The 51,489-nt window shown below is 54.0% G+C and overlaps 2 protein-coding genes and 1 long non-coding RNA gene across 9 annotated transcripts; 1 reads left to right on the top strand and 2 right to left on the bottom strand.

Annotated features, from left to right (window-relative positions):
* Positions 1-12,076: 12,076 nt before the first annotated feature.
* Positions 12,077-19,259, bottom strand: LOC133045174 (uncharacterized). Of its 3 annotated transcripts, XR_009690136.1 has the most exons (4): positions 18,849-18,911; positions 18,466-18,706; positions 15,649-15,860; positions 12,077-15,470 (listed from the first exon to the last, which is right to left on the bottom strand). It is a non-coding gene; the product is annotated as an uncharacterized LOC133045174 (long non-coding RNA). The 3 variants fall into 3 exon arrangements; XR_009690135.1 differs by lacking the exons at positions 18,466-18,706; positions 18,849-18,911 and adding an exon at positions 19,121-19,259 and having other exon boundaries at positions 12,078-15,470; XR_009690137.1 differs by lacking the exon at positions 18,466-18,706 and having other exon boundaries at positions 12,078-15,470; positions 18,849-18,975.
* ZNF335 (zinc finger protein 335) lies at positions 19,144-38,385 on the top strand. 5 transcript variants are annotated; one of them, XM_061127390.1, is made up of 28 exons: positions 19,144-19,282; positions 19,955-20,205; positions 21,504-21,744; positions 22,684-22,761; positions 23,011-23,316; positions 23,414-23,539; positions 24,387-24,533; positions 26,282-26,534; positions 26,615-26,792; positions 27,704-27,816; positions 28,591-28,610; positions 28,739-28,875; positions 28,961-29,037; positions 29,125-29,285; positions 29,925-30,157; positions 31,052-31,145; positions 31,272-31,366; positions 34,114-34,373; positions 35,183-35,294; positions 35,434-35,808; positions 36,479-36,621; positions 36,713-36,867; positions 36,998-37,101; positions 37,196-37,273; positions 37,480-37,563; positions 37,653-37,718; positions 37,800-37,881; positions 37,963-38,385. In XM_061127390.1, exons 2-28 carry the CDS (start codon positions 20,005-20,007, stop codon positions 38,088-38,090), a joined length of 4,047 nt encoding a protein of 1,348 aa, XP_060983373.1. In that variant the 5' UTR covers positions 19,144-19,282; positions 19,955-20,004; the 3' UTR covers positions 38,091-38,385. The 5 variants fall into 5 exon arrangements, with proteins under 5 accessions (XP_060983373.1, XP_060983374.1, XP_060983371.1 ...); XM_061127391.1 differs by having other exon boundaries at positions 23,411-23,539; positions 28,591-28,609; positions 28,759-28,875; XM_061127388.1 differs by having other exon boundaries at positions 23,411-23,539.
* Positions 38,386-39,074: 689 nt separating this feature from the next.
* On the bottom strand, positions 39,075-50,188 carry PCIF1 (phosphorylated CTD interacting factor 1). The gene is made up of 17 exons (XM_061127393.1): positions 50,052-50,188; positions 48,147-48,324; positions 46,649-46,791; positions 46,434-46,558; positions 45,172-45,309; positions 44,930-45,060; positions 44,655-44,809; positions 43,822-43,969; positions 43,644-43,727; positions 43,289-43,388; positions 42,071-42,233; positions 41,073-41,245; positions 40,876-40,962; positions 40,613-40,797; positions 39,940-40,033; positions 39,665-39,840; positions 39,075-39,582 (listed from the first exon to the last, which is right to left on the bottom strand). The coding sequence occupies exons 3-17, from the start codon at positions 46,770-46,772 to the stop codon at positions 39,357-39,359; spliced, it is 2,109 nt and encodes a 702-aa protein (XP_060983376.1). The 5' UTR covers positions 46,773-46,791; positions 48,147-48,324; positions 50,052-50,188; the 3' UTR covers positions 39,075-39,356.
* Between the last annotated feature and the right edge of the window lie 1,301 nt (positions 50,189-51,489).

Raw genomic sequence — 51,489 nt, 5'->3', positions numbered from 1 at the left:
CCCGGGCGCAGGGGTGCGGGAAGATGGCCCCGGCTCGGCGCGGATGCAGCGGGAAGGCCGGCAGAGGGCAAGTGTTGGAAGCCTCCTGATGTCTGAAACCACAGCCTAGCCCCCAAGGAGAGGCGATGCGGGATTTCTCCAGCGGGAAAAGACAGGGAGCCCAGAAGACAGGGCGAGAGAGCTCCGCTTTTCAGCGGATTGATGAGACTCCTTCCTGGCCTCAGAAGGGGCCTGGCTTGGAGACCACCACTAAGGCCCTTCCAGCTAAAACCACACGCTCCATGAAAAGCCTACCATGTGACAACTGGTGCAGTGGAAGGGGCTGGAATCTGACAGCCCTGGACTTGAATTGGGTGCAAATGACCTTCCATCTCTGAGCCTCAGTTTCCTCATCTTTAGAATGGGAGTAGTAAGCTCACTGGGGGCTTCCCTGGTGGCTCAGTAAGTAAAGAATCTGCCTTCCAGCAAACCTGACCCAGTATCCTTCTCTAGCATCCCTCTATGGAGACAGGAGACTTAGGGATTAGAAAAAAAAGAATCTGCCTTCCAATGCAGGAGAAGCGAGCTGGATCATTAGGTCTGGAAGATCCCCTGGAGAAGGGAATGATTCACTCCAGTCTTCTTGCCTGGAGAATCCCATGGACAGAGGAGCCTGGTGGGCTACAGTCCATGGGGTCTCAAAGAGTCAGACATGACTTAGTGACTAAATAGCAACAGTGAGCTCATTACATGGTGATGGGAGTTATGTATTTATTTGGTTACCCAGTAATGGACAGTCTTTCTTAGGCCCCATCTGAGGCAGAGAAGGAATCTACTGAGTGCAAGTGCCATTGCCGGCCCAGCGGCCCTGAGAGTTCTCCATGGCTATCCCTGCCCACAGCGGACCAGCTCCCTTTACCTCCAGCTCAATTTCCTAGTCTGGCCTCCCATTACTGCTGGGAGGCTCCAGAAACCTTTTCGATGCCTTTCGTTTTTGCTTACATTAGCCTGAACCAGTTTTGATTGCTCACAACCAAGGGCCCCAATTGACACAAGGACCATTGTCTTGCTTCGCTTCAACCCCTGAGCGGCTTCAACTGCAAGCACTGCCCGCCTCGTTTCCAGGAGCCTCTTCCAGGGCAACGTGGTCCAAACCCACTTCTCTCCAGCCCTGCTCCTCCCTGTGGGGTCCCCCTCCTGCTTCTATCCATGGCACTCTCTCCGCCCTGAGCCTCCCAATTTCTAAACCATCTGCATGTAATCCTATGTGCTCTCCCACTCCCATGTCATCCAAACAGTTGACAACCTGTGTAATCTTCTTAAATCCATTCCCTCTGTATCAATCAGTCTGCTGGGGCTGCCAAAACAAAGTATCACAGACTGGGGGGCTTAAACAACAGAGATTTATTTTCTCACAGTCCCAGAGGCTGGAAGTTCAAGATCAAGGTGTCGACAGGGTTGGTTTTCTCTGAGGTCTCTGGCTTGTAGATGGTCATCTTCTCCCTGGGTCTTCTTATGGTCTTCCCTCTGTGCATCCGTGTGCACACCTCTTCTGCTGGGCAGCTGGATTCTTTACCACTGAGCTACCTGGGAAGCCCCAGCTGTTGTCTGCTGCTGCTGCTGCTAAGTTGCTTCAGTCGTGTCGACTGTGTGACCCCAGAGACAGCACCCACCAGGCTCCCCTGTCCCTGGGATTCTCCAGGCAAGAACACCGGAGTAGGTTGCCATTTCCTTCTCCAGTGCATGAAAGTGAAAAGTGAAAGTGAAGTCGCCCAGTCCTGACCGACTCTTAGCGACCCCATGGACTGCAGCCTACCAGGCTCCTCCATCCATGGAATTTTCCAGGCGAGAGGACTGGAGTGGGCTGCCATTGCCTTCTCCGAGTTGTTGTCTAGCATCATGCTATTCAAAGTATAATTCATGGACCTACAGCATCTGCATCACCTGGGAGCTTGTCAGAAATGCAGACTCTCAGGCTGAGCCCCAGACCTGCTGAGTCAGAATCTGCATCACCTGCATGGACCCCAGGCCATCTGTATCCACACTAAAGCTTGATAGCTTACAGACACCAAAGGTGTAGGGAGAGAGCCTCATAGGAGTGGGGGTTGTGGTCCCCTTGTTGGGTCAGAAACTTGACTTTGTCCTGACACAAGCATCCTACTCATAGGAGTCTGGGGTGTACAGCAGATGACAATTCTGAACACACAAATGAACTTGACTCTGCACGGCTATTAAGAATGCCTAACTCACAAGTATAAACAAAGGAAAAGGTTGCCGGAGATGGCTCCCTGATGGGAAAGGCAAGGTTCTCATCTCTCATTTCCATTTGGCAAACATTTATGGAAGCCCTGCTGAGTGCCAGGCTGGGTGCTGGGAGTTGGGCAGATGGAATGAAAGAGGACATGAGCTTTGTTCTGAAGGAGCTCACAAACCAGGATGGAGACCAGCCACAAAGACCTGCATTCAATAATTCAATAAGTACAAGCCAAGGGCGTCCGCCCACCCACTCTGTTGCTCTATCCCTCCAAACTCATCCTCTGGCTTCTGCGTGTTCGCACTTTCTACTCGCCCCCCACCTCAAACCCTTCCCACATCTCCCCTCTCTACCCTCCCCCTATGCTGGCCAACTCTTATTCATCCTTTAGATTTCAGCTGAGATGTCATTTCTTCCAAAAAAAATTGCTGCTGACCAGCCAGACCCAGGAAGGGGGGCCCTTCCATGCTCCCATGATTCCCCTCAACTCACCACTTCCCTTATTGTGGCATTTTTCATAATTCAGAGTGAATTTCCTGTTTATTCATCTATCTCTCCCCACAGGCTGAGATCATTGTGAGAGCAGGACCCTTATCTGCTGTGTTCACTATATTCACAGGTATTTCTTAAACATTTAAAAAAAAATAGTAATAGTGGTCAGCTTTTTATTGAGCTCAGGTACTTTCCTAAATATGTCTATGTATGAATTAATTTAATCCTATGACTATACAATGTGGTGAGTACTATTATTTTTCCCATTTCTCAGAGGAAGAAATAGAGACACAGAAAAGTTAAGTAACTTTGCTAAGATATCACAGCTATTAGGTGGCAGAGTAGAGATTCAAAGCCAGGCAGTCTGGGTCCAGAGTGTGCACATTGGAAAACGGTGTGATTAACTGTATGGGAGAGAGGACAGAGGTCAGGGAAGTCTTCAGCAGGAACAACACCCAAGCTGGGTTTTGAGGAGTGAATAGGAGTTTGCCGTGTGAAAAAGGAGCAGGGTTTTGCAGCTTTGACAACCTCCAGTTTGGGCCCACCTGTCAGAGCGGCAGCACTGGTGGAAGACAATTAAGCAACTCTCTAGATACTGTCCAAGGAGGCTTAGACAGAGTGTGTGCCTTACACAGCATCCAGTTTCAGCCTGAGTCACCCATGTGTGGGTGAGGCAAGTTGCACAAACCCTGAGGCTCCAGTTCTTCAGTCCCTGTGTGGGTGAGATGTACACACCCCTCCCCTTTTACCCCCAGATTCAAGGCTCACTTCCCAAACCGCACCCCCATGCTTTGCAGAGGCTGCATCGTCATCTCAGAGGAAAGGTCCTGGCAAGCACACCTTCCGGCAAGTGCAGCCCCAGAGCAGAGAGCCAGGGAGTTTCCCCAAAACCCCACTCAGGCTGTCCTGAGTCTGACCTTACAAGCTCTGGGAGCCTCTTCTGGCTCAGGGGTTCCCCAACTTTTAAAGCCCCTGAACCCTTTCAAGGAACTGATTTCAAGGACACCACAGCCTAACCAAAGGTTAAGAGGAAGTGCTGGCCAGTTCCCCATCTCTGCTGATCCTGACCTTGACTCCGAGAGGAGCCCTGTGCCCAACCACCTCTTTTTTTACTGCCGAGAAAACTGAGGCCTGGAGGAGGGAAGAGATTTGCCAAGAATACAGAGCAAGTCAGGGCCAGCACCTGGACAGGAAGTATGGTCTCCTGAGCTGAGCCAGCCCTTTCTCGATAAACAGCATTATCTCTCCTGTCCATCCTGTCCTGGCCTCTTGGATGAAATCTGGAAGCCTCTACCCCCCCAATCTCTACCCCCCACTTTCATTCATCCTGTTCATTCATTCATTCCAAAAACTATTTAACTGGACACTGGGCCAAGCCAGGCCCCTGACCTCAGGAAGAGGCAAACGTGTGTGAGACAGACATGTCCCCAGACATTTATCATCCATTCTGACAAAACCACCTCTTTCCTGGTGGCTCAGTTGGTAAAGAGTCTGCCTGCCACGCGGGAGACCCAGGTTCAATCCCTGGGTTGGGAAGATCCCCTGGAGAAGGAAATGGCAACCCTCTCCAGTATTCTTGCCTGGAGAATTCCAGGGACAGAGGAGCCTGGTGGGTTACAGTCCTTGGGGTCACAAAGAGTTGGACATGACTGCGTGACTAACACTTTCACTTTCTGACAAAACCACATCAGAGACTGTTCAAACCTTATTCTCAGGCCTAGCACATAGTAGGTCCTCAATAAATATGCATGGAGCACTGAGGAAGGAACGACATGAGGATGCTGGGCCAGCAAGATGGGAAGACCATCTTAGACCTCAGGGCCCCTCCCTCTCCCCTCCTCCCATCATTCGGCACTTCCGTGGGGATGGACAAGAGAATTCAGACCCACAGTCTGCCTGAGCTTTGTGCTCAAGTTGGTCTAGAACCAAGCCTTCTGAACTGATGGCCGTAGGGCTCGTGTGGCTGTTTTAATTAAAATTAAATAAAATTTGAAAATCCATTCCCTGGTTTCATTAGCCACATTTCTAATGCTCAAAAGCCACACGTGGTTGTTTGCAATCATACTGAGCAGCACAAACTATAGATCATCACCACAAATGTCCTTTGGACTGTGCTGCTGGCCAAGAGCAGGGACTCCCAGGACCAGTACTTTTCCCAAAGTGTTTGGGAATTGACATAAGATTGCCAACTCTCTGCTTGCCAGAAAATTACAAAAGCAATAACAATGATTTTAAAAACAGAACATGAATGCTAAGAGTGATGTGAAACTCTCGATTGGATTCTCAATTTTAAAAAAGCCCACATTAAATGGACTTCCCTGGCGGCCTAGTGGTTGGGACTCTCTGCTCCCAATGCAGGGGGCCCAGATTCAATCCTGGCTGGAGGGACTAGATCCTGCATGCTGAGACTAAGAGTTTGCAAGCCACAAAGATCCTGTGTATGGCAATGAAGATTGAAGACCCAGTGCAGCCAAATAAGCAAAAAAATAAAAATTAAAAAAATCCACGTTAAGGGATATTCGTGGGACAACTGGAAAAATTTGAAAATAGATTACATATTGGATAGTTGTATGTAGGAGACTGGGCTTCCCTGGTGGCTCAGATGGTAAAGAATCTGCCTGCAATGCAGGAGACAGGTTCAATCACTGGGTCAGGAAGATCCCCTGGAGAAGGAGATGGCAACCCACTCCAGTATTCTTGCCCAGAGAATTCCATGGACAGAGGAGCCTGGTGGGCTGCAGTCCATGGGGTCCCAAAGAATCAGATATGACTGGGCAACTAACACTTCACTTCACTTCGGGTAGGAGACTGCCCTTGTTTTTTGGAGATTAGGGAGTGGAGGATTTAAGGATAAACTATGATGACATCTGCAACTAACTTCCTTGTGGCTCAGAAAAAATGTATTATATAAATATGTATATATATATATAGAGAGAGAGAGAGAGAGAGACAAAGGGAAAGCAAGTGTGTTGATGTGTTAACAGTTGAATGTGTGAATCTAGCCAAAGCTTAGAGAATTGTTCATGTACTATTCCTGTAACTTTTCTGAAAGTTTGAAAGTTTTTCAAAATAAAAAGTTGAGGGGAAATAAGTCACGATGGCGGTTCACCCCCTGCCAGGCAGAGACGATGGGTGTTGGGGGGCTGTGCTGGTGTTCTGGTTCTTGATATGGGATGTTGGTTACATGATGGTAGAGTGGGTTGCCTTGTTCCTCATCCCCCTCCATCACCCCCACCCCCTGCCAAAGAGATACGTCCTCCTGGCACCGGTGGGGCTTCCCTGATAGCCCAGACGGTAAAGAATTATCCTGCAATGCAGGAGACCCCAGTTCGATTCCTGGGTTGGGAAGATCCCCTGGAGAAGGGAAGGCTACCCACTCCAGTATTCTGGCATCTGTAAATGAAACCTTATTTGGAAAGGTCTTTGCAGGTTAACTAAGTGAGGGAGTTAGAAATGAGATCATTCTGGATCAGAGTGGGCACTAAATCCAATGACTGCTGTCCTTGTGAGAGAAAGGCAGAGGGAAATTTGGGAACCAGAGACCCAGGTAAGAAGGCCACATGAAGGTAGAGGCGGAGGGATCAGAGCAATGCTGCCAGAGCTGATAACTCTCGGAACCACCAGAAGCTGGAAGAGGCAAAAGGAAGGATCCTCCCCTGGAGCCCTCAGAGCTGAGCACTGCCTGGGAGCACCTTGATCTCAGACTTCCAGCCACCAGAACTGAGAGAATAAATTTCTGTTGTTTTAAGCCACTAGGTTGTGGTCATTTGTCACAGCAGCCCTAAGGCACACACAGAGGTGTGTTTTACTTAAAGGGAACTCATCAAGCTGTACAATTAAGATTTGTGTGTAGTTTCTCTATGTACATTAAACTCCTTTCAAATGTACTTAAAAACAGAGAAACCAGGATGACTCTCTACTGTGCCCCTGCAGTGGAAGTGCAGAGACCTAACCACTGGACCACCAGGGAATTTCCTAGGCATTCGTTTGTTAGAAAAATGTTAAAGAAACAGTTTCATAAAGGCATAATCTCAAAATAGAAGATGGGCCCATCAAATAACATTTAACTTAATAACACATTTTCCCTTCATTTTACTAAGAATCTGAAAACATATCTCATGGCAAATAAGCCCCAGCTGCAGATGGATTGTACCCAAATCACCTAGGGAGCTTTGAAAGACAGCATCCCAGACAGAGAGGTCACCGGGACGGGAGAGGGAGGCCAGAAATAGAGCTGAAGACATGTGGGAACGTAGTATCTGCTAAAGGTGGCATTTCAAATTAGTGGAGGAAGACAGATTATTCAATATGGTGTTGGTTCAACTGGCTAGCCATTTGGGAAAAAAATAAAGCTGGATCTCTACCTCCTTCCAATCACCAAAATAAATTCCAGATGGATAAAAATTTTAATTAAGAAAAAAACACTCTAAAAGGACTACAAGAGAATGTGAGACATTTCCTTTTTATAATCTTGAGGTAGGAATTGCCTTTAACAAACATTTGCTGGATATTTATTCTCTAACTTCGTGCTCGGTGCTAGAGAAGGGGACCAGGGGAGACCCTTGCTCTCAGGGAACTCACACTAAAGAGGGTGGTTCAGAATAGTGGTTTCCAGGTCCTCAGATTTCACTAACCATTGGCAGTAATTTTTAAATTATTTGCTTTTTAATAATCTTCTAGTGGGGAAAGCATTTATTTCTATGCATGAGAGAAAATCACAAAGCTGTTATGGAAAAACTAATAAATTTTGGGTATTCCCTGGTGGTTCAGTGGTTAGGAATCTGACCTTCCACTACAGGGGGCAAGGATTTGATCCCTGGTTGGGGAACTAAGGTCCTGCAAGCCATATGGTGTGGTCAGAAACAAAAAAGATTAATGAATTTTAATATAGAAAAATAAATAGCCAAAACTCAAAATGGCCCTAGTGGGAGGGGAGAATGGAGCTCGATTGCTTAATGAATATGAAATTTTCCTTTGAGGTGATAAAAAAATGTTTTGAAACTAGATAGATATGGTGGTTGCACAATGTTATGAATGTATGAAATGCTACTGAATTGCAAACTTTATGATGATTCATTTTATGTGAATTTTACCTCCATAACAATAAATAAGAATATAATTTTTAAATTCAACTAAAAAAACAAAAACCAAATGCTTGAATGGGAAAAAATTTGCAACACAAGGGGGAGACAAAGAATTCATATACAAAGAGTACCTACAAATCAATAGGGGCATGGAGCAACAGACAACATCTTATATCAATGCTAAGAAAGTAAATAGAATGGGAACTTTTGAGAATGTAATTTGGAAATAATTTAAATGCATGTAACTTTTGACTCAGCAATTTTACAGCTAAGATTTTTTTCTTACAAGTATACTTACACATGTATTCATTGTACTTTACACATGTATACATTGTATTTTGCAACTCAAGCAAATATAGGGTCAAAGATGTTTATTGCCAAACTGTTTATAATAGCAAACAAGGAACAGAAGTACCCATTAATAGGGAACTGATTATACATGGTATATTGATAAAGTGGAATCCTACCCAGTCATTAAAAAAGAATGAGATATGCCTATGTGTGCTTATGGAAAACTATTCAAGACAAGAACTACTGTGTGTGTTGGGACAGTGGAGCAATGTCTACAGTGAGTATTATATACACAGTGTGTGCAGAGCCTTTATTTCTTATTTATTATTATTTTTTTTTTTTTTTTTTGCACCATGCAGCATGTAGGATCTTAGTTCCCTGACCAAGGATTGAACCCATACCTCCTGCAGTGGAAGTTTAGAGTCTTAAGCACTGGACCACCAGGGAAATCTCTGTGCAGATTCTTAAAACATTTCTGGATGGTACAAAAGGACCCAACGACAGTGGTTACCTCTAGGAAGTCACACTGAGATGGGTTGACATAGAGAGAGATTTCTACCTAAACTTCTTATCTTTTTGTACTTCTCAAATTTTTTTTAACAATGAACATAGGTTAATTATTATATATATTACTTTTTTAAGGTTAATTTTTAAATTATGAAATTGTTGAGGCATAGGCAGATGATTGAAAATAATGAAACAAACTCAGGTTCCCACCACCTAGATTAAGTAATTTAACATGATGGATGCAATTTGAAGACCTCCGTGTACCTTTCTATGATCCACTCCCCTCCTCCCTCCCTTAGAGATAACACCATTCTAAATTTGATATCAGACATACATGTTTTTATTCCATTAAAAAAATCTTTTATAAAAAAAAAATCTTTTATAACTTCCATATCTACCAATAAGCAACATCTTGTTTTGCATGTTTTTCCTTTGTATAAAAAGTGTTAATTTATGTAGTGTGGCTGTTAGACCCAGCAAGTCCAGTCTTGGTCCCCAAGCTTTAGAGAAGGGGTCTCCTTCTGACCCTTCTCTGTCTGTGCTTCTTTCCATGGGGCAAGGAGTTCAAGGGGATATACACACCTGGGGCCTGTGAGCCTCTTCGAGGTCGCACTCAGGGTACTGGGGACCCCAGAACTTCCAGCCCAACTGCAATGCGCCTGCCTCCAGCGCCTGTGCAGGCCTCTTTCCAAGGTCCAGTCTCCTGAGGGTGGGCCATCTACCTAGGAGGGTACCCCCAGGCCAGTGTGACCAAGAACCGGCTGTTGGGGAGGGATGGGGTAGGAAGTAAATGGAGCTGAACCGGAGCCAGCGTGCCCACAAACGAAAGAGGAGGTGAGGTGGGACGCAAATGGGGATTAGTATTCTTGCCTTGGACTCGCCCATCTCCCTCATTAAACCCTGTGCCTTTGGCAACTTGCTTTGCCACTCAACATTACATTTTTGAGCGTTATCTGTGTTAACATCTATAGCTCCAGTTTATTTTCACTCTCACACAGTATTTCTTTGAAGTTTTAAAAGTTTCAGGCCCCTGGCCCCTAATGGAGAAGATTCTGACAGAGGAGTGCTGCTTCATGGGCTAAAGCATCTTTCAGAAGCTCTGGGCGTCGCCGCTTGGCAGTCCGGCTTGGGGACCAGGGGGAGGCAAGCCACTCTCGGCATGTCCCTGGCTTTGCACAGGCTAACACTGTCACTTGCTGCTGCCCTTCTTTGTGGTCCCCAAGGTCGGCCTGGACCCGCTGCTGCACAAGCCACCAACCAGCCCAAGGGCCTGAATCTGGTCTGGGAGCCGTGAGGGAGACAGCGGGCGCCCCCTGCTGGAAATAAACGCAAGCTGAGCCAACCGGTTCCCCATCCCTCCCTGCCCCCCTGCCCCCGCCCCTTCCCCAGCCTTTTCCCCCAACCTCCAGCGCTCATTTAAGGCCAACACCGCTTATAACAGCCATCTCTTCGCTTTCCAAAAACGTTCACACATAAAACAGACATTCTAATAGCTCCCTTTCATGGAGCCTTTATTAGCGATAAAGCAGTGCCTCTGAGTATCTGTGGGGCTCAAACCCTGGTTTATCCTCTGATCTCTGTGTGACCTCTGGCAAGTCATTGGACCTCTGAATAGCTCTGAGATTCCTCATGAATAAAATGGGACAGGAATGTCACCTACCTCCTAGGATTGCTTTGAGGATTAAAGTGGTGCCTGACATGCAGCAGCTGCTGCTGCTGCTGCTAAATCGCTTCAGTCGTGTCCGACTCTGTGTGACCCCATAGACAGAAGCCCACCAGGCTCCCCCATCCCTGGGATTCTCAAGGACTCCTTACTATTAGATGCCGAACCAAGGCTGATGGTTTCTCACGGAGACACAGAGCTTACTTGTATCAGCAGCTGCTCTATGTTCTGTCTGTTGATTATATCCTTTAATCATCACAACTCCATGCAGTGAGTGCACTTATATTCACCTCTACTTTACAGAGAAGGCAACTGAGGCATGGAGAAATCAAGCAACTTGCCTGAAGACTCACAACTTACCTGTTGGTGGAGTGTTATTTGAACACAGGCAGCTGTAGTCTACAGCACAGTACCTTATTGCTACATTGTCATGGCAACGGGGCGGGGGCGGGGGGGGGGGGGGCTTCCCAGGTGGTGCTAGTGGTAAAGAACCCGCCTGCAATGCAGGAGACATGAGAGATGCAGGTTCGATCCCTGGGTTGGGAAGATTCCCCTGGAGGAGGACATGGCAACCCCACTCCAGTATTCTTTCCTGGAGAATCCCATGGACAGAGGAGACTAGCGGGCTCCTAAGTCACGTCTGAAGTGACTTAGCACACACGCATGGCAATCTGGGGAGGCATGTACTATGCCCATTACACAGCTGGGGACACTGAGGCTCAGGAAGTGAAGCGACTTGCCTCACATCACACAACTAATTAGCTCTGGAGCCCTGGCCTGGACTTGCCCCAGTTCTGTCTCTTTGCATTGTCTTGTGTAGTTCTGTGGCACCCCAGCAGGTGTGGTGACCCTGTGTGACAAATGAGGATGCTGAACTAAGACAGCTAAGTGACTTGCTCAAGGTCACAGAGTCAGTACAGAGCCTTTTCTGTTGGGAGGTGGGATCCAAGGGTATTCTATTCAGGGGCCCAGCACCTCTGTGGCTCCCTGCTGCAGCCCCCGGACAGCGCTTGTCTTTATAATCACAGCTCTTCCCAGGCACCCGAGTTTGGCACCACTCGCTTCCAGGCCAGCCTCAGCACGGCTGTCAAAGTTGTGCTCTTAAGTTGTCACTCAGCCTGAGCCTGGCCTCAGCATTGGCTTCTGGCCTTCCTGCAGGGCTAGGAGCTCAGATTCCATCCCCTTGCCCTCTGGGAGGCAGCTGGTACCGTAGAAGGGCCGGGAGTTTGGAGTCAGATAGTCCAGGGTTCTAATCCCGCTGTGCCCCTTCCTTTCTGCATGACCTTGGGTGAGTTTCATCACCTCCCTGCATTCCTCTTTCATCACCTCTAAAATGGGGTAACGGTCAGTGCTTTGCAGACTCCTGTGAGGATGAAATGCAATAAAGTGTGTACAGCATCTGGTACACAGCAGGTGCTCAAGAAATATTAGATCCCTTTGCTCCAGACCTTTGTCCCCTGCTGCTTATGTCCCCTCTTCACAGGCCCAGAAGTCCCCACCTCTTCCAAGATGTCTCTGAGCCAGGGTTGGGCTGGTGTAGAAGCCACATCCTTTGTGTTTCCTGGGGTGCTGGTTCACAGTCAAAATAACATCACCGTATGTAACTCATCCACTGTTCAGTGATCCATCAGAGATGGACTGAGCACCTACTATGTGCCAGGTAGGACTTCCCAGGTAGCGCTAGTGGTGAAGATTCCACCTGCCAATGCGGGAGTCACAAGAGACTCGGGTTTCGGGTTCGATCCCTGGGTCGGGAAGATCCCCTGGAGGAGGACGTGGCAGACCACTTCAGAATTCTTGCCTGGAGAATCCCATGAACAGAGGAGCTTCCAGTCGCAAAGAGTTGGACATAATTGAAGCAAGTTAACACATACACACATGTGCCAGGCACTCTTCTTTTTAAAAAAAAAACTTTATTGATTTATTTGGGTGTATTGGGTCTTAGTTGCGGCATGTGGGATCTTCATTGCCTCTTGCAAGGATCTTTCATTGTGGTGTGAGGGATTGCCCCACAGCAGGTGGCATCTTAGTTCCCTGATCAGGGATTGAACCTACGTACCCTGCATTGCAAGACAGAGTCTTAACCACTGGACCGCCAGGGAAGGCTCCCAGAAACTGCTCTTGGTAATGGGGCAGCAGTGGTTCACTAGACAAGAGTCCTGTGTGAAGTGTATCCCTGAGAACCTGCCTCGTCAGTGTTCAGCCCCGGGGCCATGGACCAACCCTGATGCTACTGTGCCCACTTCCTGAGCACTCACACTCTTCCCATTCACAGCTTCGTGTGATCCTCAGAGAGTCCACCTGAAGTATGAACATCATCTCTAACTTAAAAGTGAGGGAACAGAGATGTGGGAAGTTAAGCAACATAAAGAAGAGCAGGGGATATACATCACCATACGTGAAACAGATACCTGGTGGGAACTGGATGTATGACACAGGGCGCTCAACCCGGTGCTCTGTGACCACCTAGAGGGTGGGATGTGGTGGGAAGTGGGAGGGGGGTTCGGGAGGGAGAGGACATGTGTATACCTACAGCTGATTCATGCTGATGTATGGCAGAAACCAACGCAATCTTGTAAAGCAATTATCCCCCAATTAAAAATAAATTAATTTTTAAAAAAGAGAGGAGACGGGGGCTGACTATAGACAGTCTGATCCCAGAGCCTGAGCTTCACTGGGCTGCTGTAGAGTCTGCCTCTTACCCCTTCCTCCAAGTTTCTCATGTCCCCATTTTACAGATGAGGAAACTGAGACTCAGAGGGAATGAATGCTGTCCAAGGTCATACAACATATAAATGTAGGTTCTGGGATATCTGGAGCCTAGGTTTGGTCTGACTCCAGATCCCACTTCTCCCCTACAGAGAGCTGACTCATTTGAAAACCATTTTCCTCCCAACAGACTTCCCTGGTGGCTTAGACAGTAAAACGTCTGCCTAGGATCCTGGAGACCCGGGTTTGATCCCTGGGTCGGGAAAATCTCCTGAAGGAAATGGCAACTCACTCCAGTATTTTTGCCTGGAAAATCCCATGGACAGAAGAGCCTGGTAAGTTACAGTCCATGGGGTCGCAAAGAGTCGGACATGACTGAGCTACTTCTTTCCCTTTTCTTCCCAACAGAGAAAGAAACCAGACTCAGGTCTGGCCTTGAGAGGCTCAATCTATTGAGGAGGGCAGTGGGTAACTGACCACCTCCCACTGTGGTATATGTTATGACAGTGACACATAGAGTGTGTTAGGGGAACTGACACTACGGAGATAGTAACTATGGGGAAGGAGTCCTGGAAGGCTTCCTGGAGGCGGTGATACTTAAGCTGGAAGTAGAAAGATGAAGAACCAAGGAGAAACATTTGGAGTTGTTGGGAGGGAGGTTGTCTGACAACACATACATCACAGCCTCATCCTAGGTATGGAACTATTGAGTCAATTTCTCTGTTTATTTCAAATTCATTCTCTGCCCTTCTCCTGTTCCACTTCATATGGCAAACCATGTTTCCTGGACTCCCTTGCTAATTAGCTTCTGGCTCCGTTCAGCCAATGGGAAGCTTTGGCGAGAGATCAGAGAATAAGATGAAGGGAAAAGTGAGAGTGTCTAATCCCATCTCTCTCAGCCTCGAGGGAAAGGAGGGGATGACTTCAGAAGCTAGAGTCTCTCCTCCATGTCTGCAGAACCTGCTAGAAAGGCCTGAGGTCCCAGCTCTCCTCTGGGTGGCCCTCAGTTCCTGGTCTAGGTGTGCCAGCTCCTGTCTTTCAGTGCTGGCCCTTGGGGAGGGCATGGCCTTCCTGTGTTGCTCATCTCAGGTTTTCTATTTCCCTAGTCACTACTTCAGCCCTTCCAGCAACTATGTTTCTAAATCCTCCAGATTAGAGTCCCTCTTTTTTAAAATATTTATTTTTAAAAATTTATTTATTTGACTGCACTGGGTCTCTTTTTTAAAATTTTATTTATTTATTTCTGGCTGTGCTGTTTCTTTGTTGCTGTACAGGCTTTTCTCTAGTTGCGGCAAGCAAGGGCGACGCTCTAGTTGCTTCTCACTGTGGTGGCTTCTCTTGTTGCGGAACACGGGCTCTAGGGCACACAGGCTTCAGTAGTCGTGGTGCGTAGGCTCAGTAGATTCGGCTCCCGGGTTCTAGAGCACAGGCTCAATAATTGTGACTCATGAGTTTAGTTGCTCTGAAGCATGTGGGACCTTCCCAGATCAGGGATCAAACCCGTGTCTCCTCCATTGGCAAGCAGATTCTTTACCCCTGAGCCACCAGGGAAGGCCTGCGCCGGGTCTTAGCTGGGTTCCTTTTGGTTGTCATATGTGAACTCTTAGTTGCGGCATGTGGGATCTAGTTTAGTTCCCTGATCAGGGATTGAACCTAGGCTCCCTGAACTGGGAGCATGGAGTCCCAGCCACTGGATCACCGATGAAGTCCCAGATTTCCTCTTTAGAATTGTCTGGCTCCCGTCTTGTTTTCCTAGCCAGATTTCTGATATTCTGTCTCCTTGTCCATAAAATGGAGATTCATTTGATCATTTCACAAATAAGTATCTAGTAGATGCCTTAGCACAGAAAACTGTGCTAAGTGTTGGGAAGCTCACAGGAAACAAGGCAGATTAAAAGACATGAAAATCTAGGCACTGCCTACCCCTCATGTCTCTGTACTGATCAGATGAGCTGTGTGCACAAATGTCACCTGCTGCCTGGGTCTCAGGAATTGCCAGCAACAGGCAAACACTACTTGGACTAGAGCCTGTTTTCTAAGTGTTCTGGGCCTGGGGCCTTTTCGTACTTCCTCCTCTCCCCCTCTAATCCTGACAGAGAAAGATTTGGGACAAATAAAATGAATCTTTAATCTACACCATGGGGAGTCAACTTAAGGGACTTATTATCCTGAGTGGTGGTACGGTTTTAAGCTATAAATAGATCTTTCAAGAACAGGTTTCACTAAACCCATAGATGGCAATGACAGAGAGAGAAGGCAGAGAGGTGCCCCGGGGCACTCATCTGCTGACCGCCTCCCCCTCCTGGGGCACCCAGCACAGTGGAAGGAACCCTGGACTGGGCTGGGAGTCAGGAGACCAGGCTTTGAACCCCAGCTCTACTGACCATCAAGTGCATGACCTTGGACGAGTCGTTTGACTGCTCCCAAGCCTCAGTGTCTTCCTCTGCAACCTGGGAAAGCTGAGACTACTGAGGATCTCTGGTTGTGATGACTACAGATTTAAAATGAAAAAAAAATATATATATACATATATATATATATAAATAAAATGCCTATGAAGCACTTGGTATTTGATAAGTGCTCAGTAAACATTTGCTAATATGATTGTTACTTGCTGTAGGAAGTCTGGCCTAGAATCCCAGCTCTCTCCATTAGACCAGGAAACTTACCGTGTGATTGATCCTGAGCAAGTTATTTGCTGTCTGGGCTTCAGTTTTTTCCTCTGTAAAACAGGAAAATAGTAACTACACTGCCTGGCTCAGGAAAAGAGAGTTCAAGGATCGTCTAAGAACCAGGTAGGGGATTCCCTGGTGGCCCGATGGTTAGGACTGCATGCTTCCACTGCAGTGTGCCTGGGTTAGATCCCAAAAGCTGTGCAGTGCTGCCAAAAAAAAAAAAAAAAAGTACAGAGGTTAGAGCCAGATTGCCTGATTCTTAATCCCAGTTCCACCCTTACTCTATTCCTTTATTGTCCTGTGCCTGTTTTCTCATATCTAAAATGGAAATAATGATGGCAACTACTTCATAGAGTAGTTGTGACGATTAAATATAGGTAAAGTGCTTAATACAATCACTGGCACTGAGTTTCTCAAGCATTATTATTACTAGCCGTACTTCATCAGTTCAGTTCAGTCACTCAGTCATGTCTGACTCTTTCACACTCCATGAACTGCAGCACACCAGGCCTCCCTGTCCTTTACCATCTCCTGGAGCTTGCTCAAACTCATGCTCATTGAGTCAGTGATGCCATCCAACCATCTCATCCTCTGTCATCCCCTTCTCCTCCTGCCTTCAATCTTTCCCAGCATCAGGGTCTTTTCCAATGAGTCAGTTCTTCTCATCAGGTGACCGAAGTATTGGAGCTTCAGCTTCAGCATCCAGTCCTTCCAATGAATATTCAGGGCTGATTTCCTTTAGGATTGACTGGTTTGATCTCCTTGCAGTCCAAGGGACTCTCAAGAGTCTTCTCCAACACCACAGTTCAAAAGCATCAATTCTTCGGTGCTCAGCCTTCTTTATGGTCCAACTCTCACATCCATACATGGCTACTGGGAAAACCATTGCTTTGACTATACAGACCTTTGTTGGCAAAGTAATGTCTCTGCTTTTTAAGACGCTGTCTAGGTTTGTCATAGCTTTGTCATACCTCATATGGTACCTAAATTGCTTGGGGCTTTGGAATCAGAGAGACCTGCACCTATATGCCAGTTCTATCCTCTAGGCTGTATGACCTCGGACAAGTCACTTTCCCTCTCGAAGCTTCAGCTTCCTCCTCTCTACAATGGAAGACTAGAACAAGCCCAGCTTCTTTAAGGTACCGTGATGCAGCAAAGAGGACACACATTGCCTGGCTTGAGTTAGATGCACATACAAAGTGCTTTCCCTCTTCTTTTCCTCTTGGCTCCTCTCCTCAGCATTTTTCTCAATGGTCTACTTGAATGTCCTGACCCAGAACCCCATCACTGCTTCTAGAAATCGTCCCATCAAAGCTGAGGCCGTAAGTACACACTGCATGTTCTGGTGCGAAGAACTCTCGATTAGTAGTCAGAAAACCAGATTGGCTTCTTTGTCTTTGTGATGGGAGAATTCTGATATGTTGTTTCAAGGAGTCTGTTAGGAAAATTAAAGTGGAGGAAGTCTTGTTCAGGCTTCAGAAGTTAGAGAGCAGGCCTCTGACCTGCTTCTGACCTGCCTGGACCCTGCTCGGATTCCATGCCTGCCTGAAAGCACAGCAGGTCAGGCGGGACTTTAGATAAGAAAAGGAGTGGGTCTGTCAATTGAGCCCCTGGAGGTCTGGCCAATCACCTTGGGGTCTAACAAAATCCTATGACTCATAAGGTGAAACAAACAGCATTGTAAAAAAGGTTAAAGTAAAACCAGAGTTGCATTTTTCCACGCAAATGGATGATGCTATCAGTTTGCAGCCTGGGATTATAAGGGAGAACCCCTGAAACTGCAATTTGAAGTCTCTCCCAGGGGGTGGACACACCACCTTTTTCCAACTGGGACTCCAGATTGCTATTAATGAGGGACTTGCCAGCACTAAGTCTGGAAGTTGGCTGGCCCAATTTGGTGATGAACGTGCTGTTATTCTATTGTTTCTATTTCTTTTAATGACTGGATACTGAAATTAAGTCAAATAGTCTTTTATAAAATATTGATATTACTTATTGTGTGTGGCAAGTAGTTTCTTTTGTTAATGAATACTTTGAACCTAAAACGATAGTAACACTTTTGGCAAAACAGAGTCATGACCTCGGGCCATAAGCTTTCCTTCTGGTCTTGAGCTCCATGAGGAAGCTATTACTTTCTGTATCATGACATTCTGTAATCTTGTGATCCGGTGGCAAAGGCCAAGGTTAGGATGAAGACTTAGTCCAGCTGGGGATGAGAATGGATGGCGTCCTCCTGAGTCCTCCAACATCCTTGAGGGAGGTGACTTGTTTGGAGGCAAGATACATCCTATTCACATGTGATGGGGTGGGGGGAGGGTTGGCAGTGGCTTTGCAGGGCTGAGGAATCAGGTCCACGTTGGAAAACTGCCTAGTGGGTACAAAACCAACCTGCTGTCATGCCCGTGTTTACCCAGCTCTCCAGGGCTGCTCTAGGAGCCTGGTCCTGCTGAATGGGGATGAGAAGGAATGAGGGGGCATAGCCAATCCAGAGACCTCATGCTCTATTCCCCTTAACAAAACCTGCTCCTAGGAAAGAACCAGGGAAACGCCCTCACACTCGGGTAAAACAGATCGTAACAGCTCAAAGCACCCTGTCTTTTTAAACTTTATGCACGAGTTTTTTTTTTAGATTTCCTCCCCCTCCCCATCCCCCTGGCAAATCTGTATTTTTCAATTGACGAAAGCAACTTATGCAACACAAGTTGCGCTGGGGCAAACCCCGGCGCCAGGTTTCTGCGCAAAATGCTAAAAAGGCTTAAACAGAGGATATTGCCAAAAGTGGCATTTCGGGCATCAGAAGGGCAATCATACCTTTCTGAAAGGTGGCAGACCTTTAAGTACATCTACACCATCTACACTGAACAGAATATGGAGAACGTCTTCACTTCCGGCTCCATTATATAACAAATACGTGTACAAAGCTCAGTAAGGGCTGGGCATTGACTCTTCTCCGTTTCCCCAACTCCAGCAATTGGGGCTTGTATCCCAAGTCCCTCTACTTGACGTGAGGTTGGACCAGCCACCTCCCATTTCGGGGCCTCAGTTTCCCCATCTGTAAAACAAGGATTATATGCTTCTCTCTTCCCAGGACACGTCAGACCTAATCGGGAAGGTTCTGACTGGGTTCGATGAAAAGCGTAAAGTAATGCTTAAAAGGCAGGCGAAAAGACCGGTAACATTTTTTTCTCTCTCACCAACCAAACACTCCGTTTCACGTTTTTCTGAGCTGTTCCGGGAAGGGCGTGGCCAGGCCACCGGGAGCCACGCCTCCGGAAGTGGGGCCACACTCAGCCGCGCCCCGGCCTGCGGCCCAGGGAAGGGACCCAGCAGTGACGTCACATAGCCAATCCTCTGTGTTCCTCCGCCCTGAGATAAAGTAGCCCCTAACCATAGCGGATTCTACCACTAATACTAAGTGACATATAAAATCTCATATTATCTTACGACTCTATTATGATTTTCAGACCTCAGGGCCACCTTCCAGCGCATTGGAAGCCTTTCTCCGGACCGGCGTAAGAAGTAGTCCCGGCCTCCGTGAGGCCGATGAGTCCCTCCGCCGCGGGGGGAAAGAGGATGGCGACCTCGTCGATGCCGGAGTCGGAGAGGAACACCGGTACGAAAGCGTCAGGTGAGCTTCGGGGAGAGTCAGGTCACCAGACCGCACCCTGCCAGGAAGTAGGGCCACACTGCGGGGAGACCCGGTGGAGCGGTCCCGGGCCGGCGGGGCTGTCCGAACAGGGCCCCGGGGTCCCAGGCCCTTTAGTCGCTCTCGCACTTGCCTGAGCGGAAACCCTGCGCCGCCACAAGATGGCGTCGGGCCTGGAGCGCAGGCAGCGCCGGGGACAGCCCCGAGTCTCCAGGCCCCGGGACCGTCTCTGTCAGCCCCCTCCGCACGGGCGCCAGGGGAGGGGGGAGCAAGCCGCTGACCCAGGGGGCCTGCGGGCGGTACCACCGACCCTCCACCCGGGGGGACTCGGGGGGCCGGAGGGCTGAACCACTGAGGCCACGCGGGGCCCATAGAGGGAACCACTCTGCGGGAATCATGGAGGGGAGGAGAGAAGGGTCAAGATTCCCCGCCACTGACCACCCTCCCGAGGATGAGGGAAAGGCCGGAGACTGGGAGGCAAGGCTTCCTGGTCCTGTTTTCCCGAAGCAACCCCTCGCCGTACCATAGAAAGCCCCGCCCCGTCGGCGACTCAGTGTTTGCATCTGCGAAATGGGCACATGGGCGCAGCTGAGTGGGATGCGGGGACCGGGAATGAGGCCCACCGGTTCCAGCCCCGGTCACATCCTGTCACAGAGTGAAGGCCCCGGACCTTGGGCCCTCCTGTCAGGCAACCCCCCGAGCCGATGGAGGAAAACGAGGTGGAGAGCAGTAGCGACGCGGCCCCTAGGCCTGGCCGGCCCGAGGAGCCCTCGGAGAGCGGGTTGGGTGTGGGCACCTCGGAAGCCGTGTCTGCCGACAGCAGCGACGCCGCGGCCGCCCCGGGGCCAGCGGAGGCCGACGATTCCGGCGTGGGGCAGAGCTCGGACCGCGGCAGCAGCTCGCTGGTATGGACCGCGCTTGGGTGGAGGCCGCGACCGCAGGCAGCAGTGCTTGGCAGTCAGGGGGTAGCAGCCAGCAGGCTTGCTTGTAGCTAATAATTGGTTTATGGTTTACTGTGACCCAGGCTCCATGCCAGGCCTCTAGCATGGGTTTTCTCATTTAAACTTCGTACCTTGTAAGGCACATACCACTCTTTCCACATCTTAAGCAGAGAAGCAAACGGGCACAGAGTCAGGATTCAAATCTAGGCTGTGGGCTGCGCTCTTCACTGTTGCCCTGGTTCACATCTTGGCTCTTCTGCTGATTCACTGGGAGATCTCGTGGAGCCTCAGTCTTCTGTCTGTAAAATGGAGCAGAAATACCTACCCCTGAGGGTGCTGTGTTGTGAGCTGCCACCAGATGTTTTCTTGGAAACGCTTTATAAAATAGTCTCATGGCTTTGCCACCTCTTAGCTCTGTGGTCTTAGATAAGCTCCCCAGGCTTTAGCTGTCAGTTTTCTCATGTGTAAAGTGGGAATAATAAATGTCTGTGCCAGTAAGGATTTTTTTTTTTTTTTTTTTGAGGGTTAAATGAGTATGTGCAAAGCAATTAACACGGGGCTCAACACGTGGTAAACAGTCAGTATATATCCAGACCCTCAGCATTGTCATTATTTGCCAGATAGTGATGGTTTTCAGGACATCACATCATAGAGGTACACAATAACAGCCTCCACTTTGCGGGTCCAGGGCTTGCATTGGTTCAGCAAAGATGGACTGAGCATGTGCCCACCTAGTGCTCGACCCTGGGGTTACAGCAAGAGACGCGAGGTGTAGTTCTGGCCCTAATGGAATCTGACTTGGGAGCCATAATACTGCAGAGTGAACCATCAAGTGATGGGGGGCCGGGGGGGGGGGGCGGGGAACACAGGCAACTAAATTGCTGAGGATAGAGGGGTCCTAGCTTGGCCTTGGGGGTCAGGGTCAGCTTCCCAGGAGAGGTACCAGCTGCATGTCTGAGTAGGAATTAGCCATGGTGTGATGCTACGAAGCGTTTCAGGCAGAGGGAACAGCTTATTTGACAGCATGGTGAAACCAGCTTCACCTGACTATTGTGTGGGGGCAGATGTGGGGCCTTATACCTGATCAGACCCAGGGACCCTGGGGCTTGTTTTTGGGGAGGCTCCGTGACTAGAGGGTTTCTCCCACCGGTCTTCTGTGTGGATGAGGGCGTTGGGTGGCTCCACTCACCATGTCCTTGGGCCCCTAAGGAGCCCCATCCCTAGCTCCTGAGCTTCCTCTCTCCCTGTTTCCTGACCCCCAGGAGGAGGTCTCTGAGAGCAGCTCCAGCACAGACCAGCTGCCCCATGGCTACCTCCCTGACTCATCTTCTGTTTCCCGCGGGCCAGTGGCAGGGGTGACGGGCGGCCCCCCAGCCCTGGTGCACTCCAGTGCACTCCCAGACCCCAACATGCTGGTGTCCGACTGCACGGCTTCTTCCTCGGACCTGGGCTCGGCCATTGACAAGATCATCGAGTCCACCATCGGGCCCGACCTCATCCGGAGTGAGTCAGGCCATGGTGGGCAAGAGTTGCCCCTCAAGGGTTTCCCTACAGAACCAGCTGTGCAGACTCAGGCAGATAACCTTATCACTCTGAGTTTGTAATGTGAAAGCAGTAACCCCATCTCATAGTGCTAAATGACATGAGGATTTACCTGACTTTGGGGCTTTCCTGGTGGCTTAGATGGTAGAGAGTCCTCCTACAGTGCAGGAGACTCAGGTTTGATCCCTAGGTCAGGAACATCCTGTGGAGAAGGGCATGGCTACCCACTCCAGTATTCTTGCCTGGAGAATCCCATGGACAGAGGAGCCTGGTGGGCTATAGTCCATGGGGTCGCAAAGGGTCAGACACAACTGAACGATTAAGCACAAAATACCTGACTTTGCACTGGAGTCTGTTCTAAACACTCTACCTGCAGTAGTAGGTCATTGATCATCTTGGTAACCCTGAAAGTATATGCTGTTATTGTTCTCACAGTCTAGATGAGGAAGCTGGGGCACAGAGGATGTAAACCAGCATAGCCGCTGTCATTAGCGAGTATTGGGCCATAAGCTCAGTCTGACTCCAGAGTTGGTGCTCATGATTTGCCAGACTACTTTCTACTATCAGTGATCTGTGTAAGGGTCGTAGCACTTGGAAAGGCCCTGGGATGGTCTCGAAAGCCAGTCCTAAGAAAGTGGTGCAGCATCTGGGCCTTAACCGTGGAGAAGGTTGGAGAGGAAAAGAGGGAGACCTTCCAGGTGTAGTGGTCAAAGGTGGGCAGCTGTGGACTGGCTGTGGGACCAGCATGTCACACATCCCAGACCTCCCAACAGCCCTGCCCTGGACGGGAGGTGGGTCACGGGGCAGCCAGTTTCACAGTCGCATGGGTGAATCGGACTGAGTGTTGGCCTAATGGTTGTCCTTATCAGCTGGGCATCCCCTCCTCTTGTCTCTGCCTAGGCTGCATCACCGTGACCAGTGCGGAGGGCAGCGGGGCTGAGGCCACACGGTACCTGATCCTGCAGGGGCCAGACGATGGTAAGGGCCCAGCACCAGGCCCGGGGAGCCCTGCCGTGTGTGGGGGTAGGACAGGCAGGCTCTGCCGCAGACTCACTGTGTGATCTTGGCAGGTTATCTGCTGCCCCCGGCCTCTCAGTTTCCCCACGGTTACTATGGTGGGGCTTGTGTTCTAGGACCCCTGGGCTTGCCTGGGAGGGGCAGCAGTAGCTCATGGCCAGCCTCCCTCTCCACTTCCCTCTGATTCCCTCACCACCCGCACGTCTCCAGGTGCCCCCATGGCATCACCGATGTCCAGTTCCACCCTGGCCCATAGCCTGGCAGCCATCGAGGCCCTGGCTGACGGCCCCACATCCACATCCACATGCCTGGAGCCGCCGGAGGAAGCGCAGGGTGGGCCCAGCTCCCCGGCGCAGCCACCCCTGGGCTCTGGCACCGAGGAGCCGGACTTGCAGAGCCTGGAGGCCATGATGGAGGTGGTGGTGGTTCAGCAGTTCAAGTGCAAGATGTGCCAGTACCGGAGCAGCACCAAGGCCACGCTGCTGCGCCACATGCGGGAGCGGCACTTCCGCCCAGGTGCGTTGATCGCGGCTGGCCTGCCCGCCTGCACACATGGGGTGCCAAGAGTCAGACTTGACAAGTTCGTTGTACCCTGCTCCCCCACCCCCAGCAGCAGCAGCTGGTAAGAAGGGGCGTCCGCGCAAGTGGGGCAGCTTGGCCCAGCCCCAGGAGGAAGAGGGCCCAGAGGAGGAAGACGACGATGACATCATAGATGCTGGCGCCATTGATGACCTGGAGGGTAGGCTCCCAGACCTGCTGCCCACCCACGTCTGCATATACTGAGCTCCCTCTGGCCCACGTGAAGGGCCAGGAAAGAGGAATTGGCACAGGCGCAGCCAGGAGTACCTCCAGCATAAGATAAGAGGAGCTGGGGCTTTGGGACCAGGAGCTTCATGTGCAGTTGTCCAGACTGTGCACTGAAAACCAGCACTGTGTCTAAGGTCATGTCCGTTTGTCCAGCAGAAACAGAATGCAAGCCATGTGTGTACTTTTTTAGTAGCTGTATTAAAAGTAAAAAGATGAATTTAAAGTCAATCATATATTTTATTTACCTATTATATCTAAAATCTAATTTCAGTATGCAGTCATAAAAAATTATTAACAAATTATTTTTACCTTTTTTCAGTCTAATTTTTGGAAATCTGAAGTGTATTTTATACTTAATTATGCCTCAGTTTAGACTAGGTACATTTTGAATGCTCAAGAGTCACATATGGTGAGTGGCTCCTTTAATGGGTAGCATAGTCATACTTTGTAGACTTGAATGACTAGACACTTTTTTCCTAAACAATGACTATAAAGTGTATTGAGGAAGGGGCACTTTTTTTCTGATTCACATTAAGGTATATATGAGGTAATGGTAGGTGTTAAGAATGGTCTAGAGAAAGGACTGCAGGACCTCAAAGACGAGTACTGACAGTCAGCCAGGGGAACATCAGGAGGGCTTCCTGGAGGTGTCATCCCTGGTGGGTTTGGAAGGAGGAGCAGGCAGGGAAGGGGAAGTGGGCCTCTTTCCAGGGAAGCTGGCAAGGGGTCAGGGCTGAAAGGTCAAGGCTGTGGCCCTCCTCCTCTTGCTATCCCCACAGAAGACAGCGACTATAACCCTGCAGATGACGAGCCCCGGGGCCGGCAGCTGCGGCCCCAGCGCCCCACTCCCAGTACCCTGAGACCCCGCAGGAGACCTGGCCGGCCCCGGAAGCTGCCTCGCCTGGAGACCTTGGATCTCCCAGATGGTGAGAGTAGGGCCCAGGGGTGCGGGTGGGGCTCAGGGGTGGCCTCGTTCCCTGCTTGCTTCCATGGAGCCTGGGGATGGAGCGTGCTGTGCAAAAGAGCAAGTCTCAGACCCACCAGAATGACCTACCGGCCTCCTGGTGATGGGGAAAGCCCTCCCCTACCAAGCTCAAGGGTTAAGATTCACCAGCTGTCCGATAAAGCTTTTCCGTGGGAAGCTGTCACAGCATGGAAGTTGGAGTATTTACAACTGAGCTAATTATTCCTAAAACGAGAATAAGTCTGAGGTCTGAGACGATGTCAGAGGAGCACGGACTTGGAGGGTGACAGGCTTGGGACAGGGGAGACCCCATGGACAGAATGCCAGCTCTGCCTCCTACCAGCTGGATCTGGAGCGGGTCGCTTTGCCTCTTGAACCTCCCCTTCCCTTATTGTGAATGCAGGTGATAGATAGTACCTGCCTCTTAGGGTTGTAGCTTAAATAGACATGCCAGGAATACAAGGTAGTGGTTTTTGTACATGAAGTTGTGTGTGTGGAGGAGTGATTATATTTTTTTTTTAGTGTTCTTTTTTTTTTTTTTCTTTTTTGGCTACACCTCATGGCATGTGAGACTTTAGTTCCCCAACCAGGAATCAAACCCACACCTCCAGACCTGGAAGCACCATGTTTGAACATGTGGACCGCCAGGGAAGTCCCTAGTCTTCTTTGTAAAGTAACTTTTTACTGAGGTGTATGTGCAGGAAAGCAAGGGTGTGCTAACTGCACAGCTCAGTGAATTTTTTAAAGGTTTTCTGTGTGTATTTATTTCTGGCTGTGCTGAGTCTTTGTTGCTTCAAGGGTTTTTCTCCAGTTGTAGTGCACAGCCTTCTCATTGCGGTAGCTTCTCTTATTTTGGAGCACAGGCTCTAGGGCTCACGGGCTTCAGTACTTGCCGCATGCAGGCTCAGTCATTGTGGCTCCTGGGCTCTAGAGCACAGGCTTAGTAGTTGTGGCGCAAGGATTTAGTTGCTCCACAGCGTGTGGGATCTTCTGAGACCGAGGATCGAGCCTGTGTGCCTTGCATTGGCAGCCAGATTCTTTATCCAGCTCGGTGAATTTCTACAAGTGAATACACCGGAACATCCTGTTAGAAGCGAGATGTTACCCGCATTTCCCGTAACATATTTTGAATTTTGTAAACACGTTTTGAATTTTTAAAACATTACAGTGAAATACTGTTAGTGTTTTTGAATAGGCAATGTATTCGGATGTTTTGATGGCAGAGGCTTTGCAACCGTGTGCCGTGATGTCTCCTTCCTCTCTCCTATATGCTCTTCAGCCTCTCAGCCTCCCTTGGGAAAACCAGTGATTAAGTGTTGCTGTTGCTCCCCAGACCTTAGAATGTCTCTGTGAGGTCACTAGAGCAACAGTTACCTCCCTTTGACAGATGGGGGAAAAGGAGACTCAGAGAGGGGCGGGGCTTTGCCTGAGGACACACAGCAAGTTGGTGACTGAGTTGAGCCTACAGGCAGGTCTTCTGGCCGGGAGGCCCCAGCTCTCCCAGTGCTGCTCCAGACTCTCCCGTTTGAGGCGTGCCGTGCTGACAGCTGCAGGAGGGGACGTGTGTCCACACTGCTGTCTAATCACGGCGGCCTGCATCTCTCCCACACCTGCCATGCCCATCAGTGGGCTGGGACAGTGTGTGTGGGGGTGTATCTTGGCTGGCCTCTGGCACACCTGTCCACATCTGTCCTGGTGTGTCTGTGGCAGGTGTGGACGGAGAGCCTCTAGTGAGTTCACAAAGTGGACAGAGCCCTTTGGAGCCACAAGACCCTGAGGCACCCAGCTCCTCGGGGCGGGGACGCCTGGTGGCCCTGGGCAAGGCCAACCGGGCCCCCGTGGAACCCGGTGTGAGCCAGTCAGATTCGAGGAATGCAGCATCGTCCTACCAGGATGAGGCTGACACCCTGCCCCGCCGCCGTGGTCGGCCCTCCAGGCGCTTCCTTGGCAAGAAATACCGCAAGTACGGGTGCCAAGATGAGAGCTGAGGGTGGGGGGTGGCAGCCCGGCCCCTCCAGACCTCCTCCAACATCGTCCTGGCAGGTACTATTACAAGTCACCCAAACCGCTCCTGCGGCCCTTCCTCTGCCGCATCTGTGGCTCCCGCTTCCTGTCCCACGAGGACCTGCGCTTCCACGTCAACTCCCACGAGGCCGGCAACCCCCAGCTCTTCAAGTGCCTGCAGTGCAGCTACCGCTCCCGCCGCTGGTCCTCACTCAAGGTGTGGCAGAGGGACCAGGAATGGAAGGGACGCTGGATGGGAGAAGGCCCTGAAGGGGAGTGGAGGTGATGGGCACCTTCCTGCCTCGTCTCCAGGCCAAGGATGTCCTTTCACAGGCTGCATACTGCAGAGTCGTATCATGTCTTAGACTTGCCTAACCACCAGCACACTTGGCAGGAAAACTTTAATCTCCTTCACTGTGTTAGAAAGTCTCCAGCAGGTCCTTTTCATCATCTACCCAGAGGTGCCTGTGGGCCTGCAGCAGCCCGAGCCTGCCTTGTACCTTGTAGATGCTCTGATGTCATCCTCATGTAGCCCAATGAGGTCATAAGTGTCAAGAGTCCCATTTTTTAATTATTATTATTTTTATTTTTGGCTGCCCTGGGTCTTCGTTGCTTTTTTTTTTGTAGGCTTTCTCTAGTTGTGGTGAGCGGGGTCTACTCTTCATTGCAGGGCCCAGGCTCTAGGCATCGGGCTTCATAGGTACAGCACACAGGCGTAGTTGCTCTAAGGCATGTAGAACCTTCCTGGGCCAGGCACTGGATCTGTGTCCCCTGCATTGGCAGGCAGATCCTTATTCCACTGTGCCACCAGGAGACTCCAAGGGCCCCATTTTACTGGCCCAGTAAGCTACACCTCGGCCAGAGTGAGGCAGCACTGGCCGTCGTGGGGGCTGGGCCAGTGCTCCACCTCCAGCTCTGATGGCCCGAGTTCTGGGCTTTCTGCACACACGGTGCTTCCTCCCTCAGACCGGACCTAGAGGTTGTTCTCTGGACCTCGGCAGGAAGGGCGGGGAGCGGGGATTGTTCCGGGGTGCAGTGGGGAGGGACAACTCTAAGGCTGTAGGCACAGAGCCGGTGGGCAGGAAGGGAGGTTGTACCCCAGCCCTGTCCTTTCTGCCTGTCTCCCAGGAGCACATGTTCAACCACGTGGGCAGTAAGCCCTACAAGTGTGACAAATGCAGCTACACCAGCGTCTACCGGAAGGACGTCATCCGGCACGCTGCCGTGCACAGCCGGGATCGGTCAGTAGGGCTGGGGAGGCAGAGGCCCAGGGTGACCCCAGTTCCCACTTACTGAGCCCCTGCTCTGGGTTAGCCCCTTTGTAGCACACGACAGACATGGGAACGGCAGGATGGTTCATCCCAGATCACTTGGCTCAGAGCAGGGCAGTGGGGGCGCCTAGAGGTCTCTTATTAGGTCTCTTTCCTGCTTCGAGCTTTGTAAATTGGGGACTGTTATTGTCGAGGTGGTTAAAGGAAATGGTGTACCTAAAGGGGCTCAGAAAAGGATCTAAAGCCAGTTCTCTGTTACACCTGTTTCTTTCTTTCTCTTTGGCACAACTTGCAGGTTCTTAGTTTCCTGACCAGGGATTGAACCCAGGCCCCAGCAGTGGAAGTGTCGAGTCCTAACCATTGGACCGTCAGGGGATTCCCTCTTATAGATTTTTCTTTCAAAATATAAATAAAAAAGGAGGAGGAGTCCTTTGTCCACATGAAATTAGGGACACCAGGTTGAACAAGCACTTGGGTCAGCAGCTCTCCACCGCTGCATAGTTTCTCAGAGTCTTTAAAACACAAATGTGTTTTGTCACAGAGAGAGAATGGCTTGTTCCTAAAGCTAAGTGGCAGAACTTACCGCACACCTCTTCACATTTTCTCCAGTGAGCTCCAGTGGAGGAATGCCGTTCTCACAGAAGGGAGCTAGGATCAGGGCTGAGACTGGGTCCGGTCAACGGGAGAGGGTCTGGGGTGGGCTTGGGCACGTGATGGTCTGACTCCTGCGTCTTTCTCCCCTAGGAAGAAGAGGCCAGACCCAGTGAGTCGGCGGCTCAGGCCTGGGAAGGGCCCCTGCCTGCGGGCTGCCCATGGCGTGGAGGGGGGGGGGGTGCGGCGGGAGGCCCAGGCACAGGCTCACCCTCCCTGCTTGCCTTCTGTGTCCACCTGGCCCCTTCTGCCCCTTCCCAGACCCCAAAGCTGAGCTCCTTCCCCTGCCCCGTGTGTGGCCGTGTCTACCCCATGCAAAAGAGACTCACTCAGCACATGAAGACGCACAGTACGGAGAAGCCCCACATGTGCGACAAGGTGGGTGAGGCTGAGTGCAGGGCTGGGGCGTGAGCGGGGCCTGCTAGGGGGCGGCTCCGTCACTAACCCACCCCACCCCCTACAGTGTGGAAAGTCCTTTAAGAAGCGCTACACCTTCAAGATGCACCTGCTCACGCATATCCAGGCTGTCGCCAACCGCAGGTACCCCCCGGAAGAGCCCCTGGGGCCGCAGGGCCCCGCCGTGCCCCACTACTGAGCTCTCCCTCTCCCTGCCCCAACTACCTCCAGGTTCAAGTGCGAGTTCTGCGACTTTGTTTGCGAGGATAAGAAGGCGCTGCTCAACCACCAGCTGTCCCACGTCAGCGACAAGCCCTTCAAGTGTAGCTTTTGCCCCTATCGCACCTTCCGAGAGGACTTCCTGCTATCCCATGTGGCTGTCAAGCATACAGGTCCGGCCGGCCCCACCCCTCAACACAGCAGGGCCCCGTGGTGGAGGCTCGGCTCTGTCTTCTTAGCCACCCCCCAACCCCCAACCCCACCCGGGACTGTCGCTCAGCTGAGCTCAGATCCCAGCTCAGCCAGCTCTTCTCTGTATGACCTGGGGTCAGTCTTTGCCCTCTCTGAGCCTTTCTTAGCTGTGAAACGAGAGAATCTGAAGTACCAACGGTGTGGTGGTTATAAAACCATTTTTTCCCGTAGCCCTGCCCTCACCAGAGGAAGCCATAGAAGATGGATGGCAGAAATTGCCTCCTCTTCTTGGTGCCTGGCCCTCCGGCAGGCACACAAGGGAAGTCTAGAGAAGGGGAGCCAGGGTGCCCTTAGCTGGATTCCCGGCTCCCTGTGGGGAGGCAAGTCAGGAGAGAGGTGTGTGGTCATGGGACCTTGAACTGGTCCCTCGGAGGAAGGCCGTGAGCGCGGAGGGAGCCCTGGCCGGTTTCTGTCCTGCCCACCGGCAAGGACAGAGCGTGCTTTCCCTGCGCTGGGGAGCGGGGTGCTGGGAGTCAGCCAGCTGGAGAGGTCCTTGGGGTCACAGAAGGGTTCCCTGAGGGGGCGGGTGATTCCAAGGACGCCTCCTGCTCTGTCTGCAGGGGCCAAGCCCTTCGCCTGCGAGTACTGCCACTTCAGCACGCGGCACAAGAAGAACCTGCGGCTGCACGTGCGGTGCCGGCACGCCAGCAGCTTCGAGGAGTGGGGGCGGCGCCACCCTGAGGAGCCCCCCTCCCGCCGCCGCCCCTTCTTCTCTCTGCAGCAGATTGAGGAGCTGAAGCAGCAGCACAGCACGGCCCCCGCACCCACCGCCAGCTCCCCAGGACCTCCTGAGGTAAGCGCAGGCAGCGGGTAGAAGGGGTGGGGGGCATGGGCCGCGAGGCCGTGTGACACCGCCTCCCCCAGCCCCGGGGTCCTCGTCGGCACGTAGGATACAACGAAATGAGCCCTGCCTCCCTGGACGGGGGTGAAGGATGGCTGAGGGCACAGAGATGCCGTCCTTAAGCTCCGAGGAGGGGTGGGCTTTCCAGTGCTAGTAAAATAGAGAACCGAAGTATCAGTAGCCAGGTCGTGATAATAGTTTGTTATTCGCTCACACAAAAGGAGTCCAAAGGGGAGCAGCCCAGGACTGATGTGGCAGTTCCCTGGTCAGTCATCAAGGACCAGTTTCTCTCAATATATCTTCCTACGCATAAGATTCCCATTTTTGTGGTTGCCTCATTGTCCAGTATAGCTGCAGGAGCTCCAGCCTTCTTCACCATCCCAGACAAGAAACAGGAGGAAGGGATGGGGGAAGAGGAAAAAGGATGCCTGCCATCTATCCATTTTAGCTTCCTCATGAACTTTACCAGAAGCTCCTGCTTAGCCACATGGCCAACTTTATCCAGCTGCAAAGGAGGCTGAGAAATACAGTCTCTTGGCTGAGTTTGTTGCCTGCCCCCTCCTTGCCCCCAAAGATGGACCAGTGTGATGTGCTGGTAGAGCATAGAGGGGCTCTGGAGTCAGCCAGCCTCGTGTTCAAGCCCCAGTTCTCCTCCTTACTAGTCAGGGGATTCTTTAACCTTTGTCAGTTCATTGTAGTGTGGAGCTGGTAAATATCTTGAAGAGAGTCAAGATCAAACCAGCCAATAGATGTGAAGTGAAGCGTCTGACATGCAGGAGGTGCTTGGTGAACACACTTGAATCCGAGCTGCCCCCTGTCACCCTTGGCCACATTCCCACCCCGCAGATCCCCCCAGAGGCTGCACCTTTCCAGTCCCCTGAGACCCCCCCACTGCTCTGTTCTGACACCCTGGGTGGCGCCACCATCATCTATCAGCCAGGTGAGTTCTGCGGGAGAGCGGGAGCAGGGACAGGGCTCATGCTGATGGGGGCTGGAAGCTGGTGGGGAGGGGGCTTGGGTGCCAGTTTTGCAGCCCTTTCTAAGGCTCAGGTTCCACCCGACCCAGGGACCGCGGAGTCGACAGCCATGGCCACGCAGACAGCCTTGGACCTGCTGCTGAACATGAGCACTCAGCGGGAACTGGGTGGCACAGCCCTGCAGGTGAGCTCCTTCCTGGCCTGGCTTCACCCTGGGTGTCAGCTCTGTGCTGGACACTGGGAGCGGAGGCAAGTGGTGAAGGAGACATGCCCTGCCCTCAGGGAGCTCGCGGGTAGTGGAAGACAGATCCACTGGACCCCAGTGGGCGGGTGCAGGGGAGGGGGGCCGCTGTGCCAGGGAGGCCCCAGGAGACCAGGGAGGGCAGGCGGTCTCCCACTGCACACTCCGGAGTCACCAGCGACATCCAGTGCACTGAGCAGTAAGCACCACACTCTGCTCGGGGCTCTGAACGGGCTTCCCAGCCAGCCCAGTGCCCTCACTCCATGCCACCTCCCACAGGCCAAAGGCTCCCACAGCTTTCTCCAGCTCTGACCTCTCACGGGGTTCATGCACCTTAAACCCAGCATGTCCTCCCCCAAGTTCATCATCTTTACTTATTGCTGCGCCCAGCCGCCTCCCCGCACTGCCCCATGCGTCTCTAAGGCAGGGAAAGGTCTGTCAGCACCTCCTGTCTCTTAGCCTCCTGGAAGGATGGAAACTGTGTGTTTGAGATGATAAATTCTGAGAACTTGGAAGAGTAACATGCTGCCAGGGGAACAGAGCTCCATGGAGGAGGGAGCCTGTTTTGAACTTGGAAATCTTCATAGGGTTTAGTTTGTAGCATTTGGGGATAGGGAGAAGTTTTAGATTTTTAGATAGTTCAATGTATCAAGCTTTTATAGTTTTTGCTTGTGGTATCATCCTTAGAAAAGCCTCTTCACCTCAAGATCATATAAACATTAATTGGTATTTTCTTCATACAGTTTCATTTTTTACACTTAAATCTTTACTCCACCTGGGATTTATTTTTGGTATATGCATAAAGGTAGGGGACTAACTTTATTTTTTTCCCAAAAGTTGTCCAGTACAGTAGATCGAATCCTCTAACTTCCCTAGTCATTTGAAACATCCCCATTATCATGTAGTAGATTTTCCTGTGTTTCTAGAGAAGGTCTTTTCTTTTGATCTGTTTGCTATTCTCATGCCAGTATCATGCATTTTGCTTTGTTTTTTTGATTACAAAAACATGCTTGTGAAACCCAAAATGAGTGTTAAGAAATGTTCTTTTCAGAGGGTGAAAATCTTTTAAGTTTTCCTCCCCTCCCCTTCATTTCCACTGGTAACAGGTTAATAAGCATTTCTGCAGAGGTGTGTCCAGGTGCTTGGTAACACAGAGACCTTTTGATCTTTAAAAAGTGGGGTCATGGCATCTGCGCTTATGGACAGCCTAGCTCTACTTCCCTCTGCAGGCTGGCCACACGCGTGTCCACTTCTTACTGACGTCTCCACCTCATTCTGTCATAGGGGTGTTCTGAAGCTTATCTCGTCAGTCCTTTATGTGTGCATGGTTTCCAGTCTTTCAGGAACTTAAGGCAGCGCTTCTGTGAACATGTATTTTCAGGTGTTCATAAACATGTATTTTAGTTGTGGGGTTAAAAGAAGCCTCCTAGAAACAGAATCCGTGGGTCCCACCCCGAGCATGACTCCTCCTAAAGTGACGTGTCGGGACTTCCCTGGTGGCCTGATGGCTTAGACTCTCGCTTCCATTGCATAGGGGCCAGGTTTGATCCCTGGTCAGGGACGTGCTGCAACTAAGATCTGGTGTCTGGTGCAGCCAAATAAATAACAATTAAAAAAAAAAAAAAAAAACATATGTCATTACATGACTGCCACTAGAGTGTGCTTCCCCACTGCCTCACCAATGCTGCACATCAGTCTTTATCAATCTCTTGTCACAGACATGTATATAAGGGTCTTAATTGATAACTTTGTCATCACAAGAGAGATCGAGTTTCTGTATGTTCATAGACCACTTTATTTCTTCTCTCACTTACCTGCTTGTAAATTATTAGTCTTCTTATCACTTTGCAAGGGCTGTTTGTATGTACGGGAACTCTACCTTTTATCTCTGATATGCATTGTTAAATACCATCTCCCCCACCCCAAGTGTCTTTGTTTTCTGGTCTCATTTTCTGATTTGTGTTGCTGTAAGTTTTAACATCTGTCATGATTAGGAAAATCTTCTCACCCCAGGATTATAGATATACCCATATTTTCTTCTAATTGATCTTGAGCTTTATTTCTTACGTTTCAATCTTTAATCCATTTGAAGCAGACTTTGGAGTAAGATGTGAGGTAGAGCTCTGATGTTTGTTTTTTCTTACTGGTTTGTCACTTGTTCTACCTCAGGGTTTCTTAACCATGGCGCTTTGGGCTAGATAATTCCATGTTGAGGGGGCTGTCCTGGTCATCATGGGGTGTTTAGCAGCATCTTTGGCTTCTACCAGCCAGGGGCCAATATCCACCCATCCCACCCCACCACCCCCGCCCAATTGTGACAATCAAAACTGTCTCCAGACATGACGCAATGCCCCAGGGAGCTCTGTCTTGTCCTTGTTAAGGCTCTCCAGTGCCCTTAGGGGGCAGTAACGCTCTGTTCTGTCCTTGTTAAGTCTCTCCAGTGTCCCTAGGGGGCAGTAGAGCTCCATCCCGTCCTTGTTAAGTCTCTCCAGTGCCCCTAGGGGGCAGTAACGCTCTATCCCGTCCTTAAGTCTCTCTCCAGTTGCCAGGAGCACAAAACTGGGCTTGTGTCCGTGAGTGGTGGCGGCACTGGGTCCGGCTGGAGCGTGGGCAAGCTTTGAGGCCCGGAGATAGAAAAGCGCCTTGAACGCCAGCTCCTGCCACCAACACCACCTGTCATGCTGTTGCAGGTGGCGGTGGTGAAGTCAGAGGACATGGAAGCAGGGTTAGCGTCCTCAGGGGGACAGCCCTCCCCAGCAGGCGCCACTCCCCAAGTGGTCACCCTCCACATGGCAGAGCCAGGAGGCAGCGTGGCCGCCGAGAGCCAGCTCGGCCCCCCTGACCTGCCGCAGATCACCCTGGCGCCTGGGCCGTTCGGCGGGGCTGGCTACAGCGTCATTACGGCCCCCACCGTGGAGGAGGGCACGTCAACTCCCGGCACGCCTTACAGGTGAGCCCTGCGGCCGTTCGTAGGTGTGCTGAGGGGAGCACCCCGCCCACCCACGCCGAGTTCACAGGAGCTAAAACGATTGGGCTGTAAGGGTATGGTGTCCCTCTCGGGAAGGGCTACTTCAGAAATTGCAGGCACTTGACGGTTGTGGACTCGGCTAACCACTCCTGTGGGATGCGTGTTTCCCTCACTTTACACGTGAGGAGGGAGTCCAGTAGTTCCCCGAAAGTCAGACGCGCTGTGGGTCTGAGCCTGGCCTATGGGCCACATGCTCCTGGTTCTGGATCCTTGAGGTTAGGCCAGTTCTGACCTTCGTCACACGCTTGGGCTCCTCAGCGACATCAGAGGCCCCACCGCTGCACTTGGGTTCTTGTAGGCTGAGCGAGTCTAGGGCAGAAATGTTCGTTTTCCTTGTTCACTGAATCCCTGGGCCATCGGAGGAAGCCCTGAATTCCAGTACCGGATGGTTCAGCCGGGATGGGAGCCAGGAGCCCTGCCTCCCCTGCTCACCCTCTTCTCCTGCCCCACCTGGTCAGACTTGGGTTTGATCCCTGGAGCCCTTCATCTCATCACTGCTTGCCCATGAGGGGGTGGGGATGACCACTGCTGAGCTGGACGGTACAGTGGACACTGGGTCCCTGCTTGTGAAAGAGGCAGCGGAGGTCCCGCTGGTAAAGGGAGGCGCCCGGGGCCAGTCTGTGGTGGCCATGGTCCACTGTGCAAGGAGGGCTGTCCCAAGGAAGGGGCTCCCGTGGCCCTCCATTCTCTGCTGGAACTCAGCTTCCCAGTCCTGGCATCTGTGCCCACAGCGAGGAGCCCCCGGGGGAGGCAGCCCAGGCTGTGGTCGTGGGTGACACCCTGAAAGAAGCTGGCACGCACTTCATCATGGCAGCCGACGGAACCCAACTGCACCACATCCAGGTGAGGCTGGAGGGGGCCCGGCCCCGCTCCGCCCCCTCTTCTCCCCGCCTCCGCCCCCCTTGCCTACGGTCCTCCCCCAGCCCCAGCCCCCGCCACTCCGCCCCACCCTTTCCCCTCACGCCCCGCCCCCTCTCCACAGCTGACTGCAGACGGTTCCATCTCCTTCCCAAATACCGACGCCTTGGCTTCTGGCACCAAGTGGCCCGTCCTGCAGTACGGGGGGCTGCCCAGAGATGGCCCTGAGCCACTGGCTCCAGCCAGGACCCACCGGCCAAGGGACCCTCAGGGCTCTGCCTCCCCACCTCCTGCAGCCAACAAACCCCTGGGCCTCGTAGTGCCCCCCTCGCCGCCATCTGCAGCTACTGCCTCATCAAAGAAGTTTTCCTGCAAGATCTGTGCCGAGGCCTTCACTGGCCGAGCAGAGATGGAGAGTCACAAACGGGCCCATGCTGGGCCGGGAGCCTTCAAGTGCCCTGACTGCCCCTTCAGCGCTCGCCAGTGGCCCGAGGTCCGGGTAGGTGCCCCATTCCTCTGCTGGCCCCCATCTGTGTAACAAAGCTTGACTGAGCACCCTCCAGGCCGGATCTTCCGCTCCCCACTGGGCTCAGAGGTGACTCAGCTAGGCCCCAGCTCTCAGGGGGCTGAGTCTGGGGGGGAGACACACCAGGCGGGGACTAACACCTGACTGTCCCCAGGGTGAACTCAGCACACACACTCAGGGAATGAGTCACGTGGACTTGGGGTGCTGGGGGGACTTCCTGGAGGTGATGGCTGAGCTGGGCCGGCAGGAGCAGAGGGGTGGTAACGTGAGGTGGCCGGGGAGACACAAGTTTTCCAGAAGACAGAGCTATCAATCCCAGGGAGGTTCCTGGGACTCTGTCCCCTGAGAAAGACGAATTCTTAGATCCGACTGCCTGCTGAATTCTCACACAGCTCCATCAGGGGAGGGGGGCCCAGAACCCAGAGTGTCGGGGCTGGGAGCGACCTTCAGAGGCCACTCTTTGAGCCCGTACATTTCACAGGGGTGACCTGAGGGTGAGCAGGGGCTGGGCTCTCCGAGCAGCCTCACGATGGAGCCAGCGGGGTCCCCCCCAGCACCTGCAGAGCGGCAGGAAACCGTGGCACCCGGCTGGTGCGCAGGGAGCCGCTGGCCCTGAGCAGCACTGCCTCTGCCCCGCCCGCAGGCCCACATGGCCCAGCACGCGAGTCTGCGGCCCCACCAGTGCAGCCAGTGCAGCTTTGCCTCCAAGAACAAGAAGGACCTGCGGCGGCACATGCTGACCCACACCAACGAGAAGCCCTTCGAGTGCCAGCTCTGCGGGCAGCGGTGAGGCTGGGCGAGGCCCTCCGGGGCTGCTGGGCCTGGGGGAGTGGGGGGTGGGGGGCGCCGCCACTGAGCCAGCATCCTCCCCCCTCAGCTTCAACCGCAACGGGCACCTCAAGTTCCACATCCAGCGGCTCCACAGCCCTGACGGGAGGAAGACGGCAGCCCCTCCTGCACGGGCCCCCGCCCGGCCCCCCACCCAGACCATCATCCTCAACAGTGATGACGAGACGCTGGCCACACTGCACAGTGAGCGGCGCTCCAGCATGGACCCGGGCCTGGAGCCACTGCCCCGGCGCACACCCTCGGGCTGGGGTGGAGCCGGGCCATGTCGTGTTTCCCTGCAACCTGAGCCACGTTCCCCCTCCTCTCTGCCCAGCTGCCTTCCAGTCTAGTCACGGGGTCCTGGGTCCCGAGCGGCTCCAACAGGCACTGGGTCAGGAACACATCTTCGTGGCCCAGGAACAGACAGTGAGCAATCAGGTGAGAGCCTGAGCTTGGGGGTCCCACTGGCAGGGTGGGGACAGGGGTGGGGGCCCCTAGAGATCTGAAGCTGGAGCTGGCCTGGCCACGACAGGAGGAAGCCGCCTACATCCAAGAGATCACCACAGCGGACGGCCAGACGGTCCAGCACCTGGTGGCGTCTGATAACCAGGTGAGCTGCGGCTGCCGCCTCCCCACCCCCACGCCCTGCTCCCGGGCGGGAAACACTTTGCAAACAGTCCCTCTGGGGGTCCATCCTTGCAGTTGCTGTTGCTGATGGCGGGGCGGGGGGCGGGTGTCCCTGGCCATCCTGCTCTGCCTTCCTCGTGGAGCTCCTGGGGGGCAGGCTGCCAGCACCTGCCTCTCCTCCCTTCTCAGGTACAGTACATCATTTCTCCGGACGGAGTGCAGCAGCTCCTTCCCCAGGAATACGTGGTGGTGCCCGAGGGCCATCACATCCAGGTAGGCCAGGCCTGGAGCAAGGCCGGGGGAGCGGGGCAGAGAGGCCGACACCCACTCCCAGGGTCACTATGCGGGCTTCCTCTCTCCAGGTACAGGAGGGCCAGATCACACACATCCAGTATGAGCAAGGGGCCCCGTTCCTTCAGGAGTCTCAGGTAGAGCCCCTGGGGAGCCAGGGGAGCAGAGGCCTGGGCAGGGGCCCGTAGAGCCGTGTCTCATCGGCTTCTCTTCTCCAGATCCAGTATGTGCCTGTGTCCCCGGGCCAGCAGCTGGTCACCCAGGCCCAGCTTGAGGCTGCGGCACACTCGGCTGTCACAGGTACAGGGCTAGGCCTTGGGGGCCTGGGAGCCAGGCCTCATTCCTGGGCCTCAGGTCACCGTCCTCTCCCCTCCCTGGCAGCGGTGGCCGACGCTGCCATGGCCCAAGCCCAGGGCCTCTTTGGCACGGAGGAGGCGGTGCCTGAACACATCCAACAGCTGCAGCACCAGGGCATCGAATACGACGTCATCACCCTGAGCGATGACTGAGCCCCAGGAGCCCAGCGCCAGTCGTGGATGTTGATGGGGCCCACCCTGCTGGGGGTGGAGGCCCGCGGGGACCCCCTCCCTGCTGCACCTGGGATCTCCAGATACTGAGCAGCCAGCATCCTGTCACTCCTGGGGAGCCAGACCTGTGCTGCTGGGGGTGGGGGACAGCCACGGGCACCAGCCGGGACATGCTGGGGGCCCCAGCCTGCAGGCAGGCTTCGGGAGAGAAATTTATTTTTGTTGGTATGTACCCACTGGTCTCAGGCTCAATAAAGGGACCAGAGTCCAGCCTTGGTTCGCTCCCTTTGTCCATGTGCTGCTACAGCTGGAACCAGGCAAGGCCTTAGAAGCAGGAAGAGGAAGGAGCCTGTTAGAACCCACGAGGGTGGGACTGAGGTGGGAGCTGCCGGCCTGAGGTGCACCTTGCCCTGCCTTTGTAAGTACAGTGGCCCAGGAGCGCAGACCCGTGGGCCAGTGGCCTGGCACCAGAGAGACTGCTAGGCTGGGGAAAGCGGACAGCACCTTCGGATGCTGCGTCCTCCCCAGCCCCAGGGGAGCACTGGCCCATGCCTCGAGATCCTCGGTGCACAGCCAGGTACCTGTACTGAGGCCAAAGCTGCACTTCCTCCTGGCCCTCAACTGTAAAACACAGCCGGCTGCCCATGCTGGTGGCGCCAGGCATCTAGGTTTCTACCTGCCCTCCACTCCTGAGGTGTCAATGAAGCTGCTGCTGACTGTGGGAGCTCGGGGCTTGCCGATGGCTGACGCTGGCCTCTGGACCCTTCAGATTTCCTGGGCACAAGCAGAGGCCACCAGGGACCAATGGTGGGGACAGCAGGATGAGAAGTTAGATACTGGAGCCTGGGGCTGAGTGTGCAGGCCCAGGGGTCATGAGAAGGTGCACCTGGACGTGCAGTGGAGGGCTGTGGTCCTGCGAGTGGCTTCAGCTTCCTCAACCTGCTCTGCCCTCAAGACCCTCACACGTTCTTGGAGGGGTTTCTGTATTTCCTTTTACAAATGAAACAAGGTGGCAACAGGATGGGGTGAAGGGAGGGAGGGAAGGATGGGGCTTATTTACAGGGGGCCCGGAGTGAGTGTGAGGCGGGGAGTTGGGGGGACGTGGGCAGGGAGGGGACACCCTGGCAGAGCCACGTCTTCCTATGTCATTGGCAGCTGCCCCAGGAGGCGGGTCCTGAGGTCCACCCGCCCCCAGAGCCCCAGCAGTCCACAGCAGCACCCAGGGGCTCCTCCTCCCCGCAGGCTGTGTTAAGTGGAGTGCGGCTCTCGGCTTGGGCCCTGCTCCCGGCCTGAGTCCCGGTCCTTGGCCTCCGAGGACGCGGAGCCGCTGGAGCCGTGGCTGCGGCCCGACTGCCGGCAGGCGGCGCCCAGCTCCTGCAGCCGCTCGGGTGTGGGCCCCCACTTGGCGAAGCCGGGCTCGTTCTGCAGGAAGAGCACGGCCGTGTTGTGGACGGCCTTGTAGTGCATCTCCTCCCTGCGGGAAAGGCGGCGGCTCAAAGCAGGGCCTGGCCAGGGGAGCCCGGCCCGGCCCTCCCGCCCGCCCGCCCAGCACCCACTTCTTGCAGACGTGCTGGGAGCCGCTGCGGTACTCGTGCTCGAAGGCAGGCAGAACCAGCTGGTGGCGCTTGAAGCGGCTCTGCTCCATGCGGGTGAGCGCTGGGGTTGGGGGCTCCCGCCACTCGGGGATGAACACGATGAAGGACAGGGGCTCTGGCGAGCTCTCAAGCAGTTTCTGTGGGAGGGCCCCCAGGGAGCGTATCAGGGGCTTGCACTCCAGGCCACTGGTCCTCGGGCGTGCCGGCCAACCCCCCATACCCAGTCACACACCCACCTCGAAGTGAGAGACCATAGCGTCCATGAGCTCCTCGCAGAAGGGAGGGTTGGCCTCAAAAGAACCGCTCAGTGGGGAGAAGTCCAGGCAGGGCCTGGGGGCAGAGGCGCGCATGTAGGTCCCACCAGGACCCAGCCCCTCCACCAAGACCAGCTGCCACCCCCGCCACAGGCAGCCCTTCGGAGAGAGGGCTCTGGTCAGGCCAGGCGCCAAGGGTCACCCGTGATTTGTACTGGGACAAGAGATGGCCAGCTCTGTTGAATGGCTGAGAACAGAGAGGCTCAGGCTTGAGGCCCAAGTCCATGGAGCTGGTTAGGGGAGGAGGTGGAGCCCAAACCCAGTGACCACCAGGCGGCCGGGCTCGCCCTCCCGCTGGCCTGGCCGCCTCTGTGCCCACCCGCCACAACGCCCATCCGCTCACTGAGGGACCAGGTGCTCCGCCTCCCAACCCGGGATAGTTTACTGAGCGCCACCGGCTGGGTCGGGCTGGCATAGGTTCCCAGGCCTGCAGCAGCGTGTCCATGGCCACAGGCCTGGTTTGGGGGACGCGGGGACGCCACCTGACACCACCCAGGCCCCAAGCTCTCCAGCATCAGGAAGCAGCTGACTCAGGTGGGCCCTGTGCCCTGGAGGACGCTGCCCAGCAGGAGGCCCAGCAGCACAGGGCGCTCACCCGCGGGAGCCGAAGTAGCCGTCTGTGTCGGGGAAGGCGGAACAGTACTGGCGGAAGTAGCAGTTGAGGGGCGAGGCGAAGCACTCAAAGCTGACGCCGAAGAGCCGGTGCAGGGCCTCGAAGACGTGTACCGGCAGGGAGCCCTGCAGGCCCGTGCCCTCGTAGAGACCCACGCCGAACATCATCTGCGGGGCAGCTGGCTCAGCCTTGGGCCGCCTCCCCGCCCTCCGGGTCAGCCCGCCCCTGGCCACCCCGGCTAGTACCTGGTACCGGCGGAGCAGACACCAGACCCGGGGCAGGAATCTCTCGAAGGCAGAATCGTCGATGCAGCTGTAGCGGTAAAGGAGCCACTGTGGGGCAGAAAGCAGTGGGCTTCAACTGCAGCCCACCTGCCGCCGCCCCCGCGGCAGACTCCAGGCCCCGCCTCCCTCGTAGGCCGCCTGCCCACCGGGGCTCTTACCAGCTTGCTGAAGTAGTTGCGGCTGACCTTGACCATCTCGCCCTTGTACCGGATGCAGACCACGCTGTTCTCCACATGCATCTCCACGCTGGGCACAGGGGGTGCGGGCACAGCCAGCCGCACCGGGTAGCAGTACACCAGGCGGGGCTCCACCTCGGGCGCCTCCACCTCCTCTGCGGGCAGGAGCGCGCGGGCTGTTACCCGCGGACAGCCCCGGGCCCACCCTGGGCCAGGCGCTCCCCAGGCGCGTCCCAGTGACCAGGGGAGCTAAGTCCCATCCCAGGGAGGAGCGAACTGCAGCTCAGGGAAGTGACGTGAACATAAAGTCGCTCAGTCGTGTCCGGCTCTTTGCGACCCCAGACTATACAGTCCATGGAATTCTCCAGGCCACAATACCGAAATGGGTCGCCTTTCCCTTCTCCAGAGGATCTTCCCAACCCAGGGATCGAACCCAGGTATCCCGCATTGCAGCGGATTCTTTACCAGCTGAGCCACAAGGGAAGCCCAACGGTAGCTCAGATGGCTCAGTAACTAAGGAAACAGCTAGGCAACCGGCAGGAGCAAGCCGTGGGGGTCCACATCAACACGCTCTGAACCGACTCAGGCCACTGTGCCTTGGGGCCTGGGTTTGCTGCCATGGAGAAGTGTAAGTACACTGCCCGCCTGCTAACAGTCATGATACCGTGCGCAGGGCTCTTCTGGGGCCCAGCACTCGGAGGTCCCCGAATCCTCACACGCTCATGTAGCTAGGTGTCACCCCTCAGTGAGGCTTGCAGAGGAGGGACGTAAAAGCAGGTCTGCCTAACTACCTCCCCGTCTCTCTCTCGCACCTCCAGCCCTCCCTTCCTCATCACTTCTGTTTCCTAGAGGGCGTGGAAACCCCAGAGCCGAAGGTCACACAGCAGGTCCCACTGCTCGGAGAAACGGGCCTCCCCGAACCAGTCCATGGCCTTGAAACGCAGCCTTACTTGTCCCTTCTGTACCACCTGGTGCCCTACCTGGGATGTTGTTTTCCTTGAGGATGGCAAGGTGCTTTTCTCGGATCCGTTTGACGTACTCCAGGGAGATGTGGTAGATCTTGCTGCAGATGCCTTCCACGGAGTCCTTGGCTGCGGCCGAGACATGGGGGCCACACTGCCTCCGCAGGTGTTCCAGGCGATCCTGGGGGAGAGAGACTCCTGGTCAGGCTCTGGGGGCTGGCGCGGGAGGGCTGTCAGATCCCAACTGTCCTCGTCCTGAAACAGGCTCTGCTACTTACTAGCTGTGTCACTTAGACAAATCCCTTAGCACCACTGAATCTTATTCCTCAACAGTTAAGGGAACACAAAATACTTACCTAACAAGGCAGTTTGAATATTAAATGCAGTCATTCCCATTAAGGATCTGCCAAGCCCTTGGTATACAGTTACGTATCTAATAAAAGCCAGCACTTACTGCTGGGGTTACACTAGGGCAAATCTTGATACTTGCTGGGGAAACAGACAAACCAGGCATAATCCCTGCTTACAAGGCATCTGCAGTCTATGGGGAGAAAGGCTGCTGTAGAACAGGGGCTCTTTGGCCACTGCAGATTTGGATTTGAGCCTTCAGCGATTTGTAAGGTTAACTGTAGGCCTTTGTAATTATGCTGAATTGCACATGTCAAAGTGATGGGTGAAAATGAGTCACTCTTGCTAGTGAGGTCACCTACCTTTATCACTCTCTACGTGTCAAGTACACAGTTACTATCGTGAAGTGCGAAACCTTGTCTCTTGTGAAAAAGGGTCCTGAAAAGAAAGCCCGTTGCTAGTGCTGGTGGAGAGTTGAAGAGTGATGGGTTTGGGCCAGAAAACAATTGTTTTGGACTCGTTAAGGTGGGCGGTTGAATCTGGTGGTAGCTCTGAACTGCAGTAAGGCCACACACACCAAGCAAAGGCAGTCTGTCCATCTGTTTTCCAAAAATCTAAAGGGAGGTCCTTGAACATTCATTAAGTTGAAAAGGCAGCTACTTATGGTGCGTGGCCAAGCACAGGATTCTAGTAAGAACCGTAATGGAAGTGTTCTTTGGGAGAAAGCCAGGAGCTGAGAAGAACAGCTCCACAGACATGAGTTGGGGGACTGATGAGTGTCAGAGGTCGGCCAAATGCACAGGAGGCGGCTGCCGTAGGGACCCGCCTGGCCTCGGCAGGCAGAGTGGGCTTCTCGGAGGCAGTGGCCTTCTGCCCAGGGCCACTCACCATGTAGTCCTCCTTGGAGGCGGAGTGGTCCTTCCGCAGCCAGCTGAAGGTGTCCTCTACGTTCCACTTGACCACCTTCCTGCTGTCAGGAGACGCGCTCCTGCCAGTTGAGGGCGCATAAAGGGGCCGCCTGTTAAGCACCCACTGCCCCCTCCTTCCTTCTCCCATTCTGCTGCCACTGGCGTTTGGGCATCAACACCCAGGCTGACAGCGCAACCCTTGCTGTCTGAGGGAGCAGGCCCCATCCAGCCACCAAGCGGCCTGACCGGGCCCCGGGGGCGGGTCCAAAGGCCCAGGCCCTCCCCTCGCGCTGGCCGGAGCCCCGTCATGCTGGGTCAGGAGACAAGAGCCAAACCTGGACTCGATGAGCCGCCTGGCCGCCTCTGCATACTTGAAGAGCAGACGCTTGGCCTCCTCCCGGAACTTGATTCGGGATAACCTGGGTCAGAGAGCAGGTAGAGCGAGCCTGCCCACCCTGGCCTGGGCACACACACCACGAGGCCGGGGTCGGCTGGCCTGGCCAGGGAGCGCACCTGATGGGAATGTCATTCATGATTTCGCGAAACATGGAAGGTGATACCACCGGTTCACAGTTGCTTGGCAACAGGGGGTCAGAGCCTTTGTCCACGACCTTGCGCTCCAGCATCCAGCGGTTGAAGGATTCCCGGGGGGGCTCAATGCCTGTGGGACAGGACACCGTGTCAAAGTCCGGATTCAGGCAGCAGGCTCCACGGGGCGGTACCGGAGGCGTGGTGTGGGCGCTGGAGGTGCCAGTAAACAAGGGGCCGCCCCCGCTATGTCAGGAGCTCAGTCCCAGGCAACAGCTCCTGAAGTGTGGCCTGAGAACTGCCAGTTCATAAAGGGAACACGGGGTAACAACGAGGGGACGGACGGATTCTCTATCTCAGCCAAGTTTAAGCAGGCTTATCTATTAATAAAAGCTACAGCTTACTAAGCGCTTACTCCCTGGAATAATTGTGTGAGGGGTAGGTGCTCGCCTTTTTATGCCCTGTAACAGATACATAAAAACGCTGCAAACGGTGCCTGGCAGACAGCGAGCACTGCCAGTGGTGACGACTGTTTGTTGTTGTTTGGGTGTTGCGGATGCTAGGTGGGGACCCTCATGCAGGCACTGTTACTACCAAGGTCTTACAGATGGCAAAACTCAAGTGCAGAGAGGTTGGTCAATAAGGCCAGAGTCACAGAGCGGCAGTTACTGGAGCTGGGCCCCTCCAGCGCACACGCTCAGCCCCCGGGTCCCCGCGGGCCGAGCCCCCGCTCCCGCTGGCCGAGCCCCAGCTCCCGCCGGTGGCCCAGCCCCGGCTCCCGGTGGTGGGCGCACGCAGGCAGGCATGCGGGGCAGTACCCTCTCGCTGCTGGCAGAGCTCCCGGTAGTGCTGCCGGAGCTTCAGGATGAGCTGCGAGCGGAGCAGCTCCACCTCAGGGTGCGGAGGCAGCACCTCCGAAGGCCCCCGGTGCTTGATGACCGCGTTGGTCTGAATGTCCAGATCCCAGTACACCCTGGGGGCACAGACAGAGCAGTGAGGAGACGAACACCCTGCCCGCCACCCACCCCGCCACATGCACACACACAGTCCTGGGCAGGCCAGCCATCCAGGATGGGCAGCAGTGGGGACTCACTCTGTGGGTCGGAGGAGAGCTGCCTGCTGTTTATCTTCAGGGGACGCGCCCCAGATCTTCAGCGTTGGGGTTCCTGGGATGCTGGGGGAGCTGGGGACTGACGGGCCCGTGGGCGTCATGGGGATTTCAATCTGGAGCAAGAATCCAAGGTCTGTCAGGGGAGCTGGCCGGGCTGTACCGCTGCGAGCCCCACCTCCTGACTGCCTGCCGCTGCCCACCCACCCCAGCCCACCCACACTCACCTTGGGCTTCTTCACGCCATTGCCGCTGGGCTGCTCTTCCGAGAGCTGCCGCTTTCGGGGCTTGTTCTCAGCCAGGGGGGTTTCCACCAAGCTTGAGTCTTGGGGCAGGGGGGTTGCATTCAGCCCTAAAGGGTCCGACTGGTGGAGCGAGACCAGCAGAGTTGCAACCAGGGCCGGTGGCTTCAGAGCCCCAGTACTGCGAGTCCAGCCCCCCTCCCGCCCCTACTCCTACTCCTTGGAGAAGAGCACAGGGCCTGGGGCGCAGAAGGAACACTGGGCTCCACTTCTGCAACCGTGCGCCCCAGGCCAGGGCCTTCCCCTCCAAGGTGGGCCCTGCTGAGCTCTACCTCACCTCTGAAAGTGTGATTTAAGGAGTCAACGCATGTGACCCGTTTAAAAGGACACCTGGCATAAGAACCAGAATGGGGGCATTCCCTGGCGGTCCAGTGGCTAGAACTCTGTGCTTTCACTGCCGAGGGCGAGGGTTTGATCCTCAGTCGGGGAACTAAAAGGGGAAGAGAGTCCCGCAAGCTGAACAGCACAACCAAAAAGAAAGAACCAGAACAGGAAAAAAAGGGAAACTTAAACACCCAGAACTCCTGTGGTGACACCGAGACTATGAGCGTGATGGTGGGCAGGGTGCAAGTCCTGCTCTGCCTCTTACTGCTTTGAGGTCTTGGGCTAGTCCCTTCCCCTCTCTGAGCCTCAGTGTCTTCATCTGCAAAATGGGGGTGACTGTGCCCAGAAAAGAAAGTCTGCCCCAAGTGACAGGGACCCAGACAGACGGCCTGCACCCTCACGTCCTCACGGGCTCCCAGACAGTGCTGCTCACCGCTTCCCAATTTCACTCACTAGCCTCACCTTACACGCAGGTTCTTGAGGGAGCCTTCCCTGTCCACCCCCCTTCCCCAGACCCGCTCGGCATCCCTGCTGGGCTCTGACCCTGTTCTTCGTGCAGTCCCTGGGAGCCCCCAGCAGGCAAGGGCAGGAGCAGATCTACCTTGCTCACGACCGCATCCCAGGCACAGTGCCCAACATGCAACACAAGTTCAACACCACCCACTCATAGAATCATCTTCCTGTGTCAGACAGCCTCAGCTTCCAGGAGGGCAGGACTGTGTGTCTGTCTTGCTGGGCACTGTGTCCCCTGGCCTTGACACAGTGCCAGGTGAGTTAACAGCTGCTCAGGGTACATTTGGGGAAGGCCCAGATGCTAGACGCTGCTGAGACACCCCCCGCCCCGTGCCAAGGCTTGCACTCACAATCACGTCGTGCTGGCCGAGCACGGGCATCTCCCACAGGGACTGGTTGGTGAACCGGTTGAAGTAGTAGGGGCGGTTCTCCCTTCGGCTCCAGCACTTCTCCCAGCCTGCGTGCACCAGCTCCTCTGCAAATAAGCATGGAATCCAGCCAAGGTCACAGCTGCTCCTGGGCACCCTGCCGACCCCACTGCCCCGCCACGGCCCCTCGCCGGTACCTGGGAGGTCCTGCACCAAGCGGATGGGCTTTGGAGAACAGGGCTGGCTCTGACTGGAGGTGCCAGGGGAGTGACTCAACAAGGATGCTTCCTCCCGGGGGCTGCCGTGATTCTCATTGGCCATCTCAGCACCCACACCGGACCTGCCACACAGAGGACTGAAAGGTGTCAGGGCCAGCAGGGCGTGGGGGTCAACCCCGCCCCACCCGGCTCCCCACAACTGCACCCGAATTACAATCCACCAAGGGCCCCAGTGACCAACTACACGTGTGAAGCCGATCCAGTCCCATACTGGAGGGCCAGTCTGCTGCCACAGGAGCCTCGGGTCTGAGTTACTGTTTCCTCAACTGTCAAATGGGGGCATTTCTGTTGCTCTTTTGGCCTGGAATACTCTCCCCGTGTCTCTGCCTGGCTTACCACTAGGTCCTCCATCCTCCAGGAACCCTTCCTTCCCTCCCTTCCCCAGGCTAGGCGGTCAGAGTCCCTCCCTAGGATTGTAGCACTCAAATCCTCTGGTCCAACAGCTCAGTTTGCCCCCCACCCCATTAGACTGTCAGAACTCCCAGGCCTCACAAGTGGGTCCAGTTTGGCACTCTCTGGCGCTCAGCATGGTACCAGGGACCAGCACTCATTCTGCGAATGTTTACAAAGCACCAAAAGTGGCAGACAAGACGAAATAGGGTCTGCGCTTGAGAAAGCTGTTCCCATAAGCAGCAGCAGTAACTGCTCCTCTTCCCTTTTCCTACCCAGTAAAATCTAACTGGAACACAGCCCAGCCCAAGAAGGAGTATGGCCTTGAATTAGATGCCTCCTTCTAACTACAAAGCAGGAAGGAATCTGTTGCTAAAAGAACCAGTAAGGCTGAGAAGGAATACCAAGTTCAGTGCTTCATAATCCCCAGGTGAAAACTTAAACACCTACAGGAGGGTCAGCTCCTTCCGATCAGCATTCCCTATTACCCCACCCAAGGCACACCTGCCACAAGCCTCAGTGGCCAAAGTGGTTCCCAACCGGCTGTCAGACTCCTGGGGGCAGCTGAGATCAGGCTGATGCTCCTAAAGCTGTTTCATTGTCATTACACCCAAAAGAAACCAAACGTTTACACACAAAAAGACCACAAAGGCATAGTTAAACATTGGTTTTTCTCTGCTGCTGAAATTTTATCAACTCATTGTGGTCGCATTATTTCATGATGATCAGGAGCTCTGATGTTGTTGACAACAGCATAGCAATCATTGGGTGGTGGTTTTTATTGTACATTCAGTCATAGACATCATTGTTAATTTGGAAAAGGCAAAGTGGTCACTTCGTCTGTACGGTTTGACAGATAAAAATGCAGGGAGCAAGAGAACACACAACAAAAGGGGGCCTGGATAACAAAAAGGTTTGGAACTACCGACCAAGGGAAGCTTCCTTGGTTCTCTGGGGAAAAGGATGCCCTGTGCCTTAGGGCTGACCCCCAGGTCTCAAGGCTGAACAAGGTCCCTCTTTCTCTCACCCTCTGGGGTCTGCAACGCTAGCATGAGAGGGTTTTCTTCTCCGGCCAGATGGACCCCCACGTCACCGGGTCCCACAGAGGCAGTGGGTGGGGGGGCCTACAGGAAAGCACAGCGCAGGCGGATGGGCTGGTCAGCAGTGGAGTGGACGGGGGCCCAGGGGATTCCTTGCATCAGCAACTGCAGAGCAAAGAGAAGAAAAGAGTCGCAGACCTATGAAATGCTGTAGAACGGGGACAACGGCACGAGAGGCAAGGAGAGAGCACGTTGGGAGCCCCCAGGACAGGGCAGGACACACTGTGGGAGACATGTGGATTCAGGGGATGAAAACAGCACTTCTCATGCTTCCCAACAACCAACAGGTTCACCTTCATGGACTTGCAGCCCACACAGTTCCCCAGGGCCGAGCTGAGGAGAGCCCCGAGCCTGCTTTAATGCTCTGCTCTGATGGTTGTCACAGTTTTAATAAATATTTAACAAAGGGCCTGCGCTTTCATGTGGACATTTGATGCCACAAATTGTAAGCTGATCTGGCCAACCACAGTACTAAGACAAAAGTGAACAAATATATCGCAGATCAGGGGTGGGCACGGCCCCAAGCCACCTACAGTGAGTGAAAAAACATATTTCTTTGAATCAGGTCTTTAATTTTAAAGGCAATAAAACATGCAAATGCATTAAACAACAGAGCGTGTTCACCTTTATTGAAGTATTTTTCTCCAAGCAATACTGTGTGATACTGGTGCACCAAGTAGGTCAACTATGCAGAGAATGAACAAGCAGTTCAGTGGCCTCAACGTTTAGTGAGGTCAAACCATGACACAGCAGCGTTTCCGAAACCAGCTGTGCATCAGAAACACCAGGGAACTCGTTTAAAACACCCTCAGATTGCTGTCCCTCACTCCACATCGTAGAGAAACGGGGAGGGGCGGTACACAAGTATCTGTATTTTTCACACGCACCCCCAAAGAGTGGGGTTGGGAAACCGCGTAACTAATTTTCTCACTTTACACCACTCCAAATCTTCACCAATTTTGTTATGATTAAAAAGCTTAATTTCCCAGGTGATCTGGATACAGCAGGTCGGTGGCTAAAACACCAGCTCTGGGTTTGGACAGACCCCGGTTCCACACGCTTCTGCCATTTTCCGACTTCTAACAAGAATCATTCGGCCTCTACGGTCTCAATGCGTAGAGCCTAGCACACTGTACACTCTCAGTAGGAAATAACTGCTATTACTAAGAGAACGTTTTTATTTATCCTGTGGCTTCCCGACCCCCACGCATACCGCAGTTCAACAGTGCCAGCAGCTTAAGAATAAACAACTGTATCTGCGCAATCAGAGGAACCCACCAGAAGGAAAAAAGACTCCGACTCCAGGATTGGAGGAGGATGGGGCGGGATCATTCAGTAACGCACCAATCAGACTCCTCTGACCCAGTAGGGAGGAGTCACAGGGCTCCCGAAGTGCGCAGGCGCGAGGGTCGCGCGAACGAGGGGGTGGGCCGACTCCCAGCGCGTGCACACCTTCCCCCTACCCTCCAGCGGGGGCGGGCTGTATGGCGCGCGCGCGCCGGCCCATCTCCCGGGCTCCGCCCCCCGCCCCGCCGCGCGCTCCCGCCCCCGGGCTGAGGCGACTCAGAGTCGGAGCCCGACACAAAGGCGGTGGCGGCGGCAGCAGCGGAGAGGCCCTAGAGGCCGCTCCGCCCGCGCTCTCCGGACCCAACTCGCTCATCCAGGCCACCGGCTCGGCCGCCCATCCGTGGGCCTAAGATGGCGGCGGCGGCAAAGACGGGGCAAACGGTAGCCCGAAGCGGAAAGCGCCGGAGGGGCCACCGCCGCCTGGCTTCGGAACCCCGGACCCTGGCGCGGCTCGCGGCGGGACCATGGCTTCCTGGGGCTCTTACCTGCCCGCAGCGGACTCGAGGGGACGCGGTTACACGTTCTGCTCGACCGCCCGTTTTGCCGCCTCCGCCTCGCCCTCCCCAACGCCGCTGCCGCCATCTTGTGTCCCGGGCCGGGACTCCGCGCTGCGCATGCGCTGGTTCCGCCTCTGAGGGACCTCGCCGCTGTCGCGCCGCCATCTTGAGTGTGGCAGGACCGGCCGGCTCCTTAGACCCCGCTTGCTTTGGGACCCCTCCCTTTCCCCCTCGTCCTTCTCTGCTGTTCCAGACGGGTCTAAGGGGCAGGAGGCAGCTTTGCAGACCCTGGGGTGTGGACTGAGGAACGAACCCACAAGCACGCTCCCTGCCTCAGTTTCCCCCGCGAGCACACCCGCCGGGAGTAAGGGGCGGGGGTTCCCCTACGATTTGGGTGGGCGGTGCAACTGCAAGGTCTAACAGAGTATGCGCACCAGGGGGCGCGGGCCGGGTTTGAAACCTGCGGGCACTCGGCTCAGACGCCCACCAGGGGGCGGAGCCCTGGTGACGTAAGTTCTGGACGCACGGAGGACCTGGGTCCTAGCTCCGGGGCCGCTCTACCACATTTCGGCAGTCGCTTGTTCTCTCTGGACATGAGTCCAGGATGTTTTCCAACCACTTCTCGTATGCAGGCTGCATGCACATCGAACTTTCTCCCCTAATGAGGCTGCACAAGTTCTAAGAACTTAGCAGAAGAAATTCAGAATATCCCTGAGAGACTTAGAATAAAGATGGCTTTGGCCAAAGTTGGAAAATTGTCAACTAAATCCATCAGAGGACTTTCCAACACTTGATATCAAGTGGCTGCTAGCTGCAGTGCAAAACCTCACAGAGAACTCAATCCTGCCACGAAAGTTAGCCCAGCAGGAGGCTGGCAATCCCTAGGTGCCCAAGGCTGGCTGCCTGCAGGGTTCTTTGGTAGGGGCGGGCAGCAGACACTAGCTCCACCTCCCTCTGGCCTCCTCTAGAAGCTGATCTTCCAGTCATAGTTGAGGAAGATGGGCTTACCACCTGCTGCGACTTGCAAGTCCCACGTGGAGCCTCAGCCTGAGCCTTGTCGGTGGTGCCTGGTCCCAGCAGCTTGGTGGGGTTGGGGCATGCCAAGTCGCTTCAGTCGCCTATGACTGTGACCGCATGGACTGTAGCCCGCCAGGGTCCCTCTGTCCCTGGGATTCTCTAGGCAAGAATACTGGAGTGGCTACTGTCCCCTTTTCCAGGGGATCTTCCCAACCGAGGGGTCGAACGCCCATGTTTTACGTCTTCTGCACTGTCGGGCGGGTTGGTTGGTTTGTTTTTTCGTTTGACCACTAGCGTCACCTGGGAGTGCCCACAAACCAGAGGCAGTACTGAAACGAGTAATTAAGAACTAGGCTTCCTATCAGTGTGGGTCCAAACTCCTCATCCGTTCTAGATGTATAGCCCTGAA

This window comes from Dama dama, chromosome 23 (assembly GCF_033118175.1).
Source record: "Dama dama isolate Ldn47 chromosome 23, ASM3311817v1, whole genome shotgun sequence".
Lineage (NCBI taxonomy): Eukaryota > Metazoa > Chordata > Mammalia > Artiodactyla > Cervidae > Dama > Dama dama.
The sequence above is the reverse complement of the archived record's forward strand: the minus strand, read 5'-3'. Positions and strand labels throughout refer to the sequence as shown.

What these genes read in the sequence shown, in the direction of transcription:
- ZNF335 (XM_061127388.1), top strand. Translation starts at nt 20,005, where the DNA reads ATGGAGGAAAACGAGGTGGAGAGCAGTAGCGACGCGGCCCCTAGGCCT. An exon ending in CACCATCATCTATCAGCCAG is followed by an intron (nt 31,146 to 31,271) that starts GTGAGTTCTGCG and finishes CACCCGACCCAG; the next exon opens with GGACCGCGGAGTCGACAGCC. An exon ending in ACTCCCGGCACGCCTTACAG is followed by an intron (nt 34,374 to 35,182) that starts GTGAGCCCTGCG and finishes CTGTGCCCACAG; the next exon opens with CGAGGAGCCCCCGGGGGAGG.
- PCIF1 (XM_061127393.1), bottom strand. Translation starts at nt 46,772, where the DNA reads ATGGCCAATGAGAATCACGGCAGCCCCCGGGAGGAAGCATCCTTGTTG. An exon ending in GCTCTGCCAGCAGCGAGAGG is followed by an intron (nt 43,970 to 44,654) that starts GTACTGCCCCGC and finishes CCTGTCCCACAG; the next exon opens with GCATTGAGCCCCCCCGGGAA. An exon ending in TCCCAGCACGTCTGCAAGAA is followed by an intron (nt 39,583 to 39,664) that starts GTGGGTGCTGGG and finishes CCTTTCCCGCAG; the next exon opens with GGAGGAGATGCACTACAAGG.